Source organism: Heteronotia binoei, chromosome 6 (assembly GCF_032191835.1).
Source record: "Heteronotia binoei isolate CCM8104 ecotype False Entrance Well chromosome 6, APGP_CSIRO_Hbin_v1, whole genome shotgun sequence".
Lineage (NCBI taxonomy): Eukaryota > Metazoa > Chordata > Lepidosauria > Squamata > Gekkonidae > Heteronotia > Heteronotia binoei.
This window is the reverse complement of record NC_083228.1, coordinates 144,244,224-144,314,580: the sequence shown is the minus strand read 5'-3', so window position 1 is coordinate 144,314,580 and position 70,357 is coordinate 144,244,224. Positions and strand designations below refer to the sequence as shown.

Below are 70,357 nucleotides of genomic sequence, written 5' to 3'. Positions count from 1 at the left end.
ACATTTTGGTATCCCCAGCTCTGGTTACTTACGAGCCTTTTACAGGTAGTTGCCTGGGATTAAACCAAGTGACCATCTATGCACAAAAACATATGCCTCACAGTCCCTGGTTTTGGTTTTTAATATGCTCTCAGCTTTTCAAAACAGCATCCAAGTTTATATACCTTGAGTCCTTACCTGGAAGAAAGCATCAACTGAACCCAATATTAACCTCCTTTTGGGGAAAAAAAACAAAACTAAAATATCTTCTATTTGGATTAAAAAAAAATTGGAATTTTAAGACCTGAATATGCATTGGAAAAGGGTCAGTGTATTTGTTTTCAATCCGTGAAGGAAGTTATGCAAAGGGGAAATCTTCCTGGTTTGGGCACTTTGATTTAGAAATGATTTTAATGCTGGAATAAGGAATGGGGCACTATAAGATATGCTTCTCTGACAGAATGCAAGAGGATGACTGTCGGCAGTAAATAAGGCAAAGGGAAACCGTCAAACATTTATTCTTCTCTGCTGCTTGTATTATCAGATGTCCAGAAACAACTTCCAGGAAAAAAAGGATGCTGTGGGAGAGAACGATCACAAAATAAAAACACAGCACTGAACGATTAGGAAAGTTTCTACACATTAAACCATGTATTAACATGAAAGAAATACTTGACCGTGGCATTTCGTGCCTCACGTAGCAGATAAAGAAGCAGACTGCGAGCAGAAAAAGAAGATTCCGTGCCTCATATAGCAGATAAAGAAGCAGACTGCAAGCAGAAAAGTAAGCAACTGACTTGCAGCTTTCCTGTTTGTGAACTCTGCCAGGCTCACGGGCAGACCGAATTAGGAAAATTCAACGGAAATATCAAACTTTGCAGAATTGGTTAAAACCCTGGGATGAAAAAAGAGAAAGACAGAGAGAGCACTTGGTGAATAACTGCACTCCAGTTTGGAGAATCCTGGAAATCCAACTATAATATTGCTACAAGTATCGGCGATCCAAAGGTCTGAGCAATATTCAGCAGTGTGGTGGTGGCGGGAGGCATTAAATTCCATCTGTAATTTCTTAAAGCTTTAGGATCACCTGATCAAAAGGCGGGGGGGGGGAGGTGTGACCTGAATTTAAAAAAAAATTAAAAAGTGTATTATTGTTTTGCAGCTGTGCAATCTCATCAGGCAGCCTTTGCTTTGTATATTTGCCTCCCTTCTAAAATTAAAAAAAAAAATTCAGTATAGTAGTTAAGAGTTTTGGATTCGGATCGAATTCTGCTGCTCGACCTTGGGCCAGTCATAGCCTGGTGTGCGGACTCTTATCTGGGAGAACCGGGTTTGATTCCCCACTCCTCCACTTGCACCTGCTGGAATGGCCTTGGGTCAGCCATAGCTCTGGCAGAGGTTGTCCTGGAAAGGGCAGCTGCTGTGAGAGCCCTCTCAGCCTCACCCACCTCACAGGGTGTCTGTTGTGGGGGAGGAAGGTAAAGGAGATTGTGAGCTGTTCTGAGACTCTTCGGAGTGGAGGGCGGGATATAAATCCAATATCTTCATCTACCTCACAGGGTGTCTGTTGTGGGGGAGGAAGGGAAAGGAGATTGTGAGCCGCTCTGAGACTCTTTGGAGTGGAGGGTGGGATATAAATCCAATATCTTCATCTACCTCACAGGGTGTCTGTTGTGGGGGAGGAAGGTAAAGGAGATTGTGAGCCGCTCTGAGACTCTTCAGCGTGGAGGGCGGGATATAAATCCAATATCTTCATCTACCTCACAGGGTGTCTGTTGTGGGGGAGGAAGGTAAAGGAGATTGTGAGCCGCTCTGAGACTCTTTGGAGTGGAGGGCGGGATATAAATCCAATATCTTCTTCTTCTTCTGGTCAACCTCATAGGGTCGTTGTGAGGAAAGAGCAGGGGAGAGGGCAAACAACACAAGCTACTTCGTGCTCCTGTTGGGGGGGAAAGGCAAGCTATAAATGAAATAATTTTAAAAAAAAAATTAAAACGCATGCAGGGAAATATCCAACCTTTCCCAGGTAACTAGAACTCTGCTTTGAGCACCCAGGAACTGCAGCTGACCTATATTAAAGGGTTAATTTATTTGCATGTTATGCAGCTCTGGATTGCAATATTCCTTATGGGCAGTCCACTCTCTACCAATGCATGCAAAAACCATATAAATTAGAAATCTAGAAAAGAGGGACTTTGGGCATGAGCAGGGGGCCTCTCCTATATTGCGTCCCGGTGGATCAAGTCAAGCGTCCATCTATTTTGGCACCTCGTTTCTAACCAAACCCCTCTGGGAAGCCCTCAGTAAGAGCAGGAAAACAGCCCTGTCCTGTTCTTCGCAGCTGGTGTTTTAAAGATATTCTGCTTCTGGACATGGAGGATCTATTTAGCTATCAGGCCACCCACAGACTGTCACCCAGCAGCACCGGCAAGCTTCTGGTTTTGCCGATCAGAAAGCCTGACTTTGAGGAAGTCTCGATTCCTCCCGGCAACAACTATTTTAGAAATTAACATTGACTCCTGCCCGCATTTATCGTCTCCAACTTAACTTACAAGGAAGGGAGCGTAGCAGAATTTCAGGGATTGTAAATGATAGGATAGGATTCTTACCGTGTATTGTTTTTCACCTCTTCGTTCCTTTTAAACATTGTTAGCCACCCCGAGCCCGTTAGGGGAGGGCGGGATAGAAATACAAGAAAACAAATAAAATAAATGAACCGGCACGTCAAATTTTGCAACGACAAAACCTCCAATTCAGCACTCGGCATGAGAAAGAAACCTGAGAATATAATAAATTGCTTCTGTACTCTTCTTGCCGGGTGGGGGGGTGGGCTTCACATTTGAACATGGACACAAAGAAGGCAAAATAATAACAATAGACAAAAGGTAGAGCCCAGCGGTGTTCCCTCTGAGTCAGCGTGAGCTAGCTCACAGATTTTTAGCCTCCAGCTCACACAATTTCTGTCTCAGGAAGGATGACCATGGAGCACACTCATTGACAAATTGACAAAGTAGAATTCACAAAGTAGAATTTCTGCTCGCAAGACTCTGCAGCTTAGAGGGGACACATTGGCGTTGGATTGGCCGATGCTGGCTTAAAACAAAACGCACACCAGACATACACACACGGGCGCACACACGCTCCAAAAGCACATGTCCTGTTTATGTAAACTAAGCAAGCAGGCAGTTAAAAATCTGAATGTCAGGGAGATAAGATCTCGGGACACCTCCTACAGCGTGCTGCAGATTATATGTTTACAAGAGTGGAGACAAGCAAATTAAAAAAGCAGGTTACAGGAGAGAGAAATGCCAAAAATAAAAAAAAAAAGTAAACAGTCCGGGAAATGTACATAAAGTGAGGACAATTCCATATTATTGGGAAGGAGGGGGGGGGAGAATAGATTACGCCGAGCACAAGACGTTTAGGAATTCTACTCCCTTTCTTATGTAAAAGTGTGTGTATGAGGGGGGGGGGGGGAACCCTACTGAATGGCATTTAACTAAGACTGCATGCCTTCCTTTTAACGCCTGGAGAAATGAAGGTGTTAATGAAGGCGGGGCCCCACAGCTGTACATTATGCACGTGTCAAAGCAAAGGAAAGGTTTTGGGAGGGGTTTTTTTTTTTACAACTCCTAAATGCAGGCCATAATAATAACCCTCAGTGCAAAGGAGAGGCTGTGTCCTCGTGGTCTGTGCACCCACAAGGGCATGTGTGCAAATTCGCACCGATTTCTTCATCTGGAACAATCCTCTTTGTACACATGTGCAAATATCACTCGGCGGCGACAACAATAACGCAATCCTCGACGGTCGCCCACATACAACTGAAATCCCGGCTCGAGAGACAACTTGATCCGGTATTGCGCTAATAGGGGCAGGGGGAGGAAATCAACGCCACATCAGAGCATCCAAAGAATTGAGGAAACATTACAGGTGTGGGGAGAGGGGGGGGGAGCAATGAAGAAGCTCCAGGCAAGTTGTTCAAAACCCATCCGCCTAGAATGGGTTAATTTATTTTGCTTGCTAAAATTTATAACTCGAGGTGCAACCGGATCACATAGGTAGTTTTTTAAAAAAAAAAAAAAAGGCTGAAGAATGTAGGAGGAAGTTAATTTGGAGAGAAAGAAGCAAAAAGGAAAACCTCTTTGATCTGCCCTCCAGCGTAGGTGGCCTCGGCCTAGATGGTGCGTGGGCGGCCTCGATCCTTTTGACACGGCTGGTTTTAAGATTATTTTGCACTTTCTAAACCGACTTTCCACCCCCCCACCTCCGAGAGGTGCAAGAAAACACTTCCCTCCACGGGGGTTAACGAGCATAGCCAACGCAAGCCAGAAATCTGATAGGATTGACAGAACAGTTAAAATCTTTTTTTTTGGGGGGGGGGGCGGTGCAAAGTGGATACATTTTGCCTGCATTCGGGGCCTAATGGCACCTAGGAATAAAATGCCACCCCTCCCCTGGCAGAGATACTCTGGCTCTCTCCTCCGTTGTCTATCTGGCTCGTAATTGTTGAGCTAAAACGAATGTTCTTAAAAAATAAAATAAAAATCTCTCCAAATCCTTCTGTGAGATTTCGGATGTCTCCAGACATACTCGGGATATGTAAATATTTAGCCAAGGTTCACCGTTTGATACCTGTTATGTTTGACCCCTCCACGAAAACACCCCCCCCCCGTAAACAATATTAGGATTTGGGCTTTGATAGAGGGAATGCAATGGCGTTTTTGAATCTATGATTCTTAGCTGATAACGGGCCGGCATGAAGGAGGTGACTGCTGTGGAGTACGGTGTTTTCACATACTGTAGGACTGCCCAGGCAGCTGAGAGGGAGAAAAACCTGTAGCTCTGCACATCAAATGTTTGGGGGGGGAAAATTCACAGTCCAATTTTAGGAATGCCAAAGCTTCTCTTTCGAAATGTGACAGATCCGACCTGTCGTTCGCAGGGGCTTTCGATATTTGCCAACCTTCCTTGCCGTTCTAGGCTGTCCTGCGTGTCGTTCAAAAACCGTTTGTCCTCGGAACGGTGGCTGTTTCTAACCTGCTCTATATTTCGGGGCGGCGTCGTATGGCTTGCATTGGTTGAGAAGAGAAACTCGCTCACAAACTGCGACCCCGTTGCTCCCTCTGTGACCATTTGAGCTTATGAAAACTCCCACACCGCCTTATCTCAATGAAAGAGAACCCATCAAAAGGGCAATGCTTTGCCCCAGCATTTAAAAGCACAACAAGACAATTCAGGGAGATAGGCCTACCCCTCGCAGTTTTAAAACTAGCATAGTCATCTTCCTGTCCCTTGTGACAAGTTTCCCTCGGTGAACTCTACGGTTTATTTATCCCACCATTCCTCTAAGGAGTTTGGGGTCACCATCAATAAAGCTCATCATTTTATCCTCCCCCAAACCTTGTTGGTCAACCAGGCAGAAGAGAAAAATCTTAGGAACACCACCAGCTGAGCAGTGATTCGAACACAGCTCTCTCCCAGACCACCACCAGCTGAGCAGTGATTCGAACACAGCTCTCTCCCAGACCTAGCCCGACCCTTTCCAGTGCACTTTCAGTGATTCACAACACAAACACATGGACTGTAAAATTTAAAAAAAAAAAAAAGTTTAAAATTATTCGCTGGACAAGTCTGCTAAAAGCCCCAGTTTCCTCCTACATGCTTTCTCGATCTCAGTGGCTACTGAATTCTAAGGAAACGCAGTCGAATTCTAAGTCAACGTGGCTAGGAGGATAAATCTGCGGGCCTCCGTGCCACACGTTGGAGGAGCACCGTTCTCTTTGCACGATATATTACCGTAGGGATTCGGTAACATGTGTTTTAATTTGACAGCTAATCAAACGGTCACTTTGAAGCAAGACAATCAAAACGGCCCTCCCGAGAGCCGTGTTCCAACGGCCCTGCAGTCTCTCCATGCGGCCCTTTTCCAAGAAGAGAGAGGCAGCGAGCGAACCGTCTCCAAACTCTGGGCCGAAGAAGGGGGCAGACTAGGAGGCCTTAGCCCTGGGAACTGACCTTGTCCCCTTTCCGTACTTCCACCAGATCAGAAATGGCACCCTACATCCAAAGCCAACGGGTGTCCACGACTGGGGTCCCCAAATCTGAAGGTTCTCATAAACAGAGGGAGAGGGAGAGACTCTTCGAGAAAGAACACTCCCGGGCAAAATGGTGGGTGATGCAGACGGGGGGAAGTTTACTCTCGCCCGTTGCCCCAGACTGCAAACCCTTCTGCATTCTTCCATGCAAGTGAGAGGCACCCAAGGCCCTGTTCCTTCACCCCCTTCTTTTAGGGGAGGGACGGTGGCTCAGTGGTAGAGCATCTGCTTGGTAAGCAGAAGGTCCCAGGTTCAATCCCCGGCATCTCCAACTAAAAAGGGTCCAGGCAAATAGGTGTGAAAAACCTCCGCTGGAGACCCTGGAGAGCCGCTGCCAGTCAGGGGAGGGACGGTGGCTCAGTGGCAGAGCATCTGCTTGGTAAGCAGAAGGTCCCAGGTTCAATCCCCGGCATCTCCAACTAAAAAGGGTCCAGGCAAATAGGTGTGAAAAAACCTCCGCTGGAGACCCTGGAGAGCCACTGCCAGTCTGAACAGACAATACTGACTTTAGGGAGGGAGGCTCAGTGGTAGAGCATCTGCTTGGTAAGCAGAAGGTCCCAGGTTCAATCCCCGGCATCTCCAGCTCAAAAGTGTCCAGGCAAATATGGGTTAAAAACTTCAGCGAGACCCTGGAGAGCCACTGCCAGTCTGAACAGACAATACTGACTTTAGGGAGCGGCGGTGGCTCAGTGGTAGAGCATCTGCTTGGTAAGCAGAAGGTCCCAGGTTCAATCCCTAGCATCTCCAACTCAAAAGGGTCCAAAAGCAAGTAGGCGTGGAAAACCTCAGCTTAAGACCCTGGAGAGCCGCTGCCAGTCTGAGTAGACAAGACTGACTTTGATGGACCGGGGGTCTGATTCAGTAGAAGGCAGCTTCATATGTTCATGTATGCCAAAAGGGGTTGCGAAGGGGGATGCACCCCCCCCCCCACATACACACATCCTGAAATGCAGCCCCCTCTCAGACTGCATTTGGCAAGTCAGGAAGGGCCAATGGATGTCCTGCAGACAGCAGGGAAACGGGGTTAGCTCTGCGTGACAGCAGGCCAAATGTTCTCCAGACCGGGTGACCTCCCACCTTTACCTGGGAGAAAAAAAGCAGGACATCTCTGAGAGGGCTGGGTTGGAAACTCTTCTGGCTCGAAAATACAGGGACAGTCCAGAGACAGAACTGAGATGGAACAGAGAAAGCATTTACGGTTCGCGCTTTCAGGATGGATGGTGCAAGAATCCCATCGCCTAAGCACCTAGATCCTTTATTTAGCCTCCCGGGAACGCTTTTGAGAATCCAGAGCATTTTGCATACATCATTTAGTAAACAAACAGCCCTGCAAGGTAGGCTGGCCTGATTAAACCCATGTGGGAACTAAAGCTGAGAGGCATCGAGGGCTTGAATCTGGGGCCATGCCAGCTCGCACGCAGCCACTAACCTACTTGGTGGAGCTGTGTTAGCCCACCGCAGCAAAACTAAACTGGGGTTGGTGCCAATGAACATACGAAGCTGCCTTATACTGAATCAGACCTTCGGTCCATCAAAGTCAGTCTTGTCGACTCAGACTGGCAGCGGCTCTCCAGCTGAGGTTTTTCATGCCTATTTGCCTGGACCTTTTTTAGTTGGAGATGACGGGGATTGAACCTGGGACCTTCTGCCTACCTTCTACCACTGAGCCACTGTCCCTCACCAATATTCCTTCTAAGCTGTGGAGTCTTGTGAGCAAAAATTCTACTTTGTGAGCTACTGGCATTGAAGTTGAGAGCTCCTGCATCGATGGGTTTGCTCTGGGGCCATTTTCCCTGAGCGAAGACAACGTGTGAGCCAGAGCCAGAGTTGGCTCACACTAACTCAGCTTAGAGGAAACACTGCTTGGTCCCTCAAAAGACGAACAAGGTATTATTTTGCCATATTTCTATGGGCAGCCAGTGCCCCAAGAAGACCCTTTATGCTGGAATAATATCTCGGTTTTTTAAAGGTGCCAAAGCTTAAAATAAACCCATTTACGGAAAATGCACGTTCTCTTTCCAGGCGTCTGTGGATGGAGACAGGATCCTGACGGGAACGGCATCGTTGGGGGATGTCACACGCAAATACGATTTCGCATACTTTTTTGCATACATGGGGGGGGGATGTTTGCTTTCTTGGGAGGGGGAAGGACAAGTCTGCTCTCCCGCCTCCTGCAAAAGTGGAAGCGGAAACGGTTAAGAAAACCCACCCACCCTATTTGGGATTGCCAAATTTTGCCTCCCTGCTTGTTGTGATCAGGGGAGATGATAAAAGTTTTTGCCTCTGCATCTACTGGACAGGGGGAAATTTCCCCTTGCTCTGCACTGCCCCCTCTGGCCTGTTCAGGAACGGCACCCCATGGCTCACTATGCTGGAAAAACATCCCCCCTTTTTTTGGCCCAAAAGAAGGGAAAATTGAGTGAGAATAAAAGGTGCAAAGCTGGGAAGTCCACATGCGCTGGGATGCAGAGGTGGTGGTAAAGCGGGGAAAACGACCACCCCATTATATATAGATATATATCAAATCTCCCCCAGAACTTCTTGCAATCTAAAAAGTTTCCCCCCTTTGCAATCTAAGGAAGACGGACGGGGCCTTGGCTATTCGGAAACGTCTGGGTCATCCACAGTTCTAAAACTGTTATGATTTCCATGGAAGAGAGAGGTTTGTTTTATGAAAAATCGTTCACAGGTTCCTGTATAGGGGCTACATCACAATTATTTCAAGCGCGTTGCCCAGCTGACGTGAGCCAGGAGAACCGAGCAGAAACTTTTAAAAGACCAGCAAAGTTTCCTTGGGGGGGGGGGGGAGGGCAGAAGCTTTTGGGCCCCACCAAAGCTCGTCCCCAAAATAAAACTTCATTTGCTCACCGCTAGGCAAACGCCTAGGGCGCTGGGCTTCTAAGGGGCGCTGAATTGGGCGCCCTCCCCATGTGACTCCGTGATATTATCGGTGCAGGCGTGGGGGTATCAGAAGCGAGGCTTGCCTAGGGTGGGGACTTTGCCTTTGCAAAGCGCCCGCGTGCCTCTAACCCCTTCATTCGCCCACCCCAGCACCTTCCGAGACTACAGTTCGAATCCCCCGAGCCGCAGGGAACGCTCCCACCCGGTGCAATCGTGGATTTTAAATAATAATAATAATAATAATAATAATAATAATAATAATAATAATAATAATACAAGAATGCGCATGGGCTTTGCTGCCTTCTTCCCTTTCGGGAAGGCCTGTCTTTAAGCGAGCCTTCCCATTTCCCATTCGCCCCCCCCCCCCTCGGGAGAGGGAGGAGAGCGCGCGAGAGAGGAGCGCAGAAAAGAAAAAGCTTTGCGAAGTCCCGGCGGGGCGCCTCAGCCCTATTTGCATTTCCATTTCCTCCGTTTCCCCCGCAGCCCTTTGATCGGCCCGAGCGCTTCCAAAACGGGGCGACGCAAGAGTTTTTTTCTTTGCAACGCCTCTCTTCCCCTCCCTCCTTTCGCTCAGGCCCGGCCGGGGAAGGGGGAAGGGAGGGGGAGAGAGAGAGAGCCAGGCCCAGAGAGATATTTTTAGATCCTCCCATGATCCCGCAAAGATCGGGAGGGGGGGGTGGGGGAGAGAGAGGGCGGCCGATCCCGGCGAAATAAACACCAACAACCGAGGGGATCCGGCGGGCGAGGAGAGCGCGCCAGCTAGGCCCCCAAAGCGGAGCTCGAGCCCCTCTCGCCTTCGAGGCAAAAAACCCCAAAACCCCAAATCCGGCTCGGCTCCGAATCCTTTGCGACGTCGCCTCTTCTCTCTCCACCCGCCGAAGAGGAGCTCACCGATTTGCTCCGCGGCTCCGGATCTCCCCGGATCCGAGCGCAAAAAACAAAAGAGGCCTCTCCAAATGGCGCACGGCGACCTCGCCAGGCGCGCCGCGAAGCTGCGCCCCGCAGTCCCCCAAGGACGCGCGGCGAGAGCTCCGATTGCAAAACGAATCCTCGCCATCCAGCAGCCCGATATGGGGGCTTCGGCCCCTGACATTCGTCGGGTCCCCCCCCCCCTCCACGGAAGAGATGTCGCAAAAATGTCTCCACGCGCGCAGGCTCGCTTTTTCCCAGCATTGGGAACGCAGATCCCCTTTCCAAGCCGGGCTCCCCAAACGCGCCTTCGCCTCTCCCCCTTTCGGCCCGGGGTCGGCCGCTCAGCGCGCCGCGGAGGGCAAAGCGGCGGCCTCCGGTTCCCCCACCGACCCCTAGCTGCTTTCTCCTCCCCACCACCCGGCTCTCTTGAGTCCTCCCCGCCCTAGGCCGCTCCGGCTCTCGGCTCTACGTTTTCTAGCCTTCCCCTCCCCTCCCATATTCCCTTACGAACCGAGGGTTAGTCGCTCCATTTTGGGGGGGAGACCTTGGTTTTTGCAACCGTCTCTCTCTCTCTCTTTTTTTTTTGCAAGGGGAAAGGGAATCGACCCACCGCGTCCAGAGTCCTTCCCAAGAAAGCCGAGCTTCCTCTTCCTTTGGGGGGAAAAAAAAGAAGAACGCCGGCGTGCAAAATCAAAAAGAAAACCTCGAAGCAGCACTCGGTCGCCTGAAAGCAGCAGCAGCGGGGGGGGAAAAGCTCTTCGCTCGGCTTCGTCGGTCGCGAAATCCCTTTCTGGAAAACACGAAAGCGCAGAGAGAAGCCAAACCTCTTTACAGATAGATAGATAGACGTATATTTAAAAATAAAAATAAAAATCACAGATCCTTCGCAAGGCCGCCGTCTTGCATTTATTTCGAAAACGGGGAGGGAAAAAAGCCTATTCGCAAAGCAACAAATAAAAATAAAAGCCCAGGCGAAAGAGATCGGCGCCGTCTTCGCCCTTCGCAGCCCGAGGATTGCTGTTTTTTTTTCGCCCCCCCTTCCTCCTCCTCCTCTTCCCTCTCCTCCCCCCCCTTTTTTCCTGACCTGCGGGGGAAAAAAACCCCAAACACCCCACCGATCGCTCCCTAAACCAGCCCCCGTGCCAGAGCGCGCCGCGTAACCCCCCCCCAAGCTCCAGTTTGCAATCTATCTGTTGCAAAAAAATAAAATAAAAATGGGAGATCATTATTATTTTTTGCAAAAGGGTAGGGAGCACCGGAGGGGGGGGAGGAAGTTCTGTTTAAACGGGGTTGGGGAGGGGAGAAGCGAACTGGCACCGGATCGCCCATGGGTCACCCGCCTCGCCAAAAAGGAGTTCTCAGAATTCCGAAAGGGGCCAAAGCGAGAGAACTCTGCAACATCGTATTGAGGCCGCGCCTGACGTCACAATGGGCCAGGCCGCCACGTGACTCCGGGCTGGAGGAACCTTCCACCGGCGGCGGGGGAGCCCGGGTTAGGCGACTCCGGCTTTCCGCCGCCCCCCGAAGGGTCCGGGGGGGGCTTGAACCCGGCTTCTCCGAGGGTCCCCTCTCCAAGATCACGTTGCCTCCCTCTGCGGGGTCTGGGGGGCTCCGCGGGGCTCCCACTCGGAGGGGCGTCTACGCGGTCCCCCCCCGTGCCCCTCGGGATGGTCTCGCCGGCCGCTCAAATTCCGAGAATTGAGCGGTGTTGATTCTTAGAACTGGGGTTCTTAGAAGTGGTGATGCAAGGAGTTTCTAGGAAAGCGCGGAGACCAGGTGATTGCGCTCGCTCGCGGCTCGCTCCCCTTTCGCAAAGCGGCGGCGGCGGCGGCTGCTGCTGTTTGCCGGCGCGGCTCCGGCTGCTGGTCCGCCGTGTGGTTGTGTGTCGCGGCTTGCTGGATAGTATTTTTTTCTCGCCCCCTCCCCGCTGGAGTTTCCCTCCCCTCCCCGTGAGACGCACCGGCCTCTGAATTCGAATCCTGCGCGTGGATTTTATTTATTTTTTCTTCCCCCCCCCCCCGGAAAAGTCTTGGCTTTCCACCACCCCCCCCTTCCCCTCTTCTCGTCTCCCCTCCTCCTTTCCCCCCTCCCCGGGTCTGGTTGGGGAGGCCGCTCCGGCTTTGGCTCGGGCGCCCTGTTTACTTCGCCTTCTCCTCCGCCGCCCTGGCAGGTGGCGGAGGCCGGGGCTGCGGAGCGCGGCTGCGGGAGAGCAGGGAGAGGAGAATCGGCCGAGCCGAGGCGCCCCCTCGGGGGTTGGCCGGCCGGCTCCCGTCTTCCGCGACTCCTGCCCGGCGTTTGGGCTTCCCCGCCGGCCGGCTCCCCGCCACTGCCTCCTCTTTCTCCACGGCCGAGCTAGATGACTTTGCAGCAGCCGCGTTCTCTCGCTCGCTCCGGGCCTCTCTCCCTTTTCTCTCCCCGGCGAAGGCAGGAGGGAGGCTGGCGGTCGCCTTCCCCCCCCCCCCTTGCCCCGTGTTTGCCCGCCTGTACGTGGGAACGGGCCGATGCGTTTCGGCTGGATCTCCCGAGAGCCGGCTTCCGACGTGCCCGCCCCGATGGGGGGGCTACCTGAACACCTGCGGGGGAATGCGTTTGGGGATCGGGCCGGCGGATGGGTGCTGGAGTGGAGTGGGGGGGGGGGGTGTCCTGCTGCTGCGTGACTCCAGGCTGGCGCTCCATGGTCGGGGCTCCCCAAGCGGCGAATGGTGCGTGTGAACGGGGGAGAGACCCCGGGGGCAAGCGCATGACGGTGCAGAAACGCCCGGCCCAGTCGGCAACCCGGGCAAGGGCGCGGGGGAGGGGGGGGCGCAAATGAGCTCGGAGGAGCCTAAAAATAAATTATTGCAATAAAAAAAATTTGGGGGGGGGAGCGCAGAATGGTTTGGGAATTCCACGCCCCCCTCCCCCGAAAAAAAAAAAAACACGGTCTGTTTGCAAGTTCCTACCTAGGCAACGGGGTACGGAACGGGGTGCCCCCCCACGGGACTTGGGGATGTTATTGGGGGGGGGGAGCTGCAGAAGTTCGCCGTGCCTGTCTAGACAAGACAGACAGACAGTCTAGGGTTCCTTAACAGAGATGAGGGTCTGTTGACCGGACCGCCACTGGGGGGGGGGGGTCGTGACATTGACGACTCGGCGACGGCTGAAGGCGTTCGGGGACCGCGCGGGGATCTCGCGATCCCGAGCCAGCCGGAGCCCCCCGCCGGTGGTCTGACCTGTCAGGAGGAAGGGGGGGGGAAGGGTCTCTGCCCCCTGGAGCTTCCACGGGGCGAGCTGGGGGGCTGCGCCGCCGAGGTTTCGCCCCGGGGAGGCCGGGAACAGAAGCTGTTGACGGCAAATAAGTCTGGCTGCCGGAGGCGGAGGCGGTTGTTGGCTCCGTATGAAGTCGTTCTGTCTCATTCGGGCAAAGAGAAGCGTCTGGAGCCTTTTGTAGAAATCTGGATTTGGAAGTCTTTTTTTTATTTATTTATTATTTTATTTTTTTGCAACGGAGGGGGGCTTTAAAACGGGGGGGGGGGGGTTCCGATTTTGCAACCCCGGGACGGTGTCGGGCTGAATTGAGCGGTAGACTGGAGAGTTTTTTTTTTTGGGGGGGCGGAATTCCAAGTGAGTCCCCCCCTCCCCAAAAAACCCAACCCACTGGAAGCAAAACCGACCCGGAGAGGGTCTTGAGAACCGCGGGGTAGTCGCGACGGAGAAAGTGGCCCCCTCCGTCTACCCTTCTTGTTCCGGAGTAAACTATCACGGAATAAGTGTGCCCGCATAGCGTCAGCGTTCTGTTTCGCTTCGCACTTGTTGCTCAGGTCTGAGAAGTGGGGATCCGGCTTCTGCGACTATCCCGGAGTGGATTCCGAAGCGAGGGGGGCGGGGGGAGTGTGAAGCCTTGTTGATCCGGAGCAAACACTTTCTGAACTTCTGCGGTCGCATTCCCCGGACTGTCGGACTCGAACCTTAAGCTCAGGGGCTGGGAAGAGTTGCGGTGAGGAAAACGGCAGCGCCTCCTCCGCGGTGGCCCCCTCGCCCCGTGCGCAGCGCTCTCCGCAGGGTGCCAGGCGTGTGTCCCATATCCCATCACATCCCGGGGGGAGTGGTGCTTCCTAGAGGGGAAGGAATTCACCCCGGGAGGCTTTCCCCTCATTCGCCCTCCCCCGTTCCCTTGCTTTCTTTATACCTAAGCAAAAAACCCGGCAGGATTCGAACACACTCCCCCAGCCGAGAAATGGACGGGAAAGTGAAAACGCGGCTTCTGCCGCCGAGGGTGGGTGGAAAAAGTGTCAAAACTACGATTTTGTTTTGAAATTGAAAGCTTCCAGCCTCCGGGCGAGGACTCAGCGGGCAAGAGGCCCTTTCGACGCGCCGCCCCCTGGCCGGACTGGAGGGAAAGTGAGGGGGGAGGGGAAGAAAGAAGAGACTTTGTTGTGAAAACTTCATTGCCAAAAATACCCCGTTTTGTGTATGGATCAATAGCGACGTCTGGCGGCGGCTTGGGGAATAGCGGCCCCGGGTTCCCCCTCCCCTCCTCCCCCCCCCCCACTCTACAGCTCGCTGGTGCTTTTATTTGCGATATTATGACATAACCAGTGTTCCCTCTACGCTGCAGAGTCTTGCGAGCAGAAATTCTGCTTTTCCAGCGGCTGACATGAAAGTTGTGAAATGCTGCATCAATTATTGTGCTGGTGGGGGGGGGGTCATCTTTCCTGAGCGAAGACGAAAATGTGGGAGCGGGAGTGTTAAAAATGCGGGAGCTGGCTCACGCTAACTCAGTTGAGAGAGAACGCCGGACGTAACTTTCCTGGGCTGCGGGAGAGGGGTGTCTGCTGTGGAACAGGAACTCTTTCCAGATTGTTTCAGGTGGTGGTGGTGGCGGGGAGAGAACTCGGCCCCACCTTTTCCAGACTTGCCCCTGTACAAAGAAGCAGTTTTAAAACTCCTTTACGGGAGTTATTTGTGCCTGCCTGCTAGACGGAAGGGCCCCGTGGCGCAGAGTGGTAAAGCAGCAGTACTGTGGTCTGAACTCTCTGCTCACGACCTGAGTTCGATTCCGGCGGAAGCTGGGTTCAGGTAGCTGGCCCATGGTTGACTCAGCCTTCCATCCTTCCGAGGTCGGTCAAAGGAGTCCCCAACTTGCTGGGGGGAAAGTGTAGATGACTGGGGAAGGCAATGGCGCAAACCACCCCGTCAAAAGTCTGCCATGAAAACATTGTGAAAGCAACGTCACCCCAGAGTCGGAAACGACTGGTGCTTGCACAGGGGACCTTTCCTTTCCTAGATAGAAGGGAGATGGAAACAGAGTCACGGACACAGAGTTGCCCACAGTTGTCGGGGCAAGAGAGGGATAGGAATTTGCACCCCACGGGAGAGAGATCGTGGCTCAGTGGTAGAGCCTCTGCTTTTTTCACACAGAAGGTCCCGGGTTCAAGTTCCAGCTAAAAGGACCGAGCAGCAGGTGTGGGGGAAAGACCTCCGCCTGAAACCTTGGAAGGCCGCTGCCAGTTTGAGTAGCCCATACTGAAGACGATGGACTGAGGTTCGAATTCAGTATAAGGCAGAGTTGCAGGTTCCCTACGTTGTGCAGGGGGTTGGACTAGATGACCCTGGAGGTCCTTTCCAACTCTATGACTCTGTTCTGGCCGCTTCAAGGGCAAAAGGGGGTCTGCTGAGCCACTTGCGTCTGCTAGAAGCGTCGTGAAAATGAGGTTTAGGAAAGGAATCGTTTCTTTAAAAAAAAAAAAACGGGAAGAAATTCAGCAGCTTGCAGGACGTAACGGAGGGGAAGAAGGGGGCACCTGCTTCTTGTAGTCCCTTCTTACGCACCTAGGGAAATGCTGATTGCCTCTTCAGGGTCAGTCCAAAACTTTTCTCCAGGCCAGTTTGACCAGGAATCCTGGAGATAGTTTGTCATTGTCTGGGCACAGAGCAGGGGGGTCACTGGAGATGTAGGTGTATGGAGAACTATTTGTGAATTTCCTGCATCGTGCAGGGGGTTGGGCTAGATGACTCTGGAGGTCCCTTCCCAGCTCTCGACGAGAAGTGTGCTTTGAAAGCATGCTGGCCGCCTGGGTTTTTGCTTTGAGTCGCTTGCCCTAAAGGTTTAACATTTTATCGCTCGCTATATTGTACCGGAGGCTTAAGACCAATCCGAAAACGCCAGATGCTTTCGAGCGTGCCCTTGGTGGTTTTTGTCCCTTTGCAGCTGAGAAATGAATTTCTTGGACTATCGATCTGATGACTCTTGGTTCTCCCCCCCCCCGTAACCCCCTTCCACTTTTCTACATTGATAAAAGGGGGGGGGGAGAAGAGAGGGAGAGAGAGTGCAGGTCTTCCTGGAGAAGATTCCTTCTCACCTGTTCTTACTGCTACAGCTTTCCCGTTGCACGGATTAAATTTTAATCCGCTGCGATTCTATAAAGTATGCATGAACCGTGGATTGCAAAACCTGCCTTCCTGTAAGAGTTGGGGATTGTGGTTTGGCTCCGGAGTGCACGCGGAAGGTCCCAGGTTTAATCCCAAGAACAAGCTGTCTCTATCCGAGAACCTGAAAAGCCGCTACCGGTATAACTAGACTGTACTGAACTGGACGAGCTTGATGGATCTATAAGGCGGATTCAGACAGACGGTGCTTGTCTTCTTTCAGAACCTCTGAGCTAGTTTCTCTCAAATCCCTCAGCCGGAAAGAAGTACAAGAGCAGAAGAGGAGCCATGTTAGATCAGGCCAATGGCCCATCCAGTCCAACACTCTGTGTCACACAGGGGCCAAAAACCCAGGGGCCATCAGGAGGTCCACCAGTGGGGCCAGGACACAAGAAGCCTTCCCATTGTTGCCCCCCAAGCACCAAGAATACAGAGCATCACTTGCCGCAGCAGACGGGGAGTCCCAACAATACGCTGTGGCTAATAGCCACTGATGGACCTCTGCTCCAGATGAGCCCACCTCGGTGGGGTAGGGCGGGATATAAATCGAATAAAATAAAATAAATTATCCAATCCCCTCTTGAAGCTGTCTGTGCTTGCAGCCGCCACCACCTCCTGTGGCAGTGAATTCCACGTTTTAATCGCCCTTTGGGTGAAGGACTTCCTTTTTTTCCGTTCTAACCCGACTGCTCAGCAATTTCATTGAGTGCCCACGAGTTCTCGTGTTGTGAGAAAGGGAGAAATGGACTTCTTGTGTGTTGGTCTTGTGCAAGAAAGAAGTTTCTTGCTGTTCCCCCCCCCCTAAGAAAGTGTTAAATATTTGGCAGCAAAACACTCCAAACGAACGTAATTCATCCTCCAAGGTTCCCTTCTGCACCACAACTTCTTTTGCCAGAGCAAAGTCTCTATTTTCTCCATTGGCTGAGGCTCCTCCCTATGGGAGGAAGGGGGGGAGGAGGCGGAGTTTGTTTTGCCAGGCTCCCTCAGTTGCACAGCTACCAAGCCAAGCCTCTCTTTCCTCTATTGGCTGAGGCTCCTCCCCCTCCTGGTCCCCTGGGGAAGGAAGGAAAGGACCATCGCTTCCTTTGCCCAGTTCTCTGGATCCCATGGGAGAAATACAAAGAAAACACTTGTAGGACCAACGAGTGCTTTATAAAGTTTATATCTCTGCTCCCTAATCTTAAATAGGAACGCACACGGCACAGCTTGACATGGCTCAGCCTAGCAAGGTCAGATCTGGCCCTCATAACAAATGAGTTTGACACTCCTGGCTTAGAGCTATTGCTCAGAAGCGGTTTGTCGTTGCCTGTTTCACTTGGCGGTCTCCCGTCCAAGCGCTAACTGGGGTTGACCCTCTTTAGCTTCCAAGATCAGGCTTAAAGCCCACTTAAAGGTCCCACTCCAGTCTAATGGTGGGAAGTTCCAGACGAGGTCTCTCGGGGAGCTGCCTTTTAAACTTTGAAAGGAATCGGCCAATCGAGAACGGTTACCCGGGAAGTTTTAAAAAGTGGCTTTATCTCGAAGCCGTCAACTGTGAGGATCCTGTGAATTTAGGGGGAGGCGTTTGTGGGCTTCCTGCATTGTGCAGGGGGTTGGACTAGAGGACCCTGGAGGTCCCTTCCAATTCTGTGATTCTATGACTGTTAAGAGCGGTTCCTCAGCGGAACAGGCTTCCTCGGGAGGTGGTGGGCTCTCCTTCCTTGGAGGTTTTCAAACTGAGGCTAGATGGCCATCTGACAGCAATGAGGATCCTGTGAATTTAGGGGGAGGTATTTGTGAATTTCCTGCATTGTGCAGGGGGTTGGACTAGATGACCCTGGAGGTCCCTTCCAATTCTATGATTCTGTGACTAGGCCCACTGACGAAAGATGTGATCCAACCAGCATTCAGCTCCTGTTAAGTCCTGCTGGATTTACAGAACATAGTGTGATCGTGCATTTCAGAGCCAGAGAGAGCCAGTTTGGTGTAGTGGTTAAGTGCACGGACTCTTATCTGGAAGACCTGGGTTTGATTCCCCACTCCTCCGCTTGCAGCTGCTGGAATGGCCTTGGGTCAGCCATAGCTCTTGTAGGAGTTGTCCTTGAAAGGGCAGCTGCTATGAGAGCCCTCTCAGCCCTACCCACGTCACAGGGTGTCTGTTGTGGCAGGGGTGGAGGGTGGGGAGAAGATATAGGAGACCGTAAGCCGCTCTGAGTCTCTGATTCAGAGAGAAGGGCGGGGTATAAATCTGCAGTCTTCATCTTCCTCCTCATCATCTTGAAATTAATGGGTTGAAATGTAATGAAAAGAGTTTCCGGCTCAACATTAGGAAGAACTTCCTGACCGTTAGCGCGATTCCTCAGTGGGACAGGCTTCCTCAGGAGATGGTGGGCTCTCCTTCCTTGGGGGTTTTTCAACAGAAGCTAGATGGCCATCTGACAGCAATGAAGATCTTGTGAATTTAGGGGGAGGGGTTTGTGAGTTTCCTGCATTGTGCAGGGGGTTGGACTAGATGACCCTGGAGGTCTCAACTCTGTGCTTCTACGATCTTCATCACCTTCACTGTTCCCTTGATATAAAAGCCGCTTTTAGGTCCTTTAATGGAGCTCAGACGAAGCCTCCTCAGTTTGCTCTTCAATGAGCATCAGGCAACGTTGAAGACCAGGAAGGATCTTTCGTTGTAGGGAGAAACATGGGAACGCTCAGCCGGCTCAGAATTGAGCAGAGGAGAGTTTGCTCTCGGGAAGGGGAAAAGAAACAAAAAAGCCCAAACCAGCCCTGTTGTGCTTCTGCAACGGCGGCTTCAGTGGACGGCCTGCGGGCTGCCTGTTTACCCTTCTGCATTTCTCGCCCACGAACTTTCGCTTTGCATTTGGGGTCAGTATCATTTGTGGTCGCTGGGTGGAAGGCAGGGCTCTGGGGAAGCGGTTACGGCCACGGAGTCCTGTTGTGACTGGGGGTTCCTTTCCCAAGCCTCCGTTTCGGGTCCTCTCGAATTTTGGCCTCCCCTCCAGAAATGTGAGCTCCCCCCCCCCCCCCCGGCCGCCTCAAACCCTTCGAATTCAACACGAGTATCTTAAACGTCTTGGGTTTTCTGGAGTTTCTTTTCTTGTTCTGATCCTCTCCTCCGACGATCCTCCGGTCTTGGAAAGCCTCCCCGTGAAGCTGCACGATTTGCAAAGCTGTGCTGCTCGAAGATCTGTACATTTTCTGTGGACTGTCGTCATAATATTCAAAGAATCCTCGAGTTGGAAGGGGACCTCCAGGGTCATCTAGTCCAACCCCCTGCACAATGCAGGAAACTCACAAATACGCCCCCCCCCTCTAAATTCACAGGATCCTCATTGCTGTCAGATGGCCATCGAGCCTGGAGTCTTGTGTTTCGTTTTGGGCACCACATTTTAAGGAGGATCTAGACAAGCTGGAACGGGTCCAGAGGAGGGCGACGAAGATGATGAGGGGTCTGGAGACCAAGTCCTACGAGGAAAGGTTGAAGGAGCTGGGGATGTTTAGCCTGGAGAGGAGGCGGCTGAGAGGTGATAGGATCACCATCTTCAAGTCCTTGAAGGGTTGTCATCTAGAGGGGTCTGGAGACCAAGTCCTATGAGGAAAGGTTGAAGGAGCTGGGGATGTTTAGCCTGGAGAGGAGGTGGCTGAGCGGTGAGAGGATCACCATCTTTAAGTCCTTGAAGGGCTGTCATATAGAGGGGTCTGGAGACCAAGTCCTATGAGGAAAGGTTGAAGGAGCTGGGGATGTTTAGCCTGGAGAGGAGGTGGCTGAGCGGTGAGAGGATCACCATCTTTAAGTCCTTGAAGGGCTGTCATATAGAGGGGTCTGGAGACCAAGTCCTATGAGGAAAGGTTGAAGGAGCTGGGGATGTTTAGCCTGGAGAGGAGGTGGCTGAGCGGTGAGAGGATCACCATCTTTAAGTCCTTGAAGGGCTGTCATATAGAGGGGTCTGGAGACCAAGTCCTATGAGGAAAGGTTGAAGGAGCTGGGGATGTTTAGCCTGGAGAGGAGGTGGCTGAGCGGTGAGAGGATCACCATCTTTAAGTCCTTGAAGGGCTGTCATATAGAGGGGTCTGGAGACCAAGTCCTATGAGGAAAGGTTGAAGGAGCTAGGGATGTTTAGCCTGGAGAGGAGGCAGCTGAGAGGTGATAGGATCACCATCTTCAAGTCCTTGAAGGGCTGTCCTATAGAGGATGGTGTGGAATTGTTTTCTGTGGCCCCGGAAGGTAGGACCAGAACCAACGGGTTAAAATTGAATCAAAAGAGTTTCTGGCTCAACCTGAGGAAGAACTTCCTGACCGTTAGAGCGGTTCCTCAGTGGAACAGGCTTCCTTGGGAGGTGGTGGGCTCTCCTTCCTTGGAGGTTTTGAAACAGAGGCTGGAGGACCCTTCGAACTCTATGATTCTATGAAAGCTGGCCAGAGCTGTGGGTTTTGCCAGGGTGGGGAAGGCGAATTCTCCGCTGGAACATCCAGAGCGAAAGGGCACCTTACAGACCCAGCGTCTGCGGCCGGCGTCTCTCTCTCCACATGGCACAGCCAACCAGTAGGCAGCCCTCATATGGTTTCAAGCCAAGAGAGGAATGGAGGCGGTTTGCCATTTCTTTGCCTCTGCATAGCAACCCCAGACTTCTTGGGTGGGCTCCCGTCCAATGAAAAAGAAGACTGTTGATTTATACCTTGCCCTTCTCCCTGAATCAGAGACTCCAAGTGGCTCACAATCTCCTCTATCTTCTCCCCCCACAACAGACTCCCTGTGAGGTGGGGGCAGATTTATACCCCGCCCTTCTCCCTGAATCAGAGACTCAGAGCGGCTCACAATCTCCTCTATCTTCTCCCCCCACAACAGACACCCTGTGAGGTGGGGGCACATTTATACCCCGCCCTTCTCCCTGAATCAGAGACTCAGAGTGGCTCACAATCTCCTCTAGCTTCTCCCCCCACAACAGACACCCTGTGAGGTGGGGGCAGATTTATACCCCGCCCTTCTCCCTGAATCAGAGACTCAGCAACTCACCATCTCCCATATCTTCTCCCCCCCACAACAGACACCCTGTGAGGTAGGTGGGGCTGAGAGCCAGTTGGGTGGTGTGGTTAAGTGTGAGGAATCTTATCTGGGAGAACCGGGTTTGATTCCCCACTCCTCCACTTGCAGCTGCTGGAATGGCTTTGGGTCAGCCATAGCTCTTGCAGGAGTTGTCCTTGAAAGGGCACCTTCTGGGAGAGCTCTCTCAGCCCCACCTAGCTCAGAGGGTGTCTGTGACGGGGGAAGAAGGTAAAGGAGATTGCGAGCCACTCTGAGACTGATTCAGACAGAAGGGTGGGGTATAAATCTACAGTCGTCTTCTGAGAGAGCTCTGACAGAAGCTGGCCTTTCAATGACAACTGCTTTATTCCAGGCTCACCCCCCCATGTTTCCTTAGTGCGCTGTGTGTGTGTGTGCTTTGTACACGATGAGGGGTGAGGTCTACCAGATGCTGTGACCAGCAAGGGCCCATAGGGAAAGGGCTGCAGCTCAGCAGAAGAGCCTCTGCTTGGCATGCAGAAGGTCCCAGGTTCAATCCCTGGAATCTCCAGTTAAAAAGGACCAGGCAGGATGGGATGGGAAAGACCTCAGCCTCAGACCCTGGAGAGCTAAGGAGGGAGGCTGTGTGTCAGTGGCAGAGCCTCTACTTGGCATTTAGAAGGTCCTGGGTTCAATCCCCAGCATTGCCAGTACAAAGGACCAGGCAGGAGGCAATGTGAAAGACCTCAGCCTGAGACCCTGGAGAGAACATAAGAAAAGCCCTGTTGGATCAGGCCAAAGGCCCATCCAGTCCAACACTGTGTCACATAAGAACAGAAGAGAAGCCATGTTGGATCAGGCCAATGGCCCATCCAGTCCAACGCTCTGTGTCACATAAGAACATAAGAGAAGCCATGTTGGATCAGGCCAGTGGCCCATCCAGTCCAACGCCCTGTGTCACATAAGAACATAAGAGAAGCCTTGTTGGATCAGGCCAGTGGCCCATCTAGTCCAACGCTCTGTGTCACATAAGAACATAAGAGAAGCAATGTTGGATCAGGCCAGTGGCCCATCCAGTCCAACGCTCTGTGTCACATAAGAACATAAGAGAAGCCTTGTTGGATCAGGCCAGTGGCCCATCCAGTCCAACGCTCTGTGTCACATAAGAACATAAGAGAAGCCATGTTGGATCAGGCCAATGGCCCCTCCAGTCCAACACTCTGTGTCACATAAGAACATAAGAGAAGCCATGTTGGATCAGCCAATGGCCCATCCAGTCCAACACTCTGTGTCACATAAGAACAGGAAAGAAGCCATGTTGGATCAGGCCAATGGCCCATCCAGTCGAACACTCTGTGTCACATAAGAACATAAGAGAAACCATGTTGGATCAGGCCAGTGGCCCATCCAGTCCAACACTCTGTGTCACATAGGAGAAGCCATGTTGGATCAGGCCAGTGGCCCATCCAGTCCATCGCTCTGTGTCACATAAGAACATAAGAGAAGCCATGTTGGATCAGGCCAATGGCCCATCCAGTCCAACATTCTGTGTCACAGAAGAACATAAGAGAAGCCATGTTGGATCAGGCCACTGGCCCATCCAGTCCAACGCCCTGTGTCACATAAGAACATAAGAGAAGCCTTGTTGGTCAGGCCACTGGGCCATCCAGTCCAACGCTCTGTGTCACATAAGAACATAAGAGAAGCCATGTTGGATCAGGCCAATGGCCCCTCCGGTCCAACACTCTGTCACATAAGAGAAGCCATGTTGGATCAGGCCAATGGCCCCTCCGGTCCAACACTCTGTGTCACATAAGAACATAAGAGAAGCCATGTTGGATCAGGCCAATGGCCCATCCAGTCCAGCACTCTGTGTCACACAGTGGCCAAAAAAAAATTATATATAAAAGCTATATATAAGAGCTATGGAGAAGGGCCATAGCTCAGTGGCAGAGCCTCTACTTGGCATGCAGAAGGTCCTGGGTTCAATCCCCGGCATCGCCAGTTCAAAGGACCAGGCAGTGGGCAATGTGAAAGACCTCAGCCTGCAACCCTGTTGAGCCGCTGCCAGTCTAGGTTGACGAAACTGATCTTGACGGGCCACGGGTCAGCGTCCTGTGAGTGACAGACAGATCTAGGGCAGCGGATTCAAAGGTGGCCTAACCCACCTCTCGCCCTGGACAGATTAAAAGGGGAAGATTAGTTGACCGGCAGATGTTCTCTGCATGTCCTTCCCATCCCAGGAAGCCGAACGTCTGCTGCAGCCCAGCTGTGATTTCTCGAATGCCTGGTCTGGCATGCTCGAGTTTCTTCCCTCGCAATGTCCACCCTAGTCCTGCTTCTCTTCCTTTCGAGCGTCTGTCTGCCTTAGATTCCAAACGTGCTTGTCTTTGCGCATTTCCTGTTGTGGCACAACGGAATCCCGGTAGGTTTTTGGGCATGCGCTTGTCACGACCTCATCGCCGTGCCCCGTCCGTGTGGGCAACCTCCGCAAGTGTGCAGGGAGAAGCCTTGCGTTGTGGTGTCGCTCTGCTCCTGCGCGGAATCCAGTGAAGCCCAGAGCCAGTTTGGTGTAGTGGTGAAGGGCGTGGACTCTAATCTGGGAGAACCGGGTTTGATTCCCCACTCCTCCACTTGCACCTGCTGGAATGGCCTTGGGTCAGCCATAGCTCTGGCAGGGGTTGTCCTTGAAAGGGCAGCTGCTGGGAGAGCCCTCTCGAGCCCCACCCGCCTCACAGGGTGTCTGTTGTGGGGGAGGAAGATAAAGGAGATTGTGAGCTGCTCTGTCCTTGAAAGGGCAGCTTCTATCAGAGCTCTCTCAGCCTCACCTGCCTCACAGGGTGTCTGTTGTGGGGGAAGAATTTAAAGGAGATTATGAGCCGCTCTGAGACTCTGTCCTTGAAAGGGCAGCTTCTGTCACAGCTCTCTCAGTCCCACCCGCCTCACAGGGTGTCTGTTGTGGGGGAGGAAGATAAAGGAGGTTGTGAGCCACTCTGAGACTCTGTCCTTGAAAGGGCAGCTTCTCTCAGCCTCACTTGCCTCACAGGGTGTCTCTTGTGTGGGAGGAAGATAAAGGAGATTGCGAGCCGCTCTTGAAACTCTGTCCTTGAAAGGGCAGCTTCTGTGAGAGCTCTCTCAGCCTCACCTGCCTCATATGGTGTCTGTTGTGGGGGAGGAAGATAAAGGAGATTGTGAGCTGATCTTGAGACTCTGTCCTTGAAAGGGCAGCTTCTCTCAGAGCTCTCTCAGCCTCACCTGCCTCACAGGGTGTCTGTTGTGGGGGAGGAAGATAAAGGAGATTGTGAGCCACTCTGAGACTCTGTCCTTGAAAGGGCAGCTTCTCTCAGAGCTCTCTCAGCCTCACCTGCCTCACAAGGTGTCTGTTGTGGGGGAGGAAGATAAAGGAGATAGCGAGCCGCTCTTGAAACGCTGTCCTTGAAAGGGCAGCTTCTGTCAGAGCTCTCTCAGCCTCACCTGCCACACAGGGTGTCTGTTGTGGGGGAGGAAGATAAAGGCGATTGTGGGCCACTCTGAGAGTCAGAGTGGAGGGTGGGATATAAATCCAATTTCTTTTTCTTCCTTGTCCATTACTGAGCTAGTGGCCGGGGGCTGCGGATGCTCTGTACCTTTAATAGCGTGATGCAATTTCTGCAGCTTGGCTGGCCGGGATGGGGTGCATCTCAATTCTATTTTGGCTTCAATTCTAGCATTAATTTTGGGAATGGTGCCGACAGAGCCACCGGCTGCAGAAGGTGCGAGGAGGGTAGTGTGGAGCGGGGGCGGGGGGGGGGGGGGACTTGTGCCTCTTCAGCTCGCCGCCCCCACTTCCTGTCTGCACGGTGGGCTGCAGTTCTGTTGTCCTGACTATAGTGCAGCAGTTGTGGACCTGCCTTTACGCCGCGGATTTCAGAGGGGAGCTCTGTTGGTTTGCGGCAGAACAGCTAGACTTGAATCCAGGAGCACCTTAAGAGACCAACAAGATTTTTGGTGGCATGAGCTATTTTGGGGAGCGTTGGCTTCTGGAAGTTCATAAGAACGTCAGAAAAGAGCCCTGCTGGGTCAGACCAGTGAGGGTCCACCTAGTCCAGCATCCTGTCTCACACAGAGGCCGACCAGTTCCTCTGGAGGGCCAACAACAGGGCAGGGAGGCTGAGGCCTTCCTAAGAACATCAGAAGGGCCCTGCTGGATCAGACCAGTGAGGGTCCATCTAGCCCGGCATCCTGCCTCACACAGTGGCCACCCAGTTCCTCTGGAGGGCCAACAACAGGGCAGAGAGGCCGAGGCCTTCATAAGAACATCAGAAGAGCCCTGCTGAGCAGACCAGTGAGGGTCCACCTAGTCCAGCCTCCTGTCTCATACAGTGGTCAACCAGTTCCTCTGGAGGGCCAACAACAGGGCAGGGAGGCTGAGGCCTTCCTAAGAACATCAGAAGAGCCCTGCTGGATCAGACCAGTGAGGGTCCATCTAGTCCAGCCTCCTGTCTCACACAGGGGCCAGCCAGTTCCTCTGGAGGGCCAACAACAGGGCAGAGAGTCTGAGGCCTTCATAAGAACGTCAGAAGGGCCCTGCTGGATCAGACCAGTGAGGGTCCATCTAGTCCAGCCTCCTGCCTCACACAGGGGCCAGCCAGTTCCTCTGGAGGGCCAACAACAGGGCAGAGAGTCTGAGGCCTTCATAAGAACGTCAGAAGGGCCCTGCTGGATCAGACCAGTGAGGGTCCATCTAGTCCAGCCTCCTGCCTCACACAGGGGCCAGCCAGTTCCTCTGGAGGGCCAACAACAGGGCAGAGAGTCTGAGGCCTTCATAAGAACGTCAGAAGGGCCCTGCTGGATCAGACCAGTGAGGGTCCATCTAGTCCAGCCTCCTGCCTCACACAGGGGCCAACCAGTTTCTCTGGAGGGCCAACAACAGGGCAGAGAGGCTGAGGCCTTCATAAGAACGTCAGAAGGGCCCTGCTGGATCAGACCAGTGAGGATCCATCTAGTCCAGCTTCCTGTCTCACACAGTGGCCAGCCAGTTCCTCTGGAGGGCCAGCAACAGGGCAGAGAGGCTGAGGCCTTCATAAGAACACCAGAAGAGCCCTGCTGGATCAGACCAGTGAGGGTCCATCTAGTCCAGCCTCCTGCCTCACACAGTGGCCAGCCAGTTCCTCTGGAGGGCCAACAACAGGGCAGAGAGGCTGAGGCCTTCCCCTCCTGGCACTGGGATAGATTTTTAGTGCCTCTGAATGTGGCTTTTCCCTTCAGTCCCCATGTCTAGCAGCCATTGATAGACGTATTCTCCATGAGGCTGTCTAATCGCGTTTTCAAGGTCTTGATTCCTGCGGCCATCACTGCATCCTTTGGCAGCAAATTTCACATTTGAGTCACTTTCTTGTTGGTCTCTAAAGCGCCTCTGGATTCGGATCTAGCTCTCCTGCCCATGATGTTGCACTCAAGCAAAGGACCAGGTGGAAAACATCTTTCTGTGGATCTTCGCATGCTCGAAGTCTGGCGCATTCTCTGCGTGGGTGAGCGCATGAATCTGCCAGACGTGGAGTCAGACAGTTGGTCTGTTGTTTCTCCCAAGGTTTCGGGCAGAGACGTCTGCTGCTTCCCTCTACGCCGTTTTTTTAACTGGAAATGCCAGCGACTGCAGCTGGTACCTGTGGAATGGGACGTTTTTTTTTCAAAAATGGCGGAGGGGAATTCAGGCTCAGTTAAAACACGAGAGTGCGGAGTTTCCTCTCGACCAAGGAAAATTTCTGCTTCTCGAACGCGAGTCTCCTGGAAATCTCGTGTTGTCGGGAGTCGAATTGTTCTGCTGCAGGCCAGCAGCTGCCTGCTTGCTTCGAGTTTGGACACTTAAAAGATGCTGGATGGGAGAGGAGGAATGCCGCCGGTTGTGGTCATGGAAACCCACATGATCTTCGTGCTCGGAAGGCTGCTAATAAACCAGCTTCTTTCGACACACTACTGCGTTTCTTAGAAGCATAAGAACGTAAGAGAAGCCATGTTGGATCAGGCCAATGGCCCATCCAGTCCAACACTCTGTGTCACACAGTAGCCAAAAACCCAGGTGCCATCAGGAGGTCCACCAGTGGGGTCAGGGCACTAGAAGCCCTCCCACTGTTGCACCCCACCCAAGCACCAAAAAGACAGAACATCACTGCCCCAGACATAAGAACATAAGAGAGGCTATGTTAGATCAGGTCAATGGCCCATCCAGTCCAACACTCTTGTGTCACACAGTGGTCAAAACCCCAGGTGCCATCAAGAGGTCCACCAGTAAGGCCAGGACACTAGAAGCCCTCCCACTCTTGCACCCCAAGCACGAAGAATACAGAGCATCACTTGCCCCAGAACGAGAGTTCCAACAATGCGCTGTGGCTAATAGCCGCTGATGGACCTCAGCTCCAGATGTTTCTCTAATCCCCTCTTGAGGCTGTCTATGCTTGTAGCCGCCGCCACCTCCTGTGGCAGTGAATTCCACGTGTTAATCATTCTTTGGGTGAAAAAGGACTTCCTTTTATCCGTGTTTCTTCCAGAAGGGAAACGGCTCTCATTGGAACTTACTGCTGAATGCTCCACATACGTATTGTATTGGTCCCAACCCTGACCTGGGTGGCCGAGGCTAGCTGGATCTCATCGGATCTCAGAAGCGAAGCAGGTTCAGCCCTGGCTAGTCCTTGGATGGGAGACCACCAAGGAAGTGGTTCTGTTGCGGAGGCAGGCGATGGGAAACCACCTCTGTTCATCTGCTGCCTTCAAAACTCTACGGCAGGGGTGGCCAACGGTAGCTCTCCAGATGTTTTTTTGCCTACAACTCCCACCAGCCCCAGCCAGCCTGGCCGATGGCTGGGGCTGATGGGAGTTGTAGGCAGAAAACATCTGGAGAGCTACCGTTGGCCACCCCTGCTCTGCGGGGTCTCCATAAGTCAACTGGGACGTGATAGCCCACAATTATTAGGACCTCATCTGGATAGTCCAGGGTGGCCGGATCTCATCAGATCTTGGAAGCTAAAGCAGGGTCAGGTGGGAGACCACGGACCAAGTTCTATCTACTGGATCACCAGAAGTCTTCGTAGCGCTTTCTACCGCAGTCACAGGGGTGCCAGCCAGGGCTGGGAAGAAGGGGGCCGCAAGCAAGCAGCACCCAAGTCTGTCTGGTCTGCAGGCTTTTTTTGAGCCGGAACGCACCGGAATGCGGCTCCAGCAGGCTTGGCGTCAGGGGGTGTGGCCTAAGATGCAAATGAGTCCCTGCTGAGCTTTTCCTACAAAAAAGGCTGTGTGAGAAACAATGGTGATGCCAGGGGGTGTGGCCTAAGATGCATATGAGCCCCCTGCTGGGCTTTTCCTACAAAAAGCCCTGTGTGAAACAAAGGTGACGTCGTGGGATGTGGCCTAATATGCAAATGAGTTCTTGCTGAGCTTTTTTTCTACAAAAAGGCCATGTGAATAATGATGGTGCCAGGGGTGTGGTCTAATATGCAAATGAGTCCCTGCTGAGCTTCCCCTACAAAAAAGGCCCTGTGTGAAACAATGGTGATGTCAGGGTGTGTGGCCTAATATGCAAATGAGTCCCTGCTGAGCTGTTCTCACAAAAAGGCCCTGTGTGAAACAATGGTGATGTCAGGGGTGTGGCCTAATATGCAAATGAGTTCTTGCTGAGCTTTTTTTCTACAAAAAGGCCACGTGAATAATGATGGTGCCAGGGGGTGTGGTCTAATATGCAAATGAGTCCATGCTGAGCTTTCCCTACAAAAAAGGCCCTGTGTGAAACAATGGTGATGTCAGGGGGTGTGGCCTAATATGCAAATGAGCCCCTGCTGGGCTTTTCCTGCAAAAAAGCCCTGTGTGAAACAAAGGTGATGTCGCAGGGTGTGGCCTAATATGCAAATGAGTTCCTGCTGAGCTTTTTTCTACCAAATAATAATAAAAAAGCCCTGCTGGTCTGTGCTTAGAAAGTCGCTTCAAATTTTCTGAGACCCCCTCCCCGCCCCTCCATTCTTCCTATTTTGTACTGCAAGAAATTGGGCCTTAGTGTTAAAGAACGCTGAAGAAGGAAAACCTTTTTCCGCTGGAGTCTCTCTGGGTGAAACCTTTGCAGATCGTCTTCCACTGTGTCCTCTGGCTTTCTTCTCTGAAGGGAACTTTCTATGTGCTTGCCCTGTGATCTTGGTGTACAGCAGCGGGTGTGGGGTTTTTTTGGGGGGGTGGGTGGGAAACATGCCCCAGGGGCTGCATACGGTAGAAGCTCTAGCCAGACTTTCTGAGACTCTCTGCCGCCTTGTGTGAGATTCGAGTTCACTCCAGTTTGGTGTAGTGGTGAAGTGTGAAGACTCTTATCTGGGCGAAGCGGGTTTGATTCCCCACTCCTCCACTTGCACCTGCTGGAATGGGTCAGTCATAGCTCTCCCCGGAGTTGTCCTTGAAAGGGCAGCTTCTGTCAGAGCTCTCTCAGCTCCACCCACCTCATAGGTTGTCTGTTGTGGGGGGAGAAGATATAGGAGATTGTAAGCCGCACTGAGTCTCTGATTCAGGGAGAAGGGCGGGGTGGAAATCTGCAATATTCTTCTTCTTTCTTCTTCACCACATAGTGCTATATGGCAACAATCAGGGCTCTTTATTTGTAGCAGGGACTCATTTGCATATTAGGCCACACACCCCTGATGCAGCCAATCCTTCTGGAGCTTACAGAAGGTCCTGTGCTAACAGCCCTGTAAGCTCTTGGAGGATTGGCTACATGGGGGGGGGCGTGGCCTAACGTGCAAAAGAGTTCCTGCTACCAGAAAAAAAAGCCCTGGCATTATTATTAACTACCTCTCAGCAGCACAGAGAGATCGCTGCTTTTTCTCATGGCACAAAAACCCTGGGATGGGGGCCGTATGCAAAATCTGTCAACAGCTGCAATATGAAAAAAAAAAAAAACGGAGCCAGAGGCAGTCTTCTTTTGAATATTAGGTTAGCGTATTTATGCCCCATTCATGGGCTTTCTAGAGGCACCTGCTGGGTCAGATTTAGGAGGCGACTGAAGTATCTTTCCAACACAGCATCTTTCTAGGGTGCAAGAATACACATCTGGGGGCGGGGGGGGATCAGGCAGACTAGAAAGGAGTTGAATGACAGCCAGACTGCAGCTGAGTGTTCTTATGCGGGAGCACCATCTAGTGGGGAAAGGCATAACAGCAACTCTTACACGCCATACCTTGAAAAATCTGCATTCGTTTCTTGTCGGCGAGAGCGTTTGCGGCTGCTAGAAGTAGCCGGCGTGAAATTTCTTGGGGGAGGGGTGAGCACGAACCGCCGCTGAATTCTGTGCTTCCAAGGGAGACGTCCAGCCAGGAGTTGACAGAGATGGCTTTTCTTTGGGGGCTGCGGCTCAGTGGCAGAGCCTCTGCTTGGCATGCAGAATGTCCCAGGTTCAATCCCCGGCATCTCCAGCTACGAGGATTAGGTAGCAGCTGATGTCAAAGACCTCTGAGGCCTTGGGGAGCCACTAGCAGCTTGGCATTGACAATGGTAGACAAAGGATCTGTTTCAGCAAAATCATAGAATCAGAGTTGAAAGGGACCCCCAGGGTCATCTAGTCCAACCCCCTGCACAATGCAGGAAACTCACAAACGCCTCCCCTAAATTCACAGGATGTTCATCGCTGTCGGATGGCCATCGAGCCTCTGTTGAAAAACCTCCAAGGAAGGAGAGCCCACCACCTCCCGAGGAAGCCTGTTCCACTGAGGAACCACTCTGTGTATTTAGCCTGGAGAGGAGGCGGCTGAGAGGTGATAGGATCACCATCGTCAGCTACTTGAAGGGGTGTCCTATAGAGGATGGTGTGGAATTGTTTTCTGTGGCCCCGGAAGGTAGGACCAGAACCAATGGGTTGAAATTAAATCAAAAGAGTTTCCGGCTCAACATTAAGAACTCCCTGACCGTTAGAGCAGTTCCTCAGTGGAACAGGCTTCCTCGGGAGATGGAGGCTTCCTTGGAGGCTCGATGGCCATCCGACAGCAATGAAGATCCTGTGAATTTAGGGAGAGGTGTTTGTGAGTTTCCTGCATTGTGCAGGGGGTTGGACTAGATGACCCTGGAGATCCCTTTCAACTCTATGATTCTAACGGTCAGGAAGTTCTTCCTAATGTTGAGCCAGAAACTCTTGATTTAATTTCAACCCATTGGTTCTGGTCCTACCTTCCAAGGCCACAGAAAACAATTCCACGCCATCCTCTAAACAACGACCCTTCAAGTACTTGAAGATGGTGATCCTATCACCTCTCAGCCGCCTCCTCTCCAGGCTAAACAGGCCCAGGTCCAATAAAACTCCTTCAATAAGGTAGCTTCATGTGAGTTCAGTGTGGAAGGGAAAACTGGGGCTGAGAGGGCTCTCATAGCAGCTGCCCTTTCAAGAACAACCTGTGCCAGAGCTACGGCTGACCCAAGGCCATTCGAGCAGCTGGAAATGGAGGAGTGGGGAATCGAACCCGTTTCTCCCAGAGTGGGAGTGGAGGGCAGGGTATAAATCCAGTATCTTCTTTATTGAAAGCTTTGGTGTGGTTAAGCGTGAGAATTTTTATCTGGGAGAACTAAGTTTTGATTCCCCACTCTTCCACATGCTGCTGCTGGAGCGGCCTTGGGTTAGCCATAGCTCTCACACAGCTGTCCTTGAAAGGGCAGCCTCTGGGAGAGCTCTCTCAGCCCCACCCACCTCACAGGGTGCCTGTTGTGGGGGGGAGGAAGATAAAGGAGATTGTGAGCCGCTCTGAGACTCTGATTCAGAGAGAAGGGCGGGGTATAAATCTACGGTCGTCTTCTTTTCTATGAAGCCTAAAGTGGTGAATCGCATCTGTGGATTGGGGGAAAAAACCCAGTAAAATTGTACGGCCGGGAAAATCTCAACCTCATTGTGGTGGGCCCACAAAGACCACCGTGTACCGCTGAACCAGGAGGGAAGCTGTTTTTAAGCTGGAGGCAGCAGTTGTTCCTTTGGGAGAAGAAACCCGTTCACGAGAGCCGTCCGTGACGCTTCTCGGCCTGTGAAACCCGTCTGTGAGCTTTCTCAACCGCAGAGCATGGGAGTTGTTTGTCTCGAGACAGGAGCCTCCCTGATGGAACGTGGGAACTCGCCTCTTCCCCGGTACCTCTCTGGGGTCTCTTTCTCTCAGTCCTGTGGTTGACGAGGTTGAGCGTTGGCCCCTGTACCTTTTGTCTGCAAAGCTTGGCTGCTACCTCTGAGCCTCGGGCCCATCCCTAGGAAGCTGGAGTCTTGTGTTCAGTTTTGGGCCCCACATTTGAAGAAGGATCTAGACAAGCTGGAACGGGTCCAGAGGAGGGCGACGAAGATGGTGAGGGGTCTGGAGAACAAGTCCTATGAAGAAAGGTTGAAGGAGCTGGGCCTGTTTAGCCTGGAGAGGAGGCGGCTGAGAGGTGATAGGATCACCATCTTCAAGTACGTGAAGGGCTGTCATATAGAGGGGTCTGGAGACCAAGTCCTATGAGGAAAGGTTGAAGGAACTGGGGATGTTTAGCCTGGAGAGGAGGCGGCTGAGAGGTGATACGATCACCATCTTTAAGTTCTTGAAGGGCTGTCATACAGAGGGGTCTGGAGACCAAGTCCTATGAGGAAAGGTTGAAGGAGCTGGAGATGTTTAGCCTGGAGAGGAGGCGGCTGAGAGGTGATAGGATCACCATCTTCAAGGACTTGAAGGGCTGTCATATAGAGGGGTCTGGAGACCAAGTCCTATGAGGGAAGGTTGAAGGAGCTGGGGATGTTTAGCCTGGAGAGGAGGTGGCTGAGAGGTGATAGGATCGCCATCTTCAAGGACTTGAAGGGCTGTCATATAGAGGGGCCTGGAGACCAAGTCCTATGAGGAAAGGTTGAAGGAGCTGGGGATGTTTAGCCTGGAGAGGAGGCGGCTGAGAGGTGATAGGATCGCCATCTTCAAGGACTTGAAGGGCTTTCCTATAAAGGATGGTGTGGAATTGTTTTCTGTGGCCCCAGAAGTTGGTGACGGAGCTGGTGTTGCGAGCGCCTGGGGCCCTCTTCGGCTCGTGAATGTAGGCCGCGTTGTTGGTTGAGTTCCGCGAGCACGTGGGTGTTGGGATTGGATGGGCCTCCTACCTGCCAGAACTTTCTGAGCAGGTGGGGCTTCTTTAGAGTAGGGTGCAGTGAGTTAAGGTTCTTTCGAGGCCGGAGACTGGTTTTCAAGCGACGTCGTCGAGCCCCAGCCTCATTTTTTCACCTCCAAAATGAAATTTTAACGGCTTGCGGGCTTGAGGTTGGCTGTTGGCCGTAGCATCGCAGTTTGACTTCTTCCCCCCCCTTTCCCCCGCTTTTCTCCAGCGGGTGTGGGGTTATTTTTGCAGGCCTAGTGGCAAGAGCCGCGTAACAGGGAGGCCTTCACAACGTGGCTTTTTATTGCGATGCCGTCCGAAGCCGGCATCTGGGAAGGGAAGAAAAGGATTTGTCTCGAGGTAAGTCCAAAAGCCGAGCTGTGATTTAAAGCAGCAGCTTGAATGGCACGTGACCCTCCGGCTCGATCTGCTGACGTCTGCGGCCCTGCGACACCCCCCCCCCCCAAGTTTCAAAAAGATTGGACCAGGGGGTCCAATTCTGTGAGCCCCCGAAGATTCAATATGCTGATGACACCCAGCTCTATCTGCTTATGGACGGCCGGCCCGCCGGCATTCCAGAAAATCTGGACCGGGCGTTACAGGCAGTGGCTAGGTGGCTTAGGCTGAGCGGGCTGAAGCTGAATCCGGCGAAGACAGAGGTCCTTTGCTTGGGTCGCTGCACCCCGGGAAGGGAAATCCCCCTGCCAGTTTTTGACGGCGCGCCGCTGACAGCGTCGGGCAGGGTCAAGAGCCTGGGGGTGCTATTGGAGCCTTCTCTGACGATGGAGGCTCAGATAGCAGCCACTGCCAAGTCTGCTTTCTTTCACCTTAGGCGGGCGAGGCAGTTGGCCCCCTTCCTGGAACGCGACGACCTAGCAACAGTGATTCATGCTACGGTCACCTCGAGGTTGGACTACTGTAATGCCCTCTACATGGGGCTACCCTTGTGCCGGACCCGGAAGCTGCAGTTGGTGCAGAACGCTGCTGCCCGGCTGTTATTAGGGCTCCCAAGATGGGAGCACATCCGGCCGGGGCTCCGGGATCTGCACTGGCTGCCAGTAATATTCCGAGTCCGGTACAAGGTGTTGGTCATCACCTTTAAAGCCCTATATGGCCTAGGACCTGCCTACCTTAGGGACCGTCTCTCCCCACACGTTCCCCAGAGAGTACTACGCTCGGGTTCACAAAACCTGTTGGTAGTCCCCGGGCCAAAGGAGGCCCGTCTAAAATCCACTAGGGATCGGGCCTTCTCAATAGCGGCACCTTACTGGTGGAACCAGCTGCCGGAGGAGGTGCGGGCCCTGCGGGACCTAGGGCAGTTCCGCAGGGCCTGTAAGACAGCCCTCTTCCGGCAGGCCTACAACACCTAACTGAAGAGGAGAACATCTTGGATGGAACAAAATGCTTTTATAGACCGCTGGTTTTATTTTTATCTTGTTTTATCAATTGTGGTTTTAACTGTACTTGTAAATGTTTTAAATTGAATTATGTTAATTATTGTGTTGTGAGCCGCCCTGAGACACTTCGGTGAGAAGGGCGGGATATAAGTCCATTAAATAAATAAATAAATAAATAAATTTTTCCCTATGGAAGGAAGCCATTGAAAAAGGTGTGCGGTCCTTTTTCAATGTGATGGCCAGAACTCTCTTTGACACACCCTTGCTGCTGGCTCCACCCCCAAAGTCCCCTGGCTCCACCCCCAAAGTCCCCAGATATTTCTTGAATTGGACTTGGCATCCCTATTCCAAACTGGGTCCCCCCCCATTTCCCACTTCTTGCCCCCAGCCGGGGGGGTTTGTTTGCCCCTCACCCGTGAGCTTTGTGGAGCTACCAGGCCTGTAGCTGCAGGGGCTGGCCTGTGGAGGCTCTGCTCCCTGACTTCCTGTCGGGTGCCGCAACTCAGATGACCTGCCCTGCCCTCCATCCTTTTCACGCCTGCAGGGGTGAAAGCTGAGAAGCTGAGAGCTACCCCTCTGTCCCCTCATGATAGGGTTGCCAAGTCCAATTCAAGAGATATCTGGGGACTTTGGGGGTGGAGCCAGGAGACGTTAGGGGGGGAGCCAAGATCAAGGCTGTGACAAGCATAACTGAACTCCAAAGGGAGTTCTGGCCCTCACATTTAAAGGGACCCCACACATTTTAAATACGTTCCTTCCATGGGAAATAATGAAGGATAGGGGCACCTTCTTTTGGCTCATAGAATTGGACCCCCTGGTCCAATCATTTTGAAACTTGGGGGGTATTTTGGGGAGAGGCACTAGATGCTACACTGAAAATTTGGTGCCTCTACCCCCAAAAAACAGCCCCCCCAGAGCCCCAGATACCCGCGGATCAATTCTTCATGATTTTCTATGGGAATAAATCTCCATAGGGAATAACAGAGTTCCCAGCAGACATTTCCCTCCCCTCCCCCTGCTTTCTGATGACCTTGAAGCGGGGGGAGGGCCTCCAAACCGGGGGATCCCCTGCCCCCACCTGGGGGTTGGCAACCCTACCTCATGATTTAAATGGTAAGGGAGGGGATACCCAAGAGCTGCTGCCCCTCCCACACCATTTAAAGGGCCCTCAAGTGGTGGGAGGGAAGGTCGGGCACCCTCAATTGCGGCAACCAGGGGACGGGAGCCAATAAGTGCCCCCCGACTTTTTTGCATGCCTCCCAACTTTTAGAATCCTGGCTACGGGCCTGGGAAAGCTACTGAGTGGAGGTGGGAGCGCAAACCGTCTGGGATCGGCTGCCCCCTCCCCTCCCGCGAGCCACGTTGGGAGACGTTTCGCCGCCACTCCGCCGTTGGCAAACAAAACAGGAGTGCCATAATTGACGGGCGTTTATGCAGCGCTGGTAAATGGTCGAAACTTCCCACGTCTTCCCTTTTGCATGTGCGTTGCAAACGTCTTTAACAACCCTGTAAGGTAGGCACTTATTAGTCCCATGTTGTCAGGCGGGGGGGAGGGGTGACGAGGCAGATTAGAGGCCCCACGATGCGTCAGACGGGGGGGCTTCTGGTGCGACGCTTGCCCTGGTTGCTTCTGTTGCGGCCGGTCTTGGAATTCAGCTGACAAAAGGGGACGGCCCATTATGTGAATGAGTTGCGTTCCTTGGCCTGGCACCCTCTCCCCCAATTCTCTGGCCTGAACGGCTTTGGGAGCTCCGGGGGGGAAAAGGGCGCTGGAAGGCTGGCTGTGGACTGCGACGACATACACCCTATGCGAGTCTCGAACTCGGGCCCAAAGTTCCCAATGGAAAGCCTGCAGTTTGGGTTTTCCTGATGGTTTCGAAGAAGCTGCCGCCTAAGCCGCTGATTCGTATCTAAGCCAGGAGGAGAGGAAGGGTTTTAAACCTTCCCACCCATACTCGGTTTCATCAATCGAAACATGCGCACGCGCAGTGAACTGCGATTGGTTCTGGAAGGAGGGGCAATGGTGGGAGGGCTTCTAGTGCCCTGGCCCCACTGGTGGGCCTCCTGACGGCACCTGGGTTTTTTGGCCACTGTGTGACACAGAGTGTTGGACTGGATGGGCCCCTGGCCTGATCCAACAGGGCTTCCCTTATGTTCTTATGTGACACAGAGTGTTGGACTGGAGGGGCCACTGGCCTGATCCAACATGGCTTCTCTTATGTTCTTATGTGACACAGAGTGTTGGACTGGAGGGGCCACTGGCCTGATCCAACATGGCTTCTCTTATGTTCTTATGTGACACAGAGTGTTGGACTGGAGGGGCCACTGGCCTGATCCAACAGGGCTTCTCTTATGTTCTTATGTGACACAGAGTGTTGGACTGGAGGGGCCACTGGCCTGATCCAACAGGGCTTCTCTTATGTTCTTATTTGACACAGAGTGTTGGACTGGAGGGGCCACTGGCCTGATCCAACATGGCTTCTCTTATGTTCTTATGTGACACAGAGTGTTGGACTGGAGGGGCCACTGGCCTGATCCAACAGGGCTTCTCTTATGTTCTTATGTGACACAGAGTGTTGGACTGGAGGGGCCACTGGCCTGATCCAACAGGGCTTCTCTTATGTTCTTATGTGACACAGAGTGTTGGAATGGATGGGCCATTGACCTGATCCAACATGGCTTCCCTTATGTCTGGAGCAGTGACGCTCTGTATTCTTGGTGCTTGGGGGGGGGCGGGCAATAGTGGGAGGGTTTCTAATGCCCTGACCTCACTGGTAGGCCTCCTGATGGCACCTGGGTTTTTTGGCCACTGTGTGACACAGAGTGTTGGAATGGATTGATTGATTGATTTCGATTTATATCCCGCCCTACCCCACCGAAGCGGGCTCAGGGCGGCTTACAACAGTTTCTCGTTACAACATGGCTCGTCTTACGTTCTTATGTGACAGAGTATTGGACTGGATGGGCCATTGACCTGATCCAACATGGCTTCCCTAATGTCTGGAGCAGTAACGCTCTGTATGCTTGGTGCTTGGGGGGGGGGGGAATAGTGGGAGGACTTCTAGTGCCCGGACTCCATTGGTGGGCCTCTTGATGGCACCTGGGTTTTTTGGCCACTATGTGACACAGAGTGTTGGACTGGAGAGGCCATTGGCCTGACCTAACATAGCTTCTCTTATGTTTTTATGTCTCAGGCAGTGATGTTCTGTCTTTTTGGTGCTTGGGGGAGGGGCAATAGTGGGAGGGCTTCTAGTGTCCTGGCCCCACTGATGGACTTCCTGATGGCACCTGGGGTTTTTTGGCCACTGTTGGACTGGATGGGCCACTGGCCTGATCCAACATGGCTTCTCTTACATTCTTATGTCTGAGGCAGTGATGCTCTTTTTTCTTGGTGTTTGGGGGGGAATAGTCAGAGGGCTTCTAGTGTCCTGGCCCCACTGGTGGACCTCCTGATGGCACCTGGGGGTTTTTGGCCACTGTGTGACACAGAGTGTTGGACTGGAGGGGCCATTGGCCTGATCCAACATGGCTTCTCTTATGTTCTTATGTGACACAGAGTGTTGGACTGGATGGGCCACTAGCCTGATCCAACATGGGTTCTCTTATGTTCTAAGGGGTCGAAGGCCTCTGTCAGAGATAATAACAGCAGGGGGCGGTGGGAGAGACAGCTTGAATGGCAGTGCCGTGCAGGGATGGGATGGTTCAGGGGCGTCCCCCCCTTGCTGTTGTCTTGATGTGAATGGGAGCTTTACACCACAGCTTTTTGCCTCTTTGATTGTTGGAATGGGTGCGCAGGGGTGTCTGTGGTGACCAATAAGCCAGCCCTAATCCATCCATCTATTGTCCAAAATTAACGTTCTGTGACTTCTTGTATCACTCATGCTTCTTTCTTTTCTCTCTCTCTTTTAAATATAGGTCTGAAAGCAACTTTTGGACTGTGAATCGAAGCACGAGGTACGTTGCTCTAATTTCACACTTGACTTCTTTAGAGGTGGGCCTGCATAGAATGCTTAAGTGGATTTGAGGAGGGGGAGTGGAGAGGCACTCTGTTTGACAAAACTCTCTCGCTGATGGGAACAGCGTGGGCGAGTGTCGCGGAGGCATACGCTGAGCGAGTGGATGTCAAAATCTCCTTCCCAACATCCCCTTTGCCATTGCCTGGTTTCTCTTTTAATTTATTGATGCGTCCGGCTTGCTTTCTGACTCACGTGGTCCTGAAAGCACCTTTTTGAAGAGTGAAACTGAAAAGGTAATAAGAGCACTAGAAAAACCATTGCTTTTGCAAATATCAAAGTTTTAGAATGCTAGATCTGATGCAGTGCACGAAATATCACACTATGTTCCGCATGGTGCCGTAAAGGTCTCGCGCACACAGTGACCCTGCAGGCAATGCATACAGGGGTGTGTACATCAAAACTTTTCATTTGGATTTTGGTTCAGAATTTCCGAAAAGGCGTGATTCTTGCTTTCGCGAAATGTCGGGAGCGCGGATCTTGTTTAAATTAAGAAACCCCAAAGATTAAAGGCATACAGATTGGGGGGGGGGGGCCTAATCTTAAAATCAATAAATGGGGAACATTAACGTACAAGTAAGAACATAAGAGATGCTGTGTTGGATCAGGCCAATAGCCCATCCAGTCCAACACTTTGTGTCACACAGTGGCCAAAAAACCCCAGGTGCCATCAAGAGGTCCACCAGTGGGGACAGAACACTAGATGCCCTCCCACTATGCCCCTCCATAAGTACCATGAAGACAGAGCATCACTGCCCCAGACATAAGAACAGAAGAGAAGCCGTGTTGGATCAGGCCAGTGGCCCATCCAATCCAACACTCGGTGTCACATAAGAACATAAGAGAAGCCATGTTGGATCAGGTCAATGGCCCCTCCAGTCCAACACTCTGTGTCACATAAGAACATAAGAGAAGCCATGTTGGATCAGGCCAATGGCCCATCCAGTCCAACACTCGGTGTCACATAAGAACATAAGAGAGGCCATGTTGGATCAGGCCAGTGGCCCACCCAGTCCAACACTCGGTGTCACATAAGAACATAAGAGAAGCTGTGTTGGATCAGGCCAATGGCCCATCCAGTCCAACACTCTGTGTCACATAAGAACATAAGAGAAGCCATGTTGGATCAGGCCAGTGGCCCCTCCAGTCCAACACTCTGTGTCACATAAGAACATAAGAGAAGCCATGTTGGATCAGGCCAATGGCCCCTCCAGTCCAACACTCTGTGTCACATAAGAACATAAGAGAGGCCATGTTGGATCAGGCCAGTGGCCCCTCCAGTCCAACACTCTGTGTCACATAAGAACATAAGAGAAGCCATGTTGGATCAGGCCAGTGGCCCATCCAGTCCAGCACTCTGAGTCACACAGTTTGGTGTAGTGGTTTAAGTGTGCAGACTCTTCTCTTGTTTGCTGCATGAAAAGGGCAACAGTGAGTTGCGGCCATGGGGCAGATGGTGTGAAATCCAGCTCGCGGAGAAGAGGAGCGTTAGAGCAGCTTAAGGCTTGTGGGGAATCGGTCAGGGACTTTGGTGCCCCGTTTTGGATTGGAAATGTGTGACCGCACCGCCCAGTTGTGCCTTCCTCCCTAATTCCATCTTTAAGCTTCTCGAGGAGGGAGCTGAGTTTTGAAAGCGACTCTCTGAAATTCTTGACGGGACCTGCTCTCTGAGGGGGACGGTGATTTCCTGGGAATGGCTTTGAGACCACAGAGCTGGTCCCTGATACGCTCTTGGCTCTTTTGGGGTATCAAGAGGCAGCCTCCTGCCGAAGTTAAAAGCCGCCGAGCGAACGAGACCATTAAAAGGCATCAGGGTTTGTTTTTTTTTGGCAGCCCTTTATCCCATTAGCTCCAAAAATAAAAAGGCTCAGAACGTTCTGTCAGAAAGAAGTTCTGGAAAGCGAGGCCGCTGCTGGCAGTGTATCGTTCCTGGGAGACGGAATTGTAGCGTCAGAAGGGATCTCCAGGGGCATCTAGCCCAACCTCCTACATAGTGCAGGACATTTGCAAATACTTCCCCCCCCCCTGCACACACACACACACACACACACACACAGTGACCTCCTGCTCCATGCCCAGAAGATGGCCAAAACTCCCCCCAAACAGGATAACTGGCCTAGAGAAAAATTGCTTTCTGAGCCCAAAGTGGCCATCAGCATTTCCCTGGGCGTGTAAGAAGGGGCCATGAGGACTAAGCGCTGATGCGACCCTTCCTGCCCTCCTTGTGATGTGCCTCAGTTCACAGAATCAGCACTGCTTTCAGGTGGCCATCTAGCCTCTGTTGAAAAACCTCCAAGGAAGGAGAGCCCACCACCTCCCGAGGAAGCCTGTTCCACTGAGGAACTGCTCTAAACTCACAAATACCTCCCCCTAAATTCACAGGATCTTCATTGCTGTCAGATGGCCATCTAGCCTCTGTTGAAAAACCTCCAAGGAAGGAGAGCCCACCACCTCCCGAGGAAGCCTGTTCCACTGAGGAACGGTCAGGAAGCTCTTCCTCATGTTGAGCCGGAAACTCTTTTGATTTACTTTTACCTCACTGTCTAGCCTCCCAGTTGTGGATTTAAGAAGGTTAGAGAAGCTGTGCTGTATTAGGCCAGAGGCTCATCCAGCCCAGCACTCTATGTCACACGGCCAAAACCCAGGTGCCATCAGGAGGTCCATCAGTGAGGCCAGGACACTAGAAACCCTCCCACTGTTGCCCCCCTCCTGAGCATCAAGAATACAAAACATCACTTAAGAATATAAGAGAAGCCATATTGGATCAGGCCAGTGGCCCATCCAGTTCAACACTCTCGTGTCACACAGTGGCAAAAAACAAAGCCAGGTGCCATCAGGAGGTCCACCAGTGGGGCCAGGACACTAGAAGCCTTCCCACTCTTGTCCCCCAAGCACCAAGAATACAGAACATCACTTAAGAATATAAGAACAGAAGAGAAGCCATATTGGATCAGTGGCCCATCCAGTTCTACACTCTTGTGTCACACACTGGCAAAAAACAAAAACAGGAGGTCCATCAGGAGGTGGTGCCATCAGGAGGTGGGGCCAGGACACTACAAGTCCTCCCACTGTTGCCCCAGACAGAGAGTTTCATCTATACCTTATGGCTAATAGCCACTGATGGACCTCTGCTCCAGACGTTTCTCCAGTCCTCTCTTGAAGTTGACTATGCCTGTAGCTGCCACCACTTCTTGTGGTAGGATTTGCCCTCTGGTATTCTTAATGCCAGGCTTTTGCAGGAACATCCAACATGGGCATGAAGGGAAATGTTCCACCTGTTTCCCAGAGTGCATTGCCTTTGACTATGGAACATTCCTTTGAGGGATTGGTTGTGGTACAGAGCTTTTGATACCACACCTGTTCTTCAAGTTGTTCTCCTCCACAACAGCTGGATGGATAGATGGGTGGGTGGGTGGTAATTCTAGGCTGAATCATGTGGATGGAGTATACACCCATCTCCATTCATGGGCATCATGACAAGCTGTTATGAAGCAACTGTGTGGCTCTTGGTCTGCCTTGAGTCAGACAATTGGCACCTTTCATGGCGGTGACTTCTCCCAAGACAGCTATTCTTCTAGAACCTTATTGTGGCTTGAAAGGACCAGGAGAATCCTCGGCATTCCACAGTCCAATTCCCAGAGCCGTTCTGAGCTAAGAACACTGTCAGCTGTCCGTGCCATCCCGCCCATTCACGACTCTCCATTTTCCCTCCCTTCTGCTTCTCCTCAGGACAGACACAAGATGGCGTCTCCGGCCGACAGTTGCATCCAGTTCACCCGACACGCGAGCGACGTCCTTCTCAATCTCAATCGCCTGAGGAGCAGGGATATCCTGACGGACGTGGTGATCGTCGTCAACCGGGAGCAGTTCCGAGCCCACAAGACTGTCCTGATGGCCTGCAGGTGAGGGGTGCCGCCATCTTGGCCAAGAAGAATGCAAGATGGTGTCCTGAGTGGGGGTGAGGGTCTCTTTTAGTTGGTAGGAGGAGGGTAGCTCTGACCTAGATGGCCCAGGCTAGCCCAATCTTGTCAGGTCTCAGAAGCTAAGTACCCTGAGTCCTAGAATCATAGAGTTGGAAGGGACCTCCAGGATCATCTAGTAAGAACATAAAAAAAGCCATGTTGGATCAGGCCAATGGCCCATCCTGTCCAACACTCTGTGTTACATAAGAATATAAGAGAAGCCTGTTGGATCAGGCCAATTGCTCATCCAGTCCAACACTCTGTGTCACATAAGAACATAAGAGAAGCCTGCTGGATCAGGCCAATGGCCCCTCCAGTCCAACACTCTGTGTCACATAAGAACATAAGAGAAGCCATGTTGGATCAGCCCAGTGGCCCATCCAGTCCAACATTCTGGGTCACACAGTGGCCAAAAAAAAAACAGGTGCCATGAGGAGGTCCACCAGTGGGGCCAGGACACTAGAAGCCCTCCCACTGTGCCCCCTCCAAGCACCAAGAATACAGAGCATCCCTGCCCCAGACAGAGCGTTCCAACGAAAAGCTGTGGCTAATAGCCACTGATGGACCTCTGCTCCATATGCTTATCCTATCCCCTCTTGAAGCTGGCTATGCTTGCAGCTGCCACCACCTCTTGTGGCAGTGAATGCCACGTGTTAATCACCAACCCCCTGCAACAATGCAGGAAACTCACCAACGCCTCCCCCTAAATTCACAGGATCCTCATTGCTGTCAGATGGCCATCTAGCCGCTGCTTAAAAACCTCCAAGGAAGGAGAGCCCACACCTCCTGAGGAAACCCGTTCCACAGTTCCTCATTCATACTTGGATGGGAGGCCACCAGGGAAGTCCAAGGTTGCTACGCAGAGGCAGGCAATGGCCAGCCACCTCTGTTTGTCTCTTGCCTTGACCTGGATGGCCCAGGCTAGCCTGGTCTCGTTAGGTCTCAGAAGCTAAGAAGGGTCAGCCATGGTTGGTACTTGGATGGGAGACCACCAAGGAAGTCCAGGGTTGCTACGCAGAGGAAGGCAATGGCCAACCACCTCTGAACATATGTTGCCTTGAAAAGACTACAGGGTTGCTGTAAGTCCGTCACAACTTGGCAGTAATCTCCACTACCACGCGTAGGATACCTGCTCCTTTTTTTAAAAAAAATAAGGGAGTTTGGGTGTACATGCTTCGAACATGTTCATGTGATATGGATTTGGGACGGGGTGGGATTCCAGCAGGAGCTTCTTTGCAGATAAGGCCACACCCCTCCTGAATGTAGCCAATCTTCCCAAGAGTTTACAAAAAAGAGCCTTGTAAGCTCTTGGAGGATTGGCTACATCAGGGGTGTGTGGCCTAATACGCAAAGGAGCTCCTGCTAGAATTCCACCCCTGCCTTTGCATATTAGGCCACACCTCCGTGTTGTAGCCAATCCTCCCGGAGCTTACAGTAGGCCCTGTACCAAGAGCCATGTAAGCTCTTGGAGGATTGGCTGCATCAGGGGTGTGTGGCCTAATATGCGAAGGAGCTCCTGCTAGAATTTGGTTCAGGGAAATAGGGAAGAGAACCATCCAGGGGTGGCTCTGAAACCGTAGCTGCTCTGAAGACCTTTGCGATAGACATCCAAGATGAAAGCCTTTGGAATAACCAGTGTGTTTCTTTTCTTTCCCCTTTCTGGAGAGCCAGTTTGGTGTAGTGGTTAAGTGTGCAGACTCTTATCTGGAAGAACCGGATTTGATTCCCCACTCCTCCACTTGCACCTGCTAGCATGGCCTTGGGTCAGCCATAGCTCTGGCAGAGGTTGTCCTTGAATGGGCAGCTGCTGGGAGAGCCCTCTCCAGCCCCACCCACCTCACAGGGTGTCTGTTGTGGGGGAGGAAGGGAAAGGAGATTGTGAGCCGCTCTGAGACTCTTCGGAGTGGAGGGCGGGATATAAATCCAATATCTTCATCTACCTCACAGGGTGTCTGTTGTGGGGGAGGAAGGGAAAGGAGATTGTGAGCCGCTCTGAGACTCTTTGGAGTGGAGGGCGGGATATAAATCCAATATCTTCATCTACCTCACAGGGTGTCTGTTGTGGGGGAGGAAGGGAAAGGAGATTGTGAGCTGCTCTGAGACTCTTCGGAGTGGAGGGCGGGATATAAATCCAATATCTTCATCTACCTCACAGGGTGTCTGTTGTGGGGGAGGAAGGGAAAGGAGATTGTGAGCCCCTCTGAGACTCTTCGGAGTGGAGGGCGGGATATATAAATCCAGTATCTTCATCTACCTCACAGGGTGTCTGTTGTGGGGGAGGAAGGGAAAGGAGATTGTGAGCCGCTCTGAGACTCTTTGGAGTGGAGGGTGGGATATAAATCCAATATCTTCATCTACCTCACAGGGTGTCTGTTGTGGGGGAGGAAGGGAAAGGAGATTGTGAGCCGCTCTGAGACTCTTTGGAGTGGAGGGCGGGATATAAATCCAATATCTTCATCTACCTCACAGGGCGTCTGTTGTGGGGGAGGAAGGCAAAGGAGGTTGTGAGCCGCTCTGAGACTCTACGGAGTGGAGGGCGGGATATAAATCCAATATCATCATCATCTTCTTCTTCTTCTTCCTCCCAGCGGCCTGTTCTACAGCATCTTCACGGACCAGCTCAAGTGCAATTTGAACGTCATCAACTTGGACCCCGAGGTCAACCCCGAAGGCTTTGGCATCCTCCTGGAGTTCATGTACACCTCCCGCCTCAACTTGCGGGAGAGCAACATCATGGCCGTCATGACCACCGCCCTCTATCTGCAGATGGAACACGTCGTGGATACCTGCCGCAGGCTTCTCAGCTCCAGGTGAGCCGGGCGATGTGGATGAGATCTGAGCGCAAGGGATAACCTCCGCTTTCTAATATTATTCATTGGGAGTACTGTGTCCAGTTCTGATCCCTGTATCTCAAAAAGGGAGGTGGCAAAGCTGGAAAAAGTACAGAGAAGAAGAATTGCAGATTTATACCCCGCCCTTCTCTCTGAATCAGAGGCTCAGAGCGGCTCACAATCTCCTCTATCTTCTCCCCCCACAACAGACACCCTGTGAGGAGGGGGCAGATTTATACCCCGCCCTTCTCCCTGAATCAGAGACTCAGAGCGGCTCACAATCTCCTCTATCTTCTCCCCCCACAACAGACACCCTGTGAGGTGGGGGCAGATTTATACCCCGCCCTTCTCCCTGAATCAGAGGCTCAGAGCGGCTCACAATCTCCTCTATCTTCTCCCCCCACAACAGACACCCTTTGAGGTGGGGGCAGATTTATACCCCGCCCTTCTCCCTGAATCAGAGACTCAGAGCGGCTCACAATCTCCTCTATCTTCTCCCCCCACAACAGACACCCTGTGAGGTGGGGGCAGATTTATACCCCGCCCTTCTCCCTGAATCAGAGACTCAGAGCGGCTCACAATCTCCTCTATCTTCTCCCCCCACAACAGACACCCTGTGAGGTGGGGGCAGATTTATACCCCGCCCTTCTCCCTGAATCAGAGGCTCAGAGCGGCTCACAATCTCCTCTATCTTCTCCCCCCACAACAGACACCCTTTGAGGTGGGGGCAGATTTATACCCCGCCCTTCTCCCTGAATCAGAGACTCAGAGCGGCTCACAATCTCCTCTATCTTCTCCCCCCACAACAGACACCCTGTGAGGTGGGGGCAGATTTATACCCCGCCCTTCTCCTTGAATCAGAGACTCAGAGCGGCTCACAATCTCCTCTGTCTTCTCCCCCCACAAAAGACACCCTGTGAGGTGGGGGCAGATTTATACCCCGCCCTTCTCCTTGAATCAGAGACTCAGAGCGGCTCACAATCTCCTCTATCTTCTCTCCCCACAAAAGACACCCTGTGAGGTGGGTGGGGCTGAGCGGGCTCTCACAGCAGCTGCCCTTTCAAGGACAACCTCTGCCAGAGCGATGGCTGACCCAAGGCCATTCCAGCAGGTGCAAGTGGAGGAGTGGGGAATCAAACCCAGTTCTCCCAGATAAGATTCCACACATTTAAGCACTACACCAAACTGGCTCTCTTACACCAAACTGGAGGAGGGCAACCAAGATGATTTAAGATCTATGGGTCTTAGCGAACCATATGCTGAACATGAGTCAGCGGTATGATGCGGCGGCTAAAAAGGCCAATGCAGTTTTGGGCTATATCAACAGAAATATAGTGTCCAGATCATGTGAGCCACAGTGAGGGTTCACTATCTATGTATTAATGCAACATCTCTCTCTCTCTTTCTCCCTGTGTGTTCAGCGAGGCAGAGATGATGTCTGCTGTGAAAACTCCCCGGGAAGAGTTCTTGGCGAGTCGGATGCTGAGTCATCCCGAGATGATGGCGTACCGGACCAGGGACATGTCAGAGAACGGCATGCCTCTTCGAAACGGGCCCGTTTGCGATGGGCGAGCCTTTCCCACGAGCTTGTACAGCGGCCTGTCCGGGTCGCCCCTCTCCTACACTGGATACAGCCCCCTGCCTGTCAACGGCTACCTTTTCTCCGACGAAGAACTGAGAGAGTCGAGAATGCCCTTGTCGGACGTTTCGAGAGCCAACTTGTTCCCGCGGGAGCGGCCGCTGCCCTGCAACACCTCCCGGGCCGGCGCCCCCGAATACACCCGACCCGTCGCCGACGCCTGCCCCAACGCGTGCCACGCCGCCGTCTACTCCCCGAAAGAGGCCGCCGCCGACGAAGTCAAGGGTGACGCGCACTACAGTCCGGGCCCCAAGCCGGCAGCTCCCCTAGCCCGCAATGCCCCCTACTTTGCGTGCGACAAAGTGAGCAAGGAGGAGGAGAAGTCGTCCGGGGAGGAAGAGATGAGCCAGCGCTTTGAGCCGACGAACGCCCCAATGAATCGCAAGGTGCTCACCAGCCCGCAGAGCCCTCAGAAGTCGGACTGCCAACCCAACTCGCCCACCGAGTCCAGCAGCAGCAAGAACGCCCGCATCAGCCAGAGCTCGGGGCCCCCGTCGGCCAAGAGCCCCTCCGACCCCAAGGCCTGCAACTGGAAGAAGTACAAGTTCATTGTGCTCAACTCCCTCAACCAGAGCGCCAAGCAAGAGAGCCCCGACCACAACGAGGCCGGGAGCCTTTCTCCGCGCTCGTATGGGCCCTCCCTGACTTGCCAACAGTCCATGGAGCCGGAGAACATGGATGTGCAATCTCCCAGCAAGATGAGTGTTCATGGGGAAGATTCGACAATCCCCCAGGCGAGCCGGCTCAACAGCATTGTGAACAGGTGAGCGGAAGGGTCAGAGCGGCTCTGCGTTAGAACATAAGAACATAACAGAAACCATGCTGGATCAGGCCAATGGCTCATCCAGTCCAACTCTCTGTGTCACATAAGAACATAAGAGAAGCCATGTTAGATCAGGCCAATGGCCCCTCCAGTCCAACACTCTGTGTCACATAAGAACATAAGAGAAGCTCTGTTGGATCAGGCCAATGGCCCATCCAGTCCAACTCTCTGTGTCACATAAAAACATAAGAGAAGCCATGTTGGATCAGGCCATTGGCCCATACAGTCCAACACTCTGTGTCACATAAGAACATAAGCCATGTTCGATCAGGCCAGTGGCCCATACAGTCCCACACTCTGTGTCACATAAGAACTTAAGAGAAGCCATGTTGGATCAGGCCAATGGCCCATCCAGTCCAACTCTGTGTCACGTAAGAACATAAGAGAAGCCATGTTGGATCAGGCCAGTGGCCCCTCTAGTCCAACACTCTGTGTCATATAAGAACATAAGAGAAGCCCTGTTGGATCAGGCCAATGGCCCCTCCAGTCCAACTCTCTGTATCACATAAGAACATAAGAGAAGCCATGTTGGATCAGGCCGTTGGCCCATCCAGTCCCACACTCTGTGTCACGTAAGAACATAAGAGAAGCCATGTTGGATCAGGCCAGTGGCCCCTCCAGTCCGACACTCTATGTCACATAAGAACATAAGAGAAGCCATGTTGGATCAGGGCAGTGGCCCCTCCAGTCCAACACTCTGTGTCACACAGTGGCCCAAAAATTATATATATATATATATATACACACACTGTGGCTAACAGGAGCTTTTGAGTGGCTTCTGGCCTATGGTGACCCTTTTGACCAGGGGTGTCAAATTCATTTGTTATGAGGGCCGGATCTGCCATAAACGAGACCTTGTCGGGCCGGGCCATGCTGAGCTGGGCCATGCGTGTCCCTATTTAAGATTAGGTGGCAGAGATACAAACTTTATGAAGGACACAGAGGATGAGAACGGACCGGCGTTTGAAGCCGCCCGGGGGACGGGAGGCAGGCGGACCCAAAAAGCGCGTCCCCATGCGCACATCTGCCTGCCGTCCTCGTCCCGGTCCTGTCCCAGGCTGGCCGGGAGCCGGCTCGAAAAGGCACCACTTTCGAACCTTTTTGCCACGGCACCTCTGAGGCGCCTTCCCGGCCATCTGGAAAGCCGGGAGGTGCTCGGAGAGCGCCCAGGGGGACGCGGGCAGGATGCAAGAGCCTTCCAGACGCTCCCTGGGCGCCCACGGCCCGTATCTTTTCTGTGCACTGTCTGGAAACTCCAGGGGGCTTCAAGCCACCCTGAACTGGCCGTCTGGTTTAAGCCAATGAAACACGATTAAAGGGTTTTGGGTTTTTTTTAAAAAAACCCTTGAAATAAAACATGCTTAAAACATTAGCACTTTACGGTCTTAAAAGGTGCTTTCTTTGTATTTCTCCCGGGGAAACCAGAGAACTGGGCAAAGGAAGCTCTGGCTCTTTCCTTCCTTCCCCAGGGGGCCAGGAGGAGCGTCAGCCAATAGAAGGAAAAGAGGCTTGGCTCAGTAGATCTGTTGTGTGATTGAGAATCATAGAATACTAGTGTTGGAAGGGGCCTCCAGGGTCATCTAGTCCAACCCCCTGCACAACGCAGGAAACTCACAAACACCTCCCCCTAAATTCACAGAATCTTCATTGCTGTCAGATGGCCATCTAGCCTCTGTTGAAAAACCTCCAAGGAAGGAGAGCCCACCACCTCCCGAGGAAGCCTGTTCCACTGAAAAAGCTCTCCCTCCCCCCTTCCTCCCCAAGGGAGGAGCCTTAGCCAATGGAGAAAATAGAGGTTTTGCTCTGTAGCTCCTGTGCGACTGAGCAAGCCTGGCCAAGCAAGCTGTGATGCAGAAGGAAGCAAAAGAGAGGGAGAAGGAAGCAGATGACAGCCAGTTGCTCGGGGGGCCTGATGGGAGCCCTTTGGGGGCCAGATTCGGCCCTCCGAGCCACATGTTTGACACCCTTGCCTCTAGCTCATTCTTTGTGAAGATGGAGTGATTTATTTTACTGCAGACGGTTTGGATTCATTTCAGTGCAGACTGTTTGGGAAAAGAGGTTATGTTAAAGTGCCTGCGTGCACTCTTGTCTTTGCTCTGCTAAAGTGCCTGCGTGCACTCTTGTCTTTACTCTGAAAAGTGCCTGCGTGCACTCTTGTCTTTACTCTGCTAAAGTGCCTGCGTGTGCACCATCTGCAGGGTCAGCCCAGGTCTGTATTCGAATGGGAGACCACCCAGGAAGCCCGGGGGTGGGGTGCTAGGCAATGGCCAACCGCCACTCCTCCACTTGCACCTGCTGGAATGGCCGTGGGTCAGCCATAGCTCTGGCAGAGGTTGTCCTTGAAAGGGCAGCTGCTGGGAGAGTCCTCTCCAGCCCCACCCACCTCACAGGGTGTCTGTTGTGGGGGAGGAAAGGAAAGGAGATTGTGAGCCGCTCTGAGACTCTTCAGAGTGGAGGGCCGGATATAAATCCAATATCTTCATCCACCTCACAGGGTGTCTGTTGTGCGGGGGTGGGGGGGGGAGGGAAAGGAGATTGTGAGCCGCTCTGAGACTCTTCGGAGTGGAGGGCAGGATATAAATCCAATATCTTCATCTACCTCAAGGGTGTCTGTTGTGGGGGAGGAAGGGGAAGGAGATTGTGAGCCGCTCTGAGTCTCTGATTCAGGGAGAAGGGCGGGGTATAAATCTGCCCCCACCTCACAGGGTGTCTGTTGTGGGGGAGGAAGGTAAAGGAGATTGTGAGCCGCTCTGAGACTCTTCGGAGTGGAGGGCGGGATATAAATCCAATATCATCATCATCATCTTCACTTCCCTATCCTTCTTGAATCCCTTGAGTGAACTGCCAACTACTTTCTGACTTGAATCTTACCGTTGTGCAAATGTGTCTCTTTGTCGCCCAGGTCCCTCGACGCCTCCCCCCGGAGCATGGAGGGCCAGTCTCCCCTGTATCTCCACTCCTCCAAGTGCAGTTCCTGCGGCTCGCAGTCCCCCCAGCATTCAGAGATGTGCCTTCATACCCCCGGCTCAAACTTTGGAGAAGAGATGGGGGAAACGCGGTCCGAGTACTCCGATTCCAGCTGTGGTGAGTCTTCGCTGGGCCCCCTCTGTCGTTCTGGCTGGCGTCTCTCGGCGTCAAGAAGCCAGGCTCTGGTTTCAGACCGACTCGAAAGTGGAGTCCGTTTCTTTTGATTCCCTCCGTTCCACACGGAGACAGCGTTAGTACTTCCATTTTGTTTCAGCTCCGTTTCCGCTTGGCTTCAGTTTTTTGCAGTCCCAAACTCTTATCGCACTGATTATGGATTGTCACATTTTGTCGATTGTGCTGAGTTGCTGTGTGTACACACAAGAACACATGTGAAGCTGCCTAGGTCCATCAAAGTCGGCATTGTCTACTCAGACTGGTAGCAGCTCTCCAGGGTCTCAGGCGGAGGTCTTTCCCATCACCTGTTACCTGGCCCTTTTACCTTGAGATGCCGGGGATTGAACCTGGGACCTTCTGCATGCCAAGCAGACACTCTACCACTGAGCTGCAGCCCCACTTCATGGCTCTCCCGGGTCTCAGGCTGAGGTCTTTCCCATCACCTCATGCCCGTTCCTTTCAACTGGAGATGCCGGGGATTGAACCTGGGACCTTCTGCATGCCAAGCAGATGCTTTACCACTGAGCCATGGACCCCAAACAGCCCCTTGGTTCATCAAAGTCAGTATTGTCTACTCAGACTGGCAGCTGCTCTCCAGGTTCTCAGGCTGAGGTCTTTCCCATCACCTCCTGCCTGGTCCTTTTAACTGGAGATGCTGGGGATTGAACCTGGGACCTTCTGCACGCCAAGCAGAGGCTCTGCCACTGAGCTATGGCCCTTCTCTATAGCTCTCCAGGGTCTCAGGCTGAGGTCTTTCCCATCCCCTCCTGCCTGGTCCTTTAATTGGAGATGCCCGGCATTGAACCTGGGACCTTCTGCATGCCAAGCAGATGCTCTGTCTCTGAACCACAGGGTCACTCCCCCAAATCTGCCCTGAGTCTCAGCGAAATAACACGGACGGCCACCAATGTCAGAAAATCAGGAGCTGTGGTTCTTGTTTGAAGTCTTAACCTCATTTGAAAATTTAAAGCATTCAAACCTTCCGTTTTCATCCCTGGGTTCTGACCTCTGCAGCAATCCGCCCAACGCACAAAAAAAAAATCTGGCATGTCTTTTCCTCAGGTTGCCTACCCATTGTCATTTGCAGGGTTTCAAAATTTGACACGCGCACGTTCCCGAATTGCAGAACTTGACGTGCGCACGTTCCCGAATTGCAGAATTTGACGTGCGCACGTTCCCGAATTGCAGAATTTGACCTGCGCACGTTCCCGAATTGCAGAATTTGACCTGCGCACGTTCCCGAATTGCAGAATTTGACCTGCGCACGTTCCCGAATTGCAGAATTTGACCTGCGCACGTTCCCGAATTGCAGAATTTGACCTGCGCACGTTCCCGAATTGCAGAATTTGACGTGCGCACGTTCCCGAATTGCAGAATTTGACGTGCCCACGTTCCCGAATTGCAGAATTTGACGTGCCCACGTTCCAGAATTGCAGAATTAGAGCTCCTCCCTTTTAATTTTAAGAAGAGGGTGGTGGAACATTTCACTTTGGAAAGCCAAGGATCTAAATTGGGTTCCCCTTCCTAGCTGGGAACATCTCGATCAGGGAGTTCGTCCAAGTAAATCACAGGGTGCTGTACAAACCGTTCTCGCCAGGCGGGCCACGCTTCGGTCACCATCCGCCACCATGTGTGGGTTGCCGCCGGCCCTCCAGCGCCCCGTCTGGGATTCTGAAGGGTGTTCTTTTTTGGGGGGGGTTCACCTGGAACCCCAGCTCGGGACGCCTTCTCCTGCCCCAGAGCAACGCGGGCATCCTTTTCCGCACCTTTTCCAGGGCTTGCTCATCTCACGCCCCCGTCCCCCCTCTCCCCTCCCCCTCTGTCTCTCGACAGAAAACGGAACCTTTTTCTGCAACGAATGCCACTGCAGGTTTTCCGAAGAGACTTCCCTCAAGAGACACTCCCTCCAAATGCACAGTGACAAGCCCTACAAGTGTGATCGCTGCCAGGCCTCCTTCCGCTACAAAGGGAACCTAGCCAGCCATAAAACCGTCCACACAGGTACGGCCACCGGGGCGGGGAAAGGCACCTTGGTTTGGCCTCTCGGGATGGGCCAGGAAGCAGCGGGGTGGCCAGAGAAGCAGAGGGGCTGCGCCCAGGCTCAGATCTGGGGCCCTCTGTCATCCCACCTGCAAATTGGGCATGGGGCCTAGCTTGCCATGAGAACAGTGAGGAGAAGAGGAGAAGATGATGATATTGGATTTATATCTTGCCCTCCACTCCGAATCTCAGAGTCTCAGAGCAGCTCACAATCTCCTTTCCCTTCCTCCCCCACAACAGACACCCTGGGAGGTGGGTGGGGCTGAGAGAGCTCTCACAGAAGCTGCCCTTTCAAGGACAGAGTCTCAGAGCAGCCTACAATCTCCTTTCCCTTCCTCCCCCACAACAGTCACCCTGGGAGGTGGGTGGGGCTGAGAGAGCTCTCACAGAAGCTGCCCTTTCAAGGACAGAGTCTCAGAGTGGCTCACAATCTCCTTTCCCTTCCTCCCCCACAACAGACACCCTGGGAGCCGGGTGGGGCTGAGAGAGCTCTCACGGAAGCTGCCCTTTCAAGGACAGAGTCTCAGAGTGGCTCACAATCTCCTTTCCCTTCTTCCCCCACAACAGACACCCTGGGAACCGAGTGAGGCTTAGATAGCCCTCACGGAAGCTGCCCTTTCAAGGACAGTCTCTCAGAGTGGCTCACAATCTCCTATCCATTCCTCCCCCACAACAGACACCCTGTGAGGTGGGTAGGACTGAGAGAGCTCTCACGGAAGCTGCCCTTTCAAGGACAGCTTTGTGAGAGCTACGGCTGACCCAAGGGCATTCCAGCAGCTGCACATGGAGGAATGGGGAATCAAACCCGGTTCTCCCAGATGAAAGTGCACGAACTCTTATCTGGGAGAACCGGGTTTGATTCCCCACTCCTCCATGTGCAGCTGCTGGAATGCCCTTGGGTTAGCCGTAGGTCTCGCAGAGCTGTCCTTAAAAGGGCAGCTTCTGGGAGAGCTTTCTCAGCCCCACCTACCTCACAGGATGTCTGTTGTGGGGGAGAAAGGTAAAGGAGATTGTGAGCCACTCTGAGATTCAATGAAGGGCGGGATATAAATCTACTTCTTCTTCTTTTACATATTAGATCACACCCCTCTGATGTAGCCAATCCTCCTGGAGCTTACAGTAGGCCCTGCACGAAGTGCCCTGTAAGCTCCAGGAGGATTGGCTACATCAGGGGGTGTGGCCTAATAGGCAAAGGAGTTCCTGCTACAAAAAAAAACCCTTGAGAGTCAAGGTGGACAGGTTCCATCAGCCCTTCGTAGCCAGCCTGAGAGCATTCAAGAAGAGTGTGGAGGCGCCCTCTCCAGGGGGTTGAGTGTAGCCCTGTGTCTGCTCGTGGAGGGGGAAGGTGGATCGTGCCCTGGCCTTACAAAGCTTTGTCTTCCCCCTTCTCTTTTGTAAAGCACTCTGTGATCTACGGCGACGGCAAGATCTCAAAATTTCTAGTCTTGCTTGCTCAGAGGATGAGGCAAATCAATATGGAGTGCTCCGTGAGGTTTTTTACGAATGCATATGATACCAAAACAATGTTTATACCTAAACTATATTGGGTGGTATTCCAAAAATTCCCTTCGACAAAAAAATTGTACGATGTTCTCTCTTTGTTTCCGGAGCTGCACAAAGTCCCAAGAAATTCCTCAACGGCTGTGACTGCTTCTCAAAACAGGCGTGGCTGCAAACGGACGGTGCTCATGCCCTCTTTCCGGAGCTTCCTTCTTCTGGCAGCTCATCAAAGGGGCTGGCATGTCATAGAAAATTAAATCAAAAGAGTTTGCAGCCCAACATTAGGAAGAACTCCCTGAACGTTAGAGCGGTTCCTCAGTGGAACAGGCTTCCTCGGGAGGTGGTGGGCTCTCCTTCCTTGGAGGTTTTTCAACAGAGGCTAGATGGCCATTTGACAGCAAGGAAGATCCTGTGAATTTAGGGGGAGGCATTTGTGAGTTCCCTGCATTGTGCAGGGGGTTGGACTAGATGGCCCTGGAGGTCCTTTCCAACTCTATGATTTTATAAAACATTATTTTAAACAATATTTTAAATACATATTTTCTTGAGTCTTATTCCCATATATACCCCAGAGAGCACTGCGTTCAGGAAGTCAACATCTGTTATCCATCCCCGGATCGAGGGGGGCCAGACTAAGCTCTTCACGGGCGAGGGCCTTTTTGGTGGCAGCCCCTAATTTACGGAACGCCCTTCCAGAGGCCACGAGAGCCCTGCGGGATCCCTCCCAATTCCGCAGGGCCTGCAAAACCGACCTTTTCCAGCAGGCCTACAGTAACTAATGCGTGAAGAGCTGCCACTAATCTGTCGCTGAATATTACCATCCATCTATCACGGGAGTGGCCAACGGTAGCTCTCCAGATGTTTTTTGCCTACAACTCCCATCAGCCCCAGCCAGGATGGCCAATGGCTGGGGCTGATGGGAGTTGTAGGCAAAAAAAACATCTGGAGAGCTACCGTTGGCCACCCCTGATCTATAAGACACCTAATAGAGCAATACAGAGAATTAAGAGCTATAATGGAGCTGGACCGCCTATGTAAGAAATTACATAGCACCATTTGTAAGTTGTTAAATTATAAATTGCTATATATGTTTTGATTTTATAGCCATAAGGCATTGTTCTTATGGTATTGTGACTGTGAGCTGCCCAAAGTCCGTATGTGGAGTGGGCGGCATGCAAATGCAAGGTAAATAAAAGAAATACACTCTGAGACTATAAGAACATAAGAGAAGCCCTGTTGGATCAGGCCAATGGCCCATCCAGTCCAACACTCTGTGTCACACAGTGGCCAAATTTTTTTATTTATATATACACACACACACACACACACACACTGTGGCTAATAGCCACTGATGGACCTCTGCTCCAAATTTTTTTCTAAACCCCTCTTGAAGGTGGCCATGCTTGTGGCCGCCACCACCTCTGTGGCAGTGAATTCCACATGTTAATCACCCTTTGGGTGAAGAAGTACTTCCTTTTATCCGTTTTAACCTGTCTACTCAGCAATTTTATCGAATGCCCACTAGTTCTTGTACTGTGAGAAAGGGAGAAAAGTACCTCTTTCTCTCCTTTCTCCATCCCATGCATTATCTTGTAAACCTCTATCATGTCACCCCGCAGTCGACGTTTCTCCAAGCGAAAGAGTCCCAAGCGTTTCAACCTTTCTTTATAGGGAAAGTGTTCCAGCCCTCTAATCATTCTAGTTGCCCTTTTCTGGACTTTCTCCAATGCTATAATATCCTTTTTGAGGTGCAGCGACCAGAATGGTACACAGTACTCCAAATGAGACCGCACCATCGATTTAAACAGGGGCATTATGATACTGGCTGATTTGTTTTCAATTCCCTTCCTAATAATTCCCAGCATGGCGTTGGCCTTTTTTATTGGAAACGTACACTGTCTTGACATTTTCAGTGAGTTATCTACCACGACCCCAAGATCTTTCTCTTGGTCAGTCTCTGCCAGTCAGTCTCTATGATTTAGAAGTATTTAAGATGGAGTGGAAAAGTTCAGAAGATACATAGAAAAAGTGGAAAATAAACAGACATTGGACAATTTTTGATAATGACTTAAGTATAAGAGGGAGGAGGATATTAATTTTGGTTCTTTTTAATTAAGGGTACCTTTAATATTAAGATTTTAAGTCTATAACACCAGCGGGAGTCAAGTAACGGGGGGAGGGGTGGGTAGAAAGTAATATATGGGATAGATTAGAAAAGTGATTATTAATGATGTAAGAAAATTTAAAGGATATATGGAGAAAACTTGGAAAGTAAAGAAATATTGGACATTTTTTTAGTTGTAAGAATATATATACGGAACTTTGAGCAATCAGAAGTGCCTTTAGTATGGATTTGAACTTATAACCTCGGGGAAGTCAACATTGGAGGGAGGGGGGATGGAAATGTCATATGGGTTAATGTGAAAAAAGAAAAAATTAAGAAATAGATAAGCTTTGTAACCATATGCTACCAATAAATTGTTTAAAACAAATGATGTAAGAAATTGAAATTTATTACCATATGCTACTAATAACATTGTTTGAAACAAAAATAAAATAAATATACTCCCATGTATACTCACTAAATTATTTCAATGGGCTGTGCTCTTGTCTCCAATGGATGTGGCTCAACACTTCTGTTTGCCCTGAGCTTCCCTTGAAAGAACCAGAGAAGAGAAGCCCAGGGCAAATAAAAATGTTGAGCCAGATTCACTGGAAACAGAAGTGCAGCCTATTGAAATAGTTTACCCCTTTAGTGAGCCGCCTGAAGAAGGAAACTCCGAAAAGAGGACAGAAGCGCAATCCGTTTGCAGCCACACCTCTTTTGGGAAGCGGTCATATCCAGGAGTCATTTTGTAGAAAAAAAGATGGTGGAGCTCATCCAGGGATTGTTACGCAGCTGCACCTCCTATTCAGTGGACAAGGTGGGAAGTAGGAGGTGGAACTGTCAGAAAGGTTCAGGAGCTGTGCTCCGGTGAGCTCCTGCTGAATCCGAGGTCTGGTCATATCCATTTTGGAATTTCTGGGGTCATTTTGGTGCAGTGATTAGGTGCTCGAACTCTTATGTGGGAGAACCGGGTTTGATTCCCCACTCCTCCACTTGCACCTGCTGGGATGGCCTTGGGTCAGCCATAGCTCTGGCAGAGTTGTCCTTGAAAGGACAGCTGCTGTGAGAGCCCTCTCAGCCCCACCCACCTCACAGGGCTTCTGTTGTGGGGAGAGAAGATATAGGAGATTGTGAGCCGCTCTGAGTCTCTGATTCAGGGAGAAGGGCGGGGTATAAATCTGCCCCCACCTCATAGGGTGTCTGTTGTGGGGGGAGAAGATAGAGGAGATTGTGAGCCACTCTGAGTCTCTGATTCAGGGAGAAGGGCGGGGTATAAATCTGCCCCCACCTCATAGGGTGTCTGTTGTGGAAGGAGAAGATATAGGAGATTGTAAGCCGCTCTGAGTCTCTGATTCAGGGAGATGGGCAGGGTATAAATCTGCCCCCACCTCACAGGGTGTCTGTTGTGAGGGGAGAAGATGTAGGAGATTGTAAGCCGCTCTAAGTCTCTGATTCAGGGAGAAGGACGGGGTATAAATCTGCAATTCTTCTTCTTCTTGGGTTTTGTTTAGCTCTGCAAAGAAAGAGAGAACGTTGTACAGTTTTTTGTCAAAGGGAATTTTTGGAATGCCACTAAATATTGTTTAGTAAAAAATTGTTTTGGTATCATATGAATTTGTAAAAACCCTCACAGAGTGTTCTGTATTTATTTGCCTATTTATACCCGTGAGCTCTTTATCTTGACATGGTCAAATGACGGGGCAGGAAGTCCTTCCCCCCGTTGAGAAACCTTCATCTCAGCTGCTGAGAAACAGGGCATGATTTGTGTGTGTGTGTTTTTAATGAGGAACTTAAGAACATAAGAGAAGCCATGTTGGATCAGGCCAATGGCCCATCCAGTCCAACACTCTGTGTCACACAGTGGCCAAAAAACCAGGTGCCATCAGGAGGTCCACCAGTGGGGCCAGGATTCTAGAAGCCCTCCCAGTATGCCTCCCCCAAGCACCCAGAATACAGAGAACATAAGAGAAGCCATGTTGGATCAGGCCAATGGCCCATCCAGTCCAACACTCTTTGTCACACAGTGGCCAAAAAAATCCAGTTGCCATCAGGAGGTCCACCAGTGGGGCCAGGACACTAGAAGCCCTCCCACTGTGCCCCCCCCAAGCACCCAGAATACAGAGCATCCCTGCCCCAGACCAGAGAGTTTCAACAATACGCTGTGGCTGATAGCCACTGCTGGACCTTTGCTCCAGATGTTCATCCAATCCCCTCTTGAAGCTGTTTGTGCATATAGCTGCCACCACATCCTGTGGCAGTGAATTCCACGTGTTAATCACCTTTTGGATGAAGGACTTCCTTTTATCCATTCTAACCCGACTGCTCAGCAATTTCATCGGATGCCCACGAGTTCTTGTATTGTGAGAAAGGGAGAAAAGGACTTTTTTCTCTGCCTTCTCCATCGCAGGCATAATCTCGTCAACCTCGATCACGCCACCCCTCAGTCGACATTTCTCCAAGCTGAAGTGCCCCCAAGCGCTTTAACCTTTCTTGGGTTACAAGAAATGCAAGAAGTTGGGTTACAAAGACCCCACAAATCCCTCTTAAAATATCCTGGGTCCTAAATACATACACAACTCTGATGGGGCTTTGAGCTTCGGGAGGGAACTCTCCTGGGGATATTGCCCTCCACATCTCCGGCGCTAAGCGGGCTCTCTTTCATTGCTCCCGACAGGCGAGAAACCCTACCGGTGCGGCATTTGCGGGGCCCAGTTCAACCGGCCAGCCAACCTGAAGACTCACACACGGATCCACTCCGGAGAGAAGCCGTACAAGTGCGAGACCTGCGGCGCGAGATTCGTCCAGGTTTGTGTGTGTGGGTTTTTAAGATGCTTGAGAGGTGGAAGGACTCTTGGGGGAGGGGGAAAACGTCCATCCTTCCAGTCTTGTCTGCTGAGACCAGGTGATAGAACACCGGCTAGGCTCCTGTAAGGGTCAGATCAGTGCTTCCTCTAAACTTTGGAGTCTTGTGAGCAAAAATTCTACTCGGTGAGCTGCTGGCGTTAAAAGTTGTGAACTAATTTCAACCAATGGGTTGAAATGAAATCGAAAGAGTTTTCCGGCTCAACATGAGGAAGAACTTCCTGACCGTTAGAGGGATTCCTCAGTGGAACAGGCTTCCTCGGGAGGTGGTGGGCTCTCCTTCCTTGGAGGTTTTTCAACAGAGGCTGGATGGCCATCTGACAGCGATGAGGATCCTGTGAATTTAGGGGGAAATGTTTGTGAGTTTCCTGCATTGTGCAGGGGGTTGGACTAGATGACCGTAGAGATCCCTTCAAACTCTATGATTCTGAGTGGTGACATGAGCGGTGAGGGGTCTAGAGAGCAAGTCCTATGAGGAAAGGTTGAAGTTGCTGAGGATGTTTAGCCTGGAGAGGAGGCGGCTGAGAGGTGATCTGATCACCATCTTCAAGTACTTGAAGGGCTGTCCTATAGAGGATGGTGTGGAATTGTTTTCTGTGGCTCCAGAAGGTCGAACCAAAACCAGTGGGTTGAAATTAGATCAGAAGAGTTTCCAGCTCAACATTAGGAAGAACTTCCTGACTGTTAGAGCGGTTCCTCAGTGGAACAGGCTTCCTCGGGAGGTGGTGGGCTCTCCTTCCTTGGAGGTTTTTCAACAGAGGCTAGATGGCCATCTGACAGCCATGAAGATCCTGTGAATTTAGGGGGAGGCGTTTGTGAGTTTCCTGCATTGTGCAGGGGGTTGGACCAGATGACCCTGGAGGTCCCTTCCAACTCTAGGATTCTAAGGAATACCAGGGGCCTGACACAGGCGCAACCACCTCTGAATGACTTGAAAACCCTGGAGCAGTAGTGTCAAACTCATTTATCTGGCATAAATGAGATCTTATTGGGCCGGGCCATGATAAGAGTCTGCGCACTTAACCATGACACCAAAATAAAGTGCACAATTGTACATTGTACATGGCGCATAGTGTTAAAGCTGCAGCACTGCAGTTTTAAGCTCTGCTCACGACCTGAGTTCGATCCCCGGTGGAAGCTGGGTTTTAAGGTCGCCGGCTCGAGGTTGACTCAGCCTTCCATCCTTCCGAGGTCGGTCAAATGAGTCCCCAGCTTGCTGGGGAGGAAGTGTAGATGGCTGGGGAAGGCAATGGCAAACCACCCCGTAAAAAGTCTGCAGTGAAAACGTTGTGAAAGCAACGTCATCCCAGAGTCGGAAACGACTGGCGCTTGCACAGGGGACTACCTTGACCTTTTTATTTCTGAGTTTCCTGCATTGTGCAGGGGGTTAGACTAGATGACCCTGGAGGTCCCCTTCAACTCTGATTCTGTGATTCTACCGCATCAACTAGCTTGCTCTGGGGCCATTTTTCCTAAGCTTAAGACAAAACGGTGTGAGCCGGGGGGGGGCTAAAAAAACTGTGAGCTAGCTCACACTCACTTAAGCTTAGAAGGAATCCCGGTTCCAACTTTTGTGTGCAACTTGCGTGCCTTGACAGCGCCATTGTTTTGCTAGGTAGCCCATCTCCGCGCCCACGTCCTGATCCACACCGGTGAGAAGCCCTACCCATGTGAGATCTGCGGCACCCGCTTCAGGCACCTCCAGACCCTCAAGAGTCACCTTCGGATCCATACCGGAGAGAAGCCGTACCATGTAAGTCAGCCGTTCGTGTTTTGCTTCTTCTTCTTCTTCTTCCTCTTCTTCTTCTTCCTCCTCTTCTTCTTCCTCTTCTTCCTCCTCTTCTTCTTCCTCTTCTTCTTCCTCTTCTTCTTCTTCTTCCTGTTTTACCGTGAATATAGATTTGGGCGGAGTAGCCACGTTGGTCTGAAGCGGTCCACTTTTCTCAAGGCAGATGACATAATTTGCAATCAACAGGGTGAGACGGCTACGGGTTAGAACAGATAAATGGAAGTCCTTCTTCACCCAAAGTGTGATCAGCGCATGGAATTCACTGCCACAGGAGGTGGTGGCGGCTGCAAGCATAGCCTGCTTCAAGAGGGGATTGGATCAACATCTGGAGCAGAGGTCCATCAGTGGCTGTTAGCTACAGCTTATTGTGGGAACTCTCTTTCTGGGGCAGTGATGCTCTGTATTCTTGGTGCTTGGGGGGGCGGCAACAGTAGGAGGGCTTCTAGTGTTCTGGCCCCACTGATGGACCTCTTGATGGCACCTGGGTTTTGTTTGTTTGTTTGTTTTGGCCACTGTGTGACAGAGTGTTGGACATAAGAACATAAGAGAAGCCATGTTGAATCAGGCCTATGGCCCATCCAATCCAACACTCTGTGTCACATAAGAACATAAGAGAAGCCATGTTGGATCAGGCCTATGGCCCATCCAATCCAACACTCTGTGTCACATAAGAACATAAGAGAAGCCATGTTGGATCAGGCCAGTGGCCCATCCAGTCCAACACTCTGTGTCACACAGTGGCCAAAAAACCCAAGTGCCATCAGGAGGTCCACCAGTTGGACCAGGACACTGGAAGCCCTCCCACTGTTGCTCCTCCCCCCAAGCACCCAGAATACAGAGCATCTCTGCCCCAGACAGAGAGTTCCAACAATACGCTTCGGCTAATAGTCACTGATGGACCTCTGCTCCAGATGTTCATCCAATCCCCTCTTGAAGCTGTCCATGCTTGTAACTGCCACTACCTCCTGTGGCAGTGAATTCCTTTGGGTGAAGGACTTCCTTTTTTCAGTTCTAACCCGACTGCTCAGCAATTTCATGGAGTGCCCACGAGTTCTTGTATTGTGAGAAAGGGAGAAAAGGACTTCTTTCTCTACCTTCTCTATCCCATGCATAATCTTGTAAGCCTCTCTCATGTCACCCCGTAGTCGACGTTTCTTCCAAGCTAAAGAGACCCAAGCATTTTAACCTTTCTTCGTAGGGGAGGTGTTCCGACCCTTTTTTTTTTTTTAAACTCTCAAGTACAATCACCTTGTATCCATCATAGAATTTTGGTGATATCAAAGTAGACAGATGAAAGACAACCAAACAAGAGGGTCTTATCAATATATAAACCAGATAATGCAAGTGCATCTTTCACTATTCAGCAAACAAATATAATAACTAACTATTCGGCAGGGAGAAAGAAAGTTAGAGAGAGAAGCTTCGTCCGCAATAATTTAATAAAAAAATGTAAAAGAACAAGTTAAAAGTAGTAGGATATCTCTATATACCTTGTTTTTCGAAATGTAAAGTGGGTCATTGTCTAATTTATCTCATTCCAGCTGCCCTTTTCTGCACTTTTTCCAATGCTATAATATATTTTTTGAGTCCCACACTCTGTGTCCAAAAGAACATGGATGGGCCATTAGCCAGATCCAACATGGCTTCTCTTGTGTTTTTATGTTCCTGTGTACTGAAACAAGCATCTAAGATTAGACATAATTACAGCCGGACTCTAAGGGATGTGGACGCACACACACACACACACACATGGACACCTCAAGCTGCCTTATACCGAATCAACCCTTGGTCCTTCATGGTCATGACCTTTGACTCAGAGTGGGTGTTTTGTGGCTCTCCAGGGTCTCAGGCTGAGGTCCTTCAGACCTTACTGGTCCTTTTAACTGGAGATGCCAGGGATTGAACCTGGGACCTTCTGCGTGCCAAGCAGACACTCTACCACTGAGCTAGGGCCCCACTTCATGGCTCTCCAGGGTCTCAGGCTGAGGTCCTTCAGACCTTACTGGTCCTTTTAACTGGAGATGCTGGGGATTGAACCTGGGACCTTCTGCGTGCCAAGCAGACACTCTGCCACTGAGCTACAGCCCCACTTCATGGCTCTCCAGGGTCTCAGGCTGAGGTCTTTCCCATCACCTCCTGCCTGGTCCTTTTAACTGGAGATGCTGGGAATTGATGCCTTTTCCACTGGAGATGCTGGGGACTGATCCTTCTGCATGCCAAGCAGAGGCTCTATCACTGAACCACAACCCATCCTTGATATGTAGTTGTGTCTAGACTTGCACCAGCTCAGTGAGGGGGGCCCACGGAGATAGGATTCTCCCCCAATGAGTTTTGTTCCCCCTACCTTTAAGAAGAATTGCAGATTTCTACCCCGCCCTTCTATCCGAATCAGAGACTCAGAGCGGCTTACAATCTCCTATGTCTTCTCCCCCCACAACAGACACCCTATGAGGTGGGCGAGGCTGAGAGAGCTCTGACAGAAGCTGCCCTTTCAAGGACAGAGTCTCAGAGCAGCTTACAATCTCCTTTATCTTCCTCCCCCACAACAGACACCCTGTGAGGCGGGTGAGGTTGAGGGAGCTCTGACAGAAGCTGCCCTTTCAAGGGCAGAGTCTCAGAGCAGTTTACAATCTCCTTTATCTTCCTCCCCCACAACAGACACCCTGTGAGGCAGGTGAGGTTGAGAGAGCTCTGACAGAAGCTGCCCTTTCAAGGGCAGAGTCTCAGAGCAGCTTACAATCTCCTTTATCTTCCTCCCCCAAAACAGACACCCTGTGAGGCAGGTGAGGTTGAGAGAGCTCTGACAGAAGCTGCCCTTTCAAGGGCAGAGTCTCAGAGCAGTTTACAATCTCCTTTATCTTCCTCCCCCACAACATTCTGTGAGGTGGGTGGGGCTGAGAGGGCTCTCCCAAGCAGCTGCCCTTTCAAGGACAACTCTACGAGAGCTCTGGCTGACCCAAGGCCATTCCAGCAAGTGCAATTGGAGGAGCGGGGTTATCAAACCCGGTTCTTCCAGATAAGAGTCCGCGCACTTAACCACCACACCAAACTGGCTCTCTTTGTAGTAATATCTTTTTTAAAAAAACAACTCTGTATGTATTAGTACCTGACCTTCCTCTCTCTCTCTCTCCCTTCCTCCAGTGTGAAAAGTGCAACTTGCACTTCCGCCACAAAAGTCAACTTCGCCTCCACCTTCGCCAAAAGCACGGGGCCATCACCAACACGAAAGTGCAGTACCGGGTTTCGACAGCAGAGGTCCCTCCAGAGCTCCCTAAGGCTTGCTGAAGACGCCGTGGTCTCGGGGGGGCCGGAATCCAACGTGGGGGGGACGAAGATGGGGACGGACGGGGGTGGGGGGGGCCCCCCGTGTCCAAAGGATACTGATAACACTTTAAGGAAAAAAACAAACCTTTTTTTGTCACACAGTGGAGTGCCTCTATAAGCCCAGAGTGCAGATAGGTGGGGCGGGCGGGGCGGGGGGAAGAAGAAACATAAAATAAACGGGTTTTGTTTTAATTCATTTTTGTTTCCCAGTTATGTGAATCTTTTTAAAGATGCGTAGTCTGATCTACGGTGTGCAGGGGAGAGAGGTCCGCGGAGAGCCTTTCTCGAAAAAATCTGTGCAGTGGAGTTTCAAATTGTTTTCTTTTTAACCCTTCGCCGCCGGAAGTTGAGGAATGTATATCATTTTACGGGAACAAATTTTTATTTCTTTTTATGCAACGCGGGGGGGGGGGGGGGCGTGTTTTTAACGAAAGAGAGCATATAAAGAGATTGTATATGGTATCGAAAGAGGAGAGGGCTTTAACTTTTTAACCAAAGGTGAAGGAATCTACGACAGAGTTGTACATATATGAATAGATATATATATATATAAATAAAAGTATATATATATATATAAAATATAAACCTTTAAAAAGATATATATTAAATATATATATATAAATATATATATATAAAAATGAATTGAAATCTCACGTCGCCCTCTGCTGGCAGGAGGCTGAACTGAGAGTCTTTATTGTGTCGGGGCACTTAAGAAGATATTTTAAAGTATTGCATCTGTATTGGTGAGAAAATATTTTGTCTAAGAGCAATGAGTGTGTATTTGTATTTTTTTGAAAGTGAAGGTTTACAATTTACATTTTAAGGGGGGAGGGGAAGTGTGTATTAAACCAACCAAGCTGCAGAAGGAATTTAAAATAATATAAAAGTGTAATTTTTTTTTGTTGTTGTTCTAGTTTTCAGTCTGTATATATGTAAAATGTTTCCCCCCTCCCCCCGGGGGTGGGTTGGGGGAGTTTTATTTTCCATTTGTTTTCACAGTGCCTTTCTTTTTCTTAAACGTACGGACTAAATCGGAGCCCACCTTGGCGGTACGGTCTGCTTTCAAAGAAGAGTCGGTTGCAAACTCTTGTTCGAAGAATCGTCTGTCTTGTTTTCTCTCCCTTTTGAAATTTTTTTTTTTTGGTCTTCTTTTATACACTTGTGTTACAATCAAGTCAGTCTCGGGTGACAGGGTTTGGGCTGCGTCAAACTGCATTAACGCGTTCTGTAAAATAGAGCTGTACAAATTCAAAAAAATAAAACAGCAACAACGAAATGCTCGTATGCGGTGTGTTTTGTCTCCGGCATGAGTACATATGAACATATGAAGCTGCCTTATACTGAATCAGACCCTCGGTCCATCAAAGTCAGTAGTCTTCTCAGACTGGCAGCGGCTCTCCAGGGTCTCAAGCTGAGGTTTTTCACACCTATTTGCCTGGACCCTTTTTTGGAGATGCCGGGGATTGAACCTGGGACCTTCTGCTTCCCAAGCAGATGCTCTACCCCTGAGCCACCGTCCCTCCCCGTAACCGTCCTTCGGGGATTGTCGGTAACTGAACGGGGCGAAGGGGGGAAGGAGGAGCTGCTATCAAGAATGTTTTGATGTCACTTTCAGGGGGGAAAAAGCCAGGAGTCTCTCCTAGGAATCACTGGGAAGCTGTGGTAAATCCATAGAGTTCCCAATGATTCCTAGAGAGGAAAGGTTGGCATTTCCAGGTTTTCTTCAGAAGCGATGTCATGCCACTGAGTTAGCGGCCGTTTTAAAGGGAAGCTGGGTAAAACCACAAAGTTTCCTGTGATTCCTAGAGAGGACTGGCTGCTTTTCCAGGTTTTCCCCAGAAGTGACGTCATGCCTCTGAGCCAGCAGCCATGTCTAAACGAACATTGGGTAAAACCGTAGACTTTTCAGTGATTTCTACCCTGCCCTGGATAGCCTGGCCTAGCCTGTTCTTGTCAGATCTGAGAAGCTAAGCTGGTGAAAAGGAAAGGGGGGGGGGGTCCTTTGACCACCAGAAAATGCTGTGGTGCAGATCTTGGGACATGCGTGGACAAAAGCCATGTGGGTTTGGTGTAGTGGTGAAGTGTGCAGAGTCTTTATCAGGGAGAACCAGGTTTGATTCCCCACTCCTCCACTTGCAGCTTCTGGAATGGCCTTGGGTCATCCACAGCTCTGGCAGAGTTGTCCCTGAAAGGGCAGCTTCTGTCAGAGCTCTCTCAGCCCCACCCACCTCCCAGGGTGTCTGTTATGGGGGAGAAGATAAAGGAGATTGTGAGCCGCTCTGAGACTCTGATTCTGAGAGAAGGGCGGGGCATAAATCTGCGGTCGTCTTAGCGAAAGGGAGCGTAAGGAAGGGCGTATGGGGAAGATGGAATGAAAAAGATACACAGAGCCAACCCATCAACGACAGCTTTATTCACTCCCTCAAAAAGATCGGCGTGGTGTAGTCGTTAAGAGCAGGGGGACTCTAATCTGGAGATCTGGGTTTGAATCCCCACTCTTCCATACGAAGCTTACTGGGTGACCTCGGTTCAGGCACGATTCTCTCTCAGATCCCCTCTCAAGGTGCCTGTTATGGGGAGAGGAAGGGAAAATCTATTGTGAGATGCTTTGAGCCAGTGTGGTGTAGTTGACAAAGAATGGTAGACTCTAATATGGGAGAGCCGGGTTTGATTTTCCTCTCCTCTGCATGTAGCTGCTGGGTGACCTTGGGTCAGTCACATGTCCTCTCAGAGCTGTTCCTCTCAAGAGCGGTTTCTGTCAGAGCTCTCTCAGCCCCACCCGCCTCACAGGGTGTCTGTTGTGGGGAAGGGAAGGAGATTGGAAGCCGCTTGGAGAAATCTTCAGGCAGTGAAGGTGTCACAACTCGGGGATTGCCAAGTCCAATTCAAGAAATATCTGGGGACTTTGGGGTGGAGCCAGGAGACTTTGGGGCAGAGCCAGGAGACATTGGGGCGGAGCCAGGAATAAGGGTTGTGACAAGCATAATTGAATTCCAAGAGAGTTCTGGCCATCACATTGAAAGGGACAGCACACCTTTTTAAATGCTTTCCTTCCATAGGAAATAATGGATAGGGGCACCTTCTTTTGGGGCTCATAGAATTGGACCCCCTGGTCCAATCGTTTTGAAACTTGGCAGGTACTTTGGGGAGAGGCACTAAATACTATACTGTAAATTTGTGGTTTAAAACAATTTTATTGATAACATATGGTAATAAATCTATATCTTACATCTTTTTAAAAAAACTTTTATCTACCCATATATTACTTTCTACCCACCCCACCCCCCCCCACCCGTTACTTGACCCCCGCCGGTGTTATTTACTTAAAATGCAAATATTTAAAGGTACCCTTAACTATTAAAACAAAAATTTATATTCTTCTTCTTTTTTAAAACTTAATCATTATCCAAGATGTCCAATGTCCTTTTATTTTCCACTCTTTTTCTACATATCTTCTAAACTTTTTCCATTCCGTCTTAAAAACTTCCAAATCATAGTCTCTTTATATTCTTGTTAATTTGTCCATTTCACTCCCATGTCATAACTTTTATAAGCCAATCCCATTTCTCTGGTATTTTTTCTTGCTTCCACAACTGCGCATACAATGTCCTAGCGGCTGAGAGCAAGTACCAGATTAAAGGTCTAGCTTCTTTTGGAAATTTTTTCATTGGTAGTCCCAACAGAAAAGTCTCTGCAACTTTGTTAAACTCATATCCCAAGATCCTAGAAATTTCTTGCTGAATCATCTGCCAAACCATTTTTGCTCTTTCACAAGTCACCACATATGGTAGAAAGAACCTTCATGCTTTTTACATTTCCAACATCTGTCTGGCATCTTATTATTCATCTTTGAAAATTTGGCGCCTCTACCTCAAAAAAACAGCTCCCCCAGAGCCCCCGAAACCTCCAGATCAATTCCCCGTCATACCCAATGAGAATCGATCTGCACATAGGGAATAATGAACTGCCCAGCAGACGTTTCCCTTCCCCCACTCCCCCCCTTTCTGGCAACTCTGAAGCGAGGGATTGGCCTCTCTACTCACGAGTTGCTGCCAACACAGACACTCCATCCCAAGAGGAAAGCCTTTCAATTGGAGAATGAAGCCTCCGGAGGTGGAAAGTCACATGGTGGGACGGTGGCTCAGTGGTAGAGCATCTGCTTGGAAGCAGAAGGTCCCAGGTTCAATCTCTGGCATCTCAAAAAAGGGTCCAGGCAAATAGGTGTGAAAAACCACAGCTTGAGACCCTGGAGAGCCGCTGCCAGTCTGAGTAAACAATACTGACTTTGATGGTCCAAGAGTCTGATTCAGTAGAAGGCAGCTTCATATGTTCATATGGTGGCTTTGGGGGCGAAGCTTCCCCCCCCCCCCCCAGCCAGCTGACTGGGGGCGGGAAGGAGCCTAGGAAAGTGGAAGAACCCTGCTGGGACCTGGGGATTGGCAAGCCTATGACTCAGGGGGGTCTAACCACTCTGGGTTAACGGTTCTCCTTGAGAAGACCCAGAGTCCCCTCCCAAACCCTTCCAGGCCTCTCTTAGCGCGAGGACCAGGCAGAGTGAACAACAAAAAGGTTTGTTTTAGCACAATATAAATTGACAAGGTGCATGAACCAGTGAAAGGGTGAAGGGAAAATAACCAAATGCCCTAATGCATCTGTCTTACAGTCCCTACTGTCTCAGTCAGACCTAGCCTACTCACCCTTCCGCTAAGGGCAAGGGTCTCTTCCTTGCAGCAGCCTTCCTCAGCTCTGCCTCCTAGGAAAAGACCACCCCCTTCCTGGGCTTGGCCCTTTTATCTTCTCCTCTCAGGCCCCACCCCTCTCTGGGCCAGTTTCCCTCCAAAACCCTTGCCACCCAATCAGAGGGATAGAGGGGATCCTGGGAAATGTAGGCTCTTCCCAGTACTCCTAAGCAGGCTTCCCTGGGGGCTGCAGGCCTCGCTAGGCCCAGGATCCTGACAGAAGGGCAAAATACGAACCCAATCTCCTCCTCCTTCCCCTTCTTCCTTGAGGTCACGCCCTGAAGCTGATGTCAGCCCTGGGACTATCCTCAATTAAAGACGGCTTCCAGTGTAGTCAGAAAGCTGGTGTTATTGACAGGGCTTTTTTTTTTTTTTGTATCAGGAACTAGGGTTGCCAAGTCCAATTCAAGAAATATCTGGGGACTTTGGGGGTGGAGCCAGGAGACTTTGGGGGTGGAGCCGAGATCAAGGCTGTGACAAGCATCATTGAACTCCAAAGGGAGTTCGGGCCCTCACATTTAAAGGGACGGCACACCTTTTCAATGCCTTCCTTCCATAGGAAATAATGAAGGATAGGGGCACCTTCTTTTAGGGCTCATAGAATTGGACCCCCTGGTCCAATCTTTTTGAAACATGGGGGGTATTTTGGGGAGCGGCACGAGATGCTATACCGAACATTTGGTGCATCTAGCCCAAAAAACAGCCCCCCCAGAGCCCCAGATACCCGCAGATCAATTCTCCATGATTTTCTATGGGAATAAATCTCCATAGGGAATAATAGAGTTCCCAGCAGACATTTCCCTCCCCT

General features: G+C 51.4%; 1 protein-coding gene across 2 annotated transcripts; it reads left to right on the top strand.

Annotated features, from left to right (window-relative positions):
* Positions 1-11,575: 11,575 nt before the first annotated feature.
* BCL6 (BCL6 transcription repressor) lies at positions 11,576-64,771 on the top strand. 2 transcript variants are annotated; one of them, XM_060242853.1, is made up of 10 exons: positions 11,576-11,666; positions 38,695-38,733; positions 42,522-42,694; positions 45,343-45,564; positions 47,007-47,987; positions 50,950-51,131; positions 53,022-53,189; positions 59,510-59,640; positions 61,313-61,450; positions 64,628-64,771. In XM_060242853.1, the coding sequence occupies exons 3-10, from the start codon at positions 42,534-42,536 to the stop codon at positions 64,769-64,771; spliced, it is 2,127 nt and encodes a 708-aa protein (XP_060098836.1). In that variant the 5' UTR covers positions 11,576-11,666; positions 38,695-38,733; positions 42,522-42,533. The 2 variants fall into 2 exon arrangements, with proteins under 2 accessions (XP_060098836.1, XP_060098837.1); XM_060242854.1 differs by lacking the exon at positions 53,022-53,189.
* The last annotated feature ends 5,586 nt before the right edge of the window (positions 64,772-70,357 follow it).

Bases quoted from the DNA above. Each gene is read 5' to 3' on its own strand.
- BCL6 (XM_060242853.1), top strand. From the start codon at position 42,534: ATGGCGTCTCCGGCCGACAGTTGCATCCAGTTCACCCGACACGCGAGC. The intron at 42,695-45,342 runs GTGAGGGGTGCC...TCTTCCTCCCAG, and splicing joins ACTGTCCTGATGGCCTGCAG to CGGCCTGTTCTACAGCATCT. The intron at 47,988-50,949 runs GTGAGCGGAAGG...TTTGTCGCCCAG, and splicing joins CTCAACAGCATTGTGAACAG to GTCCCTCGACGCCTCCCCCC.